Source organism: Hordeum vulgare, chromosome 3H (genome assembly GCF_904849725.1).
Source record: "Hordeum vulgare subsp. vulgare chromosome 3H, MorexV3_pseudomolecules_assembly, whole genome shotgun sequence".
Taxonomy (NCBI): domain Eukaryota; kingdom Viridiplantae; phylum Streptophyta; class Magnoliopsida; order Poales; family Poaceae; genus Hordeum; species Hordeum vulgare.
The window spans coordinates 250,572,770-250,644,858 of record NC_058520.1 but is presented as its reverse complement, the minus strand read 5'-3'; positions in this window follow the sequence as shown (position 1 = coordinate 250,644,858).

Sequence of the window (72,089 nt, the reverse complement as noted above, 5' to 3'; positions counted from 1 at the left end):
CGTGGTTTCGCCGCCGCCACGAGGCGGAACTTGAGCAGAACCAATCTAGAGCTCCGGTAGGACGATCCTGTCGGGGAAACTTCCATCCTGGAGGGGGAAATCGTCGCCATCGTCATCACCAACACTCCTCTCATCGGAGGGGACTCTTCACCATCAACATCTTCATCAGCACCATCTCATCTCCAAACCCTAATTCATCACTTGTAACCAATCTCCGTCTCGTGACTCCTATTGGTACTTGTAAGGTTGCTAGTAGTGTTGATTACTCTTTGTAGTTGATGCTAGTTGGATTATTTTGTGGAAGAGTTTATGTTCAGATCCTTGATGCTACTCATTACCTCTCTGGTCATGAATATGATTATGCTTTGTGAGTAGTTACTTTTGTTCCTGAGGATACGGGATAAGTCATGCTAATAGTAGTCATGTGAATTTGGTATTCGTTCGATATTTTGATGTGTTGTATGTTGTTTTTCTTCTAGTGGTGTTATGTGAACGTCGACTACATAACACTTCGCCATTATTTGGGCCTAGAGGAAGGCATTGGGAAGTCGTAAGTAGATGATGGGTTGCTAGAGTGACAGAAGCTTAAACCCTAGTTTATGCGTTGCTTCGTAAGGGGCTGATTTGGATCCACTAGTTTAATGTTATGGTTAGACTTTGTCTTAATTCTTCCTTTGTAGTTGCGGATGCTTGCAAGAGGGGTTAATCATAAGTGGGATGCTTGTCCAAGTAAGGGTAGTACCCAAGCGCCGGTCCACCCACATATCAAACTATCAAAGTAACGAACACGAATCATATGAACATGATGAAACTAGCATGACAGAAATTCTCGTGTGTCCTCGGGAGCGCTTTTCCTCCTATAAGACTTTGTCTAGGCTTGTCCCTTGCTACAAAAGGTATTGGGCCACTTTGCTGCACCGTTGCTACTTTTGTTACTTGTTGCTCGCTGCGAATCATCTCACCACACAATCTCTTGTTACCGACAATTTCAGTGCCTGTAGATTTTACCTTGCTGAAAACCACTTGTCAGATCCTTCTGCTCCTCGTTGGGTTCGACACTCTTACTTATCGAAAGGACTATGATTGATCCCCTATACTTGTGGGTCATCAACGATCTTCTTCTTCAGGTAAAGATCAGAGTTGTTGGGTTTATTCATGTTTTATGTCCTCAGTCCTCTCTAGCATAAATTTTCACAGGTAGTAGTAGTAGTCATGTTAGCTTACCATGTCAAATTTTTGGAACGGGGTTAGTTCAGCTAAGCATTTTATTTCTGCAGCATATATGTAGTACAAATTTTCTTATACAATGCCATTCAATATGTGTGTTGCAATATGTTTGATTATGACCAGATCGATCAGTTTGTTGTACGATACTTGTTTGGTAAATGCTTTTGTTTCTGTTTTTAGTTGGGTTATTATGCTAATCCGTCCTCCAAAAAGGGAAAAAAGGATTACCCTAAACCTACTAAGTATGTTGTATTTAGGCGTATAGGTATTTAATTAGTCTTATAGCAGGGCTCTAAAAGTGAGTTCTATGCTTTCAGTTCGAGCAAATTGATAGAAACTAAATTTTGTTAACATCAGTAGATAGCAAGCCGTCCTTAGGTTGATGATAAATCTTAGCCGGAGACAGACTTGATTTGATTTTCATAAGTAATGCTGCAATTATATGTTTCCAATAGGAGAGGGAAAATGGTAAATCATTGTGTGGAGCTACCTAGGGCTTACTTCATCACGTGTTTAGGCTCCAAAGATAAAGCTGTGTGTTCTGGTTAGCGATGCTGATTATGAGGCAACTTTCTGGTCACTATAAACTTCCCAAATCTATGCAAGAAACTCTAGTTCTCATTACAAATAGAATATATCAACTATTATTTTGTGCATGAACAAGAGGGAGTAGTTCCCCGGACAGAGACTGGAGCATATCTAGTAGACCCCGCATAATGGTCATTTAGCAAAGTAGTTCCCGACTTGCAAATGCAACAAGAGGGAGTAGATGGTTTCTTTTTATAAGTTGATGCATGTGCATTTTTCCTCCATTTGGTTCGAGGAAGAACAAAGCTAAGTAGGAAGTTAAATGAAATTGATGCCATTGCAATTTTGATATGTTCAAATATAATTTTATGATATTGTGGATACTTGCATTTGACACTTGTGCATAATCTTGGTTTTTGATGTTGTGGACATTTGTCCGTTTTTATTCAGGCAAGCTATTTTGTTTGAGGAAGTCAGAAATCTGTATAAATTATGAATGTCCGAGTGGCCTATGTGTTGCCAGAATGTTGATTTATTTCTATTCCAACAAATTTCAGGCGCTCCATATGACCACTTTTTAGCAAAGGCCTGCCGAAAATTTCTGTGAATTTCGGCATGACTTGTGCTAGAAACTAGGACATATCGAGTGCCCAGGAATTGCCGGAAAGGGGAATGAATAAACATTTCGACCAAATATAGGCCCCTTTTTATTATTCATGTTATTCGGCCTATAATTAAACTATTATACTTAAATACACGTAGGAAATTAATATGTCTAGCCATGACGAATCTGAGGGTTCTGGTCGCCTCAAAGAAGACCATTTGAGGAATCAAATGTTTTCTTCAATTACCTGGACGGACACCAGATGTGGATGTATGGTGGCAATGAGACCAACCCTGACACCGACACTGGCACTCGCAGCGACAGTGGCACCGGCACCGACACCACCCCCAAGACCGGCAACGATGCTGATGTAGCGAGTGGAGGACCGAAGCCGAAGAGGTCAAGAAAAAGCAAACAAGCTCAACACCGGAAAAACTGTGGTCACGGCGATGCACCCCACGAAATTAGAGCCAACGACGCCAGAGGAAGCACGCAAGTGCTATGGCAATCAATGAGGGAAACCGCCAACATCAGATGTAAAGTTAAGGTAGATCCACATACGGAGCACACCCTCCTAAGTAAGTTTCACAATAGGTTCTTGTTCCCTAGGCAGACTGAAAATTAACTTTCGTGGGATGACGAACCCATGGCAAAGATAAACAGCAAGGCAATGGTGATGTTCACCAACGCCTTCTCCGCCTGGAAAGTAAGGGTGAAAAAAGCGATTGCGAAGAATGAATCGTGGTCAAAGATTCATGCTGACAAGCCGACACTAACGAAAGAGGACTTCGAAAAATTCAAGGAGACTTGCGCTACAGAAGAAGTCCAGAAAAAGTCGGAGAAAATGAACGAGATCCAGGCCAGGAACACGCGTGCCCACCGCCTCGGAAGCCGTGGTTACGAGGGGGAAGAGGCACATATGAGCCAAGGAGGACTACGAACGTGGAAGTCATGGAATCCCAGACCCCTTGGCGGAGTTCACCGACTCGCAGGAGCATGACTGGATCAGGGCCCAACACAAGTGGGACCCCATCAATAAGATCTTTTAGAGAGACCCGAACACGAGGGAGTTCATGAGACTACTGGTAATTGTTGTATTACCACCTTATATTAATTAGCTTCCAATCAATTCGATAACAAGTTTTGTCACATTTTTAAACCATCCATGTTACTTTTGCAGAAAGAGAAGCACCAAAAGGCAGCCGAAAGCGACAAGTCGTCTCAGTCGTCGGCAAGGCCCAAGTGGGACAACCCATTCAATCGGGCCCTGAACATTCTGAAAAATGTCTCGATCGACAAACCTCCGTCATATGGATGTGTGTATGACGTCGGAGATGGCGCCTCATGGGAGAAGTGCTACCATGAGAAGCCGGAGGAAAAAAGGCAGAGACGGATGCTTACTCAACTGACCATAGACGAGAAGGTCGCGCTTGCGGTCGATAAGAGGCAAGCTGAGACCAAAGAAGAGTTGGTCAAGGTACTCGAAGATAGGGTGAATGCAACCGTGGCATCTGGCTTGGTCAATTTGGTTCCGGCAGTTTTTGATTGGTAGAAGAGGAATCCAGAAAATGGGCCAGAGGACTTTCCCCTTCTCAGCTTTGCCGGGAGCAATTCGGTGAACATCGCACCACCAGCACCTGCTCACGCAACCGGACATGCTCCTGTACCTGGTCTTGATCCGGTTCATAGCAGCCCGTTCTCCGTCTCTGGCGTGCTCGGTGGGGCTTCGTCTTTGGCTGAGCTCGACGCCATCATGGTAATTACGCATCATACACTCTTCACCAACATATCTATAGTCTTCCGTTTCAGTTGCCTTTCAGATGTATGACATTGTAGTCATGTCTTCGAAGGCCGACAAAACCCTGTGCACCCTATTGTACGATATCAATGGCGAGAAGGTGGATGTGGGAAAGGCAACGATCATGAAGCCGAAGGACCGCATGATCCACCACCGACAGATGCCCCATGGTGTCTTCAAAGTTTGTGTGGCCAGTGTGAAAGCGGGCTTCAAGGATTTCCTCTTCCGGCACCAGTCAATGATGACGAGACCCCTAAACGGATTGGCGCATGCAAGAGCTAGATCTTTCCTTGACCGAAGACTCACCTTCGTGTCGAGGCGCCCGGTAGCATACCAATGACAAGTCCTCAACAAGGTATGAACACCACCCCACCTACCCAATTACCTGCACATGTCGTTGTGGTTGATAGAGGACGACGCGGCGAGGGGGAGCCTCCATTAGTGCTAGATTACGTCGCTCCCGTTGAAGAATCAAATGCTGATGATGTCATGGAGGAGGATGTTGATGACCCGAACCAGTATATCAATACCATCTATGACGATACTCGGGACTATGACTCAAGCTATGAGCATGGAGATGACCTGATGATGCCTGATTTGCCAAAGCCGGTACGTCGTACGGCTGATTGCAAAAAGTCTCTCTTCATGCGATCCTCGCAGGAGATGCCTCCAGATGCCGCCTCTACCCAGCAAGAAAAACACGGGGGCCGTCCATTGATACTTAGCCCGACAACGCTAGGGGTGGTGGTTAGGGAAGGTATGGTGGGCTCACTACCGCCACCCGCCAAGAAGCGAAGGAGGAGACCGGACAAGAATGGCTCTAAAGGTGCCAGAGCTGTTTCAAGCAGCCAGCCGCCTCTAAAGCCACTAGAGGTAGACAGAATACTTGTTGTAGGTGCGGAGCGTTTCCATGTCGCCGGCCACCCGATCCTACCTTAGAAAGCGCTAGAGAACATACCGAACAATGATCTAAGGAGACTTCATGATGATGTGTTGGCCATAGAAAAAAGACTTCTCAGCACGGAAAAACCAGGATACCCGCTTTATGCGACTCAGGTTCCGGGTGCGATGTCATACGTCGACAGATGGCCCATGGATAAGTTCATCCTGCGATTTGACTACATCTATGACATGTTCCACATGAACAGAGCTGGATTTTCAGTTCATCCGCTTGTATGCGTTGTATCTCAACTACATCATCAGGCGCGAGAACATAGAATATATCTGTGTCGTGGACCTGTACTATATGCACAAGAGCTTCTTGGTAGTTTGCAAAGAGCACCGTGAATATGCGAGCAAGTACATCAGTGATTTCATGATCTCTAATAAGGACAATGAAATGATTCTCCTACCTTATCATCCCATGTAAGTCATCCACAGATATCCTTTCGTAAGTTTTGATCATTCCTTTGCAAGCATGGAGGCTAATTTGAGGTGTCCTTATTTTTCCCAGCGGGGGGGGGGGTCCTCATGTGTTTGTACCCACAATACTCCCATGCTCTGTATTTGGACTCAGCGAAGAACATCAAGAAAAAGGATTACACATGCATAAAGAGTGTTCTCGATAGTGCCATTTTAACCTTCAACCTTAGTGGTGGATATATGTAGGTGAAAAAGTACATGAATCAAGCGCCGACTTTCGGCCATAAGACTGACTTCTGCTCATCTAGCAACCGGACGGTAGTAAGGCTGATGGATTCTACCTCATGCATCACATGATCGATTACATAAGAGATAAACAACGCCTTTGCATGTCAGCTACTTCCGTCGATGCCGATATTGTCAACTGGGCCACAAGCATAGGAAGGACACTGGATCATCAAATCCGAGTTGAGTTTTATCACATACATCGTGAACTTGCCCAAGTGATCATGAAGGAGGTCGCCGAACAAACATGGATGTTCTTCCATGGGCCAATGAGGCGGGAGAATGTCCAAGAACTGCTATGCGCTTAGCATCTGGACCTGAATCCTTTCACGAAGCTCGGGTCATTCATCTCTAACTATGAAGATTAGGTCGCCGACTTGGAGGAGTGATTGATGATGACAATGTGTGTTTATAATTAGTACTATCGGCTTTCTATGAACTAGCGTATACATCGCTCTAGTTAATTAGTTTGTGTATGAGGAACTTAGTTATTTATGTTTACTATAGGTTGCTTGTATTTTGCTAACTATGCCTCTTTGTGTTTATCAAGTACATTATGTTGCATATTATCGTTCAATTCATCAACTTACGATGCAAGTACATAGATCAGAGATGGCGAAGGACTGCTACGCCGTATTCATTGGGAGAGTTCCAGGAGTGTACGACCACTGGCCAGACGCTCACGCCCAGGTGGACAGTTACCCAGACACTAGCCACAGAGGGTTTGACAACAGAGCCAAAGCAGAAAAATTGTTACTTGACGTGGATGCTACAACAAGAGAGGGAGCGAAACCGGTGCCTCAAGAAGTACTACATAGTCGCACTCTTGCTCATGCCGACCGCTCTTCTGTTATACATCATGGATGAAACTTGTGGGTGTGTCATAACTTGTGTATCACTATTTTCGAGATGTGATGATATTTGTGTTGGATAATAATGATGATGATGATGAAGGTATGATGAGACTATTGTATGTGTATGATATGATGAGAATAATGCATGTTTACTATGATATGATGAAACTACTGTATAGAGCATGCACAAATACATCACATATACATAGAGGAGGAATAAATATGTGAAAGCAGGAAATCTTAGCAGTAGCGCTGGTTGGCCTCTAGCAGCAACGCTGGGTTATCAACAACACTTGTTATAGTGCATCACTACAGATAATTAGTAGTAGCGTTGTCCCATACATCGCTGCCACTAACTATACTTCCCACTAGCGCTGGCTAGAAAAATGTTACTGCTACAACTTAGCTGTAGTGCCTTACCAGTAGCGCTGCCACCAGCGCTACTCGTATGGGTAAATCAAGCGCTACTACTAGGATTTCTCCTAGTAGTGCTTGTTTCCCGACCCCCGGAACTTCTCGATCCACTCGGACCTTCCGGCCACCCCGGAACTTCCGGCCACCAGATCCTCTGGCCAACACGAACCTTCCGACCTAAATAGACCGTTTACGTTTCCGCAAAATCCACCATTTCTTCCGCATTTTCTGCCATTTTTATTCCACAACCCATTTGCACCTGAGACTTTGAGTCGCGAGCCCCGCCACTTCCTAAGGTGTTTAGGCTAATTAGGAGTGGTTCTACACTGACATCACCGCTCATCATCACCCCGAATCGTTGCCAACCAACTTTTCATTGACACCTCACCATAAGCAAGGATGGTAACCGCGATGACACTCTTGACATATACCCTTCTATTGCATTGTTACACCGAGCCTACTTGTGTAACTTGCCTATCGATACTAGCCATCGAGTATAGCGGGCCATGCTACTTGTGCACATTAGTGATACACACCCCATAGCTCCAATTGCACGCAAACACCATAACCATCATATTGTGGTGTCATACTAGTATCTTTTGTGTTTCAATAGTAATCACAAACAATATTGATATCTTGTTTGTGCATGTCCCGCATAGTGGTCATACGAAATATCATCATCAAAAGAAATAAAATCTATTTTTTAAGCAAGTGCAAAAGAACAATAGCATCACCAACTTGCATAACATTGATATCATATCAAACTTGATCATCTTGGATCACTTGAGCGAGAGACATTGTGCCTCATACTTATAGCAAAAGTCAGGAATAGGAAGACGACACGTTTTGTTTCTTATAGGTAGTGCACAAGTTTGTATCACTCCCATTTGAGAAATCGTGCTAGCGTCTCTCTAGTGTTGTGCAATGTGAGCGTTTCATAGAAAACCACATTTTGTTCTCATCTTTTGGTTGCACGACCCCACTTTTCTACCCGTGTGTGTGTTTCCGTGTATACTCATTGCTATTGATCTACCTTGTCTTAGTTGCAAATTTGCGAATTTCTTTCAACATTATTGATTCTCATCTTTGGATTGCTTGAATTTTGTGCCACCATCCTAATCAAGCTCCTCCAAAATCTTTATTTGTGTAGGTGTGAGAAGGTCAATCCTCGGTACCAATTCTACTATTTCCATAATTGCACATTGGTTGATCCTGATTCATTTTCTCCTTTTGGATCACTAATTGATATTGTCTTCTCACTCTTCCAATTTTATTGCCTTTGAGTCCTATGTGTAGGACCACCATGTCGAACCTGGCCTACGAGGAGCAAGACGACGACGAGCACAACTACGTTACCAAACTACACTTCTTCGGCACCCAAAAAGGAATGCGACAAGCACACGACGCTATGAAAAACCGCATCGAGCAACTCACCACCAACTTGCGTGAATACGAGGTGCGCACGAGGGACAACCTCGACGAAAAGCTACCAAGCCAAATGGACGAGATCCGCACTTTGATGGTGAACCGTGCGTCCTCAACCTCTACTTCATTGCGACAGCACCACTCAAGTCGCCACTCTGATGAGTACTCCTCCAGCGCAAGTCCTCCACGAGCTCAACATCATCAATGTGATGACCGTCACAACAACAAAGAATCACACAACCCTTTCCATGGAAATGGATCTCAAGATGGACTTCGCGAGCGTGATCGATGCCATTGACAAGAACAAGAAGATTTAGAGCAAGCACACATTCAATAACGCTATGAAGACAAACAACGCCATGAGGAACAAGCGCTTGAAGCTCAACGTGCTCTACGTGAAGCAACACACGCTATGTAAGAATGCAACCGCCAAGCGCGCGAAGAACAAGACACACTCTGGCGTGAACGTCAGGACGAAGTCACGCACCAAGAGGAGCACCAAGAGATACGACCCCACGCAAGAGGACCTCGCCAACGACATCAAGCAAAATATGATGAGCCAATGGATGACCAAGATCCAAGGCAAGAACAGCAACGCCATGTTGACAATGACATCGAAGACCCTTCGCCAAGACAAGGGCAACGCCGAAACAACAACCATTACTAGAATTGCCATCAAGGTCATCATCGACGGCGAAAGTTGCCACAGTTTGGCGCGTGAGGAAATTTGATCTAAGATGCAATTGATAAAGCATAAGCATCCACGCCCCTACAAGGTACAATGTCTTAATAACTCCAGCACAATCCAAGTCAAACACACCATAAGTATCCTTCAAGATTGGCGCATATGAAGATACATTGGAGTGTGATGTGGTTCCCATGTCCGTTTGCCATCTCCTACTTGGAAGACCTTGGTAATTCGACCGTGGCGTCATCCATAATGGACGGACCAATCACTATAGCTTCAAGATGAAGGGTAAGGAATATGTGCTACGACCAATGACTCCAAGTCAAGTCACCGCCGACAAACAAAATACATCCCATCATGGACATAAAAGTGAGAGAGCGACACATCGAAAAGAGAGTGAGCGCTACAAGTCAAAATTGAGTGACTCCATGATAAGAGACAAGAGAGATCTAGTTCTTTTAGCCACCAAAATAGACTTCAAGGATGTGAGTGAGAGCCCATCAACCGTTCTTCACTTTGTACTTGTGTGCAAAGATGAGGTCGTAAGGACTAATGCTTCACAACATCTACCTCTTTTGTTGTCTCGTCTATTGCAGGAATTCCAAGACGTATTTCATGATGAGCTACCTCCGGGACTACCACCAAAATGAGGGATTGAACATCGCATCAACCTCATACCCGGAGCACCACTTCCTAACAAGGCACCTTACCGCGTCAACCCCAAAGAAACTAAGGAGATACAAAGGCAAGTACAAAAACTCCTAGACAATGGGCATGTACGTGAGAGCCTAAGTCCTTGTGCGCTCTCGATAATTCTTGCCCCTAAGAAAGATGGTAGTATGCGCATGTGTTCGAATTTCTGCCCCATAAATTCTGTTCGTTATAGACATCTTATACCTCACCTTGATGATATTATAGATGAACTTAGTGGTGCCACTATATTTTCCAAAAATTATTTGAAAAGTGGTTACTATCAAATACACATAGAAGAAGGTGATGAGTGGAAAACTGCGTTTAAAACTAAATTTGGTCTATATGAATGGCTAGTGATGCCAATGGGCTTATCCGAAGCACCAAGTACTCTCATGCGTATCATGCATTATGTCTTACGCCATCTCATTGTTGATTGTGTTGTGGTCTACTTTGATGATATTATTGTTTTTATCAACACTCTAGAGGAGCATGCTAAACATGTTAGGGAAGTATTGCAAGTCCTTTGGTGTTGACAAGATTTATTTTCTTGGATTTGTAGTATCTTCTAAGGGTGTGCAAGTTGATGAAACTAAAATTGATGTGTTTAAAACTTGGCCCATGCCGAGGAATTTGCAACAAGTGTGTAGTTTCCTTGGCCTAGCCGGCTTTTATCGTCGCTTTGTTAAGGATTTTAGCACCATTGCATCCCCTCTACATGCTTTGAGAAATAAAAATGCATCATTTGTTTGGGGATCATCGCAATACACCGCTTTTAATGAGCTTAAAAACTTTCTTACTCACACGCCATTGCTTGCCTTACCCAACTTGGATAAAACTTTTGAAGTGCATTGTGACGCTTGTGGTAATGGCATATGTGGTGTGTTCATGCACGATAAGTGACCAATTGCTTATTTTAGTGAGAAACTTTCGAGTGCTCAACTTAACTATCCCACATATGACAAAGAATTGTATGCTTTTGTGAGAGTTTTGCATTTCTGGGAACATTATCTATGACCTCATGAATTTGTCATTCATACCGATCATAAAACGTTGAAATACCTTAATGGTCAAACCAAGTTGAACAAGCGGCATGCTAAATGGAGTGAATTCATTGAGTATTTTCCTTATGTTATCAAATACATTAAGGGTAAAGAGAATGTTGTAGCCGATGCGCTTTCACGCAAATGCATGATCATTACACAACTTTATATGAATGTCATCAGATTCGAGCATATTAAAGATTTGTATGAACACGAATATTTCTTTGTGACTTCATATTCTAAATGCCATGATAAACCTTGTTGGGAAAATATTACATGAAAGATGGCTATCCTATGCATGCTAACAAACTATGCATCCCTGAGTCTTCTCTTTGTGTGTTACTTTTGCAAAAAGCTCATGGTGGAGGACTCATGGGTCATTTTGGACGCGACAATGCATATGCCACCCTATCCAACAAGTACTTTTGTCCAAAGATATTTCGTGATGTTGCACGGTTCACCAACCGATGCTCTACACGTCACAAAGCTAAGTCCAAAGCTCAATATCATGGTCTTTACATGCCACTTCCTATACCTTTTCAACCTTGGGAAGATATAAGCATGGACTTTGTGCTCGGTTTGGCTAGAACAAAGAATGGTCATGATTCCGTGTTTGTTGTTCTAGATCGTTTTTTCAAGATGGCTCACTTCATTCCATGTCACAATATAGATGATGCTTCACATGTTGCAGATCTCTTTTGTAGGGACATCTTGAGACTACGTGACGTCCCCAAGACCACTATGTCGGACTGTGACGTCAAGTCCCTTAGCTAATTTTGGAAGACTCTATGCACCAACCTCAGAATGAAGCTCCTATTCTCTTCGACATATCACCAACAAACCGATGTCCAAAGGAGGTAACAAACCGGACACTCTCAACTCTTCTACGCGTGTTGTTTAAGAAGAACCTCAAGGAATGGGAAGATTGCATCCCGATTGTCGAGTACGCCTACAAACGTGCAAGACACTTCACCACCGGCAAGTCTCCTTTTGAAGTGATATACGGCTTCAACTCCTTGTACCCATTGGACATCCTTCATCTACCACTTCAAGTGCGAGTGGACATGGACGTAAGTGCAAGGCAAGCTATATCAAGAAGCTGCATGAAGAAACAAGGCACACGATCGAACGTCAAGTGGAACGCATCACCAACAAGTGCAACATCAACAAACACCCCATGGTGTTCAACCCCGATGATCTTGTGTGGATACACATTCACAAGGAAAGCTTCCCCAACGAACGCACGTCCAAGTTTCTACCCCAAGCGGATGGACCTTTGGTATTGGCACACTACACCAACAATGCCTACAAGATCGACATTCCACTCGAATAGAACAATGTGAGCGACACATTCAACGTCAATGACCTATCTCCCCTCCATGGTGATGAAGAACTTGATTCATGGATAGATCTTTCCTGGAGATGGGGGGAGATGATACGGAGCATCCCTCGATCATCCCCATGGATACACCTCAAGCTACAAGTGGTCCCATGACAAGAGCTCACACATGTGCCATTGAAACCCAGGTGGAGACTCTCTACATACTCAGGTACCAGGGTGAACATCTCCAAGACACTATGTAAATGGACTCAAAAATGAACAAGCGAGATGACCCAAGGAAGGAGAAGTCCTCAGGAGCCTAGAATTCCGACGCCCCGAACTTTCGACCTGCGCGGAACTTCCGCCCCCCGCTCACCCTCGGCAAACGCATCCTTGAAAACTTTTGGCCCAGCTCGGAACCTGCCCGGAACTTTTCAGGCCATCCCGAAACTTCCGGCCTTCGTGCCTCGACCAACGACATCTGTCGGAAAAACTCGGAACCCGCCCGAAAGCTACCCGGAACTTTCGTCCTACCTACGGGTAGACACTCAAGACCGAGTGCGCATGTACCTCTTCGGCTTTAATTTTTGACCTAAAGTGTAAATACTCTTTCCCTACCTTTGTTTTAGGGTTAACTAATGTTTAGACAACCATTTGTTGAGCTTAGCTCCATATACTATCCTCCTCCCATGGAGATGTCCTCCATGTGAAAATATCCATAGTGATGCCAAGGCCCCTAATCTAGGGAAGATCGCCTCGCGGATGCAAGGCCCCTCTCGTAGGGAACACTATCATTACGTGTATCCTTTCATTGACTTTGGATCGTGTATCCCCATGTCTTTATGTGGATCTAGTGGATGTGTGATTTGAGGATTGTTCTTGAGTTCTTGTGTTTCTCTTGATTTTCCTCTCTTTTCCCCCTCCAAGTGTGAAAAGATCGACCTCCACGGGTGTGCCCCGTATCATATCTCCCCTATAACTTCTGTGTAAATAGCATGATAATTTATGCACGACGGAATTGGTAGCCTATGTATAAAGACCACAGTAACTTTTGACCGAGAAAAAATAATTATGAAAACATACCCCCATCCATGGATCATTTTTGTGCAAATAATGTGATAACTTAAGCACAACGGAGATGATAATATGTGTACAAATTGGACGATAACTTTTGACTCGGTGGGAGTTGTTAAAAAAATGTCCCCCTAACTTTTGTGGGTAATATCATGATAATTTTTATGCACAACTGACCTGATAACCTATGTACATACCTTAGATCTGATAACTTAGGTACAAACATTATAATAACATTTTCCTGGGGTAAAAAGTTTTGGAATACACACACACTGATAACTTTTGTATAAATAGGGTGGTAGTAGACACAATACAGATGCGATAACTTAGGTAAAAACATCGCGGTAATTTTTGAACAAGAGAGAGCGGGTGGGGGGAGTTGTTGGAAAACATACTTTTGTGTAATATAGCACCGGAATGTATGTATGACTGACATGATAACTTAGATATAAACATTGCACAACTTTTTACCTACGAAAAAAATTGTTGAATGCACACCCCTGATAACTTTTGTATAAATAGGATGGAAATAGACACACTTCAGACCAGATAACTTAGATACAAAAATCATGGCAACTTTGATCGTAAATAAGGTTGTTAATAGAAGCCTCACAATTTATTTGTAAATATCATGATAATATATTCATCATGGACTCATAACTTATGTTTAAAAGCGGCGGTCACTTTAACCTGAGGAAAAAGTTTATAGAACACGTCGGTAACTTTAACCCGCGCTGACTTTGAAAATATAACCTGGTAACCTGTGTATAAATATCATTGTAATATACATAACACATACCTTATAACCTATTTACAAACACGCCGATCACTTTTTTGATTAGGGGAGGGGGCTTGTTGAAAAACACTCTTCCATTATTATTTTTGATAAATAACATATAGTAAAATAAACATCGTAGACCTGATAACCCATGTATAAACAATATGGGTAAACAATGTGGTAATATACACCGCGCATGCATGATACCTTACTTATCTCATGGATAAGTATCTAAAATAAGAATATCTAGGATCACATTTGTTTTTTGTCATCTAGTGCATGTGGCTATAAGATCGAAGAAACATTTCTTATGCCCTACTAATTTGTGCGTAAACAACATGATAACTATGTACCACAAGCGTGATAACTTACATCACACATGCGTTGTAACCTTTTTCCCGACAAAAGAGTCGTCGAAATATATCAATATGACATCTAGTTTCGAAGCTCTCGTCGCGATGGATTTTTATGTGAAAATGATTTTTCAGTTGTATCGACGGTCTGAACTATAAAACAGTTTGAAGTTTCAAAATAGAAGGGAATTTAGGATGACATCGTTTTTCTATCTTCTAGTTCGTTTGCATGTGGGGAGAAGGCTCGAGGACCAATTTTTATGCCCATAAACAAGATGGTAACTTACGTGCAAAAATCGTGATAACTTACTTAGCCTTGTCATGATAACTTTTTATGGAAAAAAAGTTGTCAAAAAATATCAACATGGGATCTAGTTTTGAAGGTCTCGCCATGACGAATCTTTTATGTGAAAACAGTTTTTGGATCAAAGTGATAATTTGAGATACAAAACATTTTTAATTTTGAAATTTTGGTGGACCTTTAGTGATGTCATCAATTTTGTCTTGAATGCATGTATGACATGAAGTGTTGTGCTCTACGCTCTTTCTCTGGTCCACGTGACCCATGTTAAAGAAAATGAAGGAGGGCTCACGAGCGATGGTGATGGAGGAATTTTGAAATCATTTGGATGTGTTGTTTAGGGACATAACATTCGGTATTTAGCACATTCCTTAGTAGAAATACCAACACAAAGTTCTTATATATTTATACAATATAAATTTCGAATATACATTATTATCTGTGAAACCAAAATATATGTACTCACATATGTATATGAAAGGTTATTATACTTTATCAAAAATATGTAGAAACGTATCGACGTAATTACATACAAAAAGAGTGTATATGTTAAGTTTGAATTTATGTTATCTATTGCTATAGTAGAAAATGAGTGTATATATTAATCTACTTGCAATAAATTTATTTATTAATAACATTAATAATTATTATTTATGCCTTACAAATATTTATTTTAACAAGTAGTTGTTGAAACAATAAATTTCATTGAATTATCTATTCCATTGAACTATTTATTAATTTTATTGTCTTCATTTATGTTCTATTGATAAATTATGTCGTCTAAATAAAAACATTCAGCAAGTGGCACAACAAAATGTAACAATGATTTAAGATATTATTACGTTGAAGTAGAGGACTCGAGCAGAGAAAATTAGGATGCCAAGTGTAACTCTCATTCTAGGTTGAGGGTAGATCATGTACATGCTGTCCTGAATGGATTCACTGAACAGAAGAAATTTATTCTCTAGGGAATCAAATTTGATGGGTTGTTGAACTTACGTGCAATTAAAAATATTCATATCAAGGTTATTACATTTTTGGTAAGTTCAACAGATGTCAAATATGAGTGCATTAAGATGTCTCAAGATAGGAAAGTCACATTCTATGCTTTAGATATGCACAAAGTTTTTGGGTTTCCTTGTGGACCTAGAGATATAAATGATTGTTCATGCTCAGACAACTGCTACTTCTATTGAGCTCTATGTAGGACTTATTACATAGGAGAATATAACTTGTGTGAGTATGCAATGAATTATCAACTTGATTCTACTACAAAGGCACAACAACATATTTAGTCAAGTAGCCATGTCATGTATTTGTATGGTTGTCACTTCTTTTTACAAGTGAGTTATCACATGCATCTTATTTGCAACACCATATGTTTGACAATTATGCAATCATATACATTGTGTATGCATATTGTAACACCCATATAATTAAGCTATAATAGTTTCACCCTAATGGTGCCATGCCATCTTGTTTTGCTAACCTTAATTCCCCCTTGATAAAAACCAAACTCAAATTGCAAGTCAAATTATTATTTCTTTAAGAAGTAAAACTAAAATGTTGGTGGTATTGAGAATATTCACTAAGTATTTTTCTTGAAGAATTGAAACTCCCTTAACATCATCGGGATCGACTTCCTCTTTCCGCCACCGTCGCGCCATCAACGATTATTGTTGTTCTGCTTCTACTAAGCTTTCACTGAGCCCTCTTGCACCTTCGTGGTGAAACTCTGCTTGTCTACCCTTTGTTTACCGTTTGTTTTGCTGTCCCTAGCCACTGCATCCCCATTGCCGAAGTTCGTTGTCACCGCTTTGAAAGCACATATGCTCCCTTGAAGGTTTTGATAATTCATGACAACATCCATGATCTCTTGGATTAACAGTTCTACCTAGTTTGTTTCACATTAAGTACAAAGGTAGTAAAGGGTGGGAATTGTGAGGAGGATCCCCAAGAAGGGAAGGAACACTAATGGCATAAGCTTCAAGCTTTAATACTCTACATTTGACTTTATGTGAGAAATCACTATTGTGTCCATAGAAAAGCCAATACTATTAAAATGGGATGAGGTATTAATAATGACCTAGTTGCTCAAAGTGCCTAGAGATTAGCCACAAAAAACCTGAGTCATTCTCCCACAAAAAATTCTGTCCAAAACCCAAATGATCAAATTCGGTGCCACCGATATTTTCTATTTCGGTCCCACCGAGTTTTCCTTAGGCAGAGACCAATACAAACCCTAGGAACAAACCCTAGGAACTCGGTACAACCGAGACTCGCTTCGGTAGAACCGAAAATCATTGACCACCTTGTCGTTGAACTGTTACTAAAATCCGGAATTTCTGAGATTTGCATTTAGGTACCACTGAGTCACTAGAACTACCTAGGCCAACCAAATTGGTCTCACCGAGATGTTATCTTTCGGTCTCACCCAAACGCCAAAAGTTGGGACATTTTGTACTATTTGGTACAACCGAGTTTTTACTTCGGTTCCACCAAGTTGGGCAATAATGTTGTAATGGTTGGATTATTGGAGATGTCTATATATACTCGTCCACCTCCCTCTCATTTGTATCGAGAGCACTTGGAAAAAGGAAACACTCCCACCATTCATTTTTCGAGAGTTTTTACTTCGGTTCCACCATGAGGAAGTACTCATGTGTTCAGATCAAGATCTTCCACTCCAACCATATGAATCTTTCTTTTTAGCCTCCCCAAGTTGCTTTCCACCCAATCAATCTCTTGTACCAAGCCAAATTCTATGAGAGAGTGATTGAGTGTTGAGGAGACTATCTTTTGAAGCACTAGCGCAAGGAGTTCATCATCCATATCACATCTATTACCTTTTGGAGAGTGGTGTGTGAAAGTGCGTTATATTTACTAGAGGGGGTGAATAGGCGATTTTTACAATTTCATCACTAAGGAAATTCCTAGTGAGCAAAGTCCTCAGTCATGAACTGAGTGCAGCGGAAATAGTACTTAGTCAGGAGTGCAAAAATGTCTACAACAAAGTACTCAACGTGAATTAAGAGAATCAGTTTGCATAGGTCACGAGTACAGGATAAACATGTGAAGAATAACTCAGGTGAAGAATTTGAGGTGAGGAATTCAGAGAAAGTCTTCAGTCAAATTCTTCAAACAGTATAGATGAAAGTCTTCAAGATGCAATTGAGGAAATGAAGCCAGTTTATGAAATAGAACGAGTAGCTCGATGAAGACAGTTGTTGATGACCCAGTTCCAACTGTTGTGACAGTTGTACATCTGGTTTGGAACGGCTTGGTATTGAAACCAAAAGACACACAGTCCAGGACACATAGTCCCTACCGTATTATCCATGAGCTAAGGACAAACAGTCCTCGCCCAACACTCGTGGTAAGTCTTTAGGGCAGACTTCCATACCCTCACAAACTTGGTCACCCGAGGATACACAATTGACTGCTGGATGCTCTAGACCATGATGCCTAACAGTCTGGAGGATGCACAATCCTCAAAGGTAACAAGCGTCAGTTCCACACAGGAATAACTTCTTCAGTGATGCTCAATCACTTGGGTTTGGGTTTAGGTATGGGTGTTTGGGGTATTTCCTCACTTGATGATTTTCGCTCAAAACTGCGAGGAATTTGGGTTGCTCTAAATGACAATAGTCAATTCTCTCGGAGCAAGCAACCAGCTAGTGATTGTGGGGGTAGCTATTTATAGCCTGGGAGCATCCCAACATGATTTGAGATAAATGCCCTTTAATAATATGACCGTTGGATGGATAAGATCTGGAATAGGTGGCGCGTGACGCGCCAATGGTCGGGACTTTCAACTGTGAAAGTCCTCATGTCTCTCATGTTCCTCACTTTGAGTATTTGGTAGATATAGGTTTGGGTTGAGCATCATGAGGAAATTCGTTCCATTGTTTTACCTCGACCCCCTTTAACAGTATGGTGTTCCTATGACTCAAGTATAAAGAAAATGAAACAGAAAAAGTAAATCTTCAAGCTTCAAAGTCTTCAGTGTATTTTTTTGGGATATACCGAATTCCTCATCTTCAATATCTTCATGAGGAATATCAATTTCTTCGCGATCAAAGTCTTCAAGGAAAGACCAAAGTCTTCACCCGAAGACATACATTTTTAGGGGTCGATATTCATCGAATAACTCAAACTCCTCAGCGACTTATAGAGCATGTGTACACTCACAAACATATTAGTCTCTTAAACTATAAGTCTTCAAACCACCAAAATCACTAAGGGGCACTAGATGCACTTATAATCTCCCCCTTTTTAGTGGTTGATGAAAAATAGGTTAAGTTTTTAATGGGGATAATAATATGAAATGTAAGTACCGAGTTTGAGGAATTTGAAGGCAAGATACAGAGAAACTCCCCCTAAAGATGTGCATGTTTTGAGGAATTTGTGTTAAATAGAAAATGCACATTCATGATATATATCATGGAGATCTCCCCCCTATATCTTGTGATTCATGCATGCATTTGACATATAGTACGAGGAATTTGGAATGCATGATGAAAATTGGTGTTTGATGAATTTCAGCATGCATGCATTAATTAACTTGAGGAATAAACATGCAAGGAAAAACGTTCAAAATTGTTAGAACACCATCGGGCTTAAGTTACAAGTCATTACATCAAATACTTCAGAAAAACCAAGAGTTTGTAACTTAATAAAGTTTATAAGCCCATAAATTTATCCCGCTTGAAGATTAACTCTTAGATTTCTCCCCTTTTGTCATCAAGTGACGAAAAGAGAGGAACTGAGCTCTAACGCCCATGAAGAATTTCACTTCTGTGTTGAAGGAGAGGCGAGAGCATTCTTTGAGTTAGACTTCCTTGTTGGGCTAGTCGTAGTATCCTCAGGTTCTTCATCTAAATTAGTAGTGCAGAATGAAGAAAATGACTTGTCCACCAAGTCAGGAACTGGAATATTCTTGAGTTTCTTCTTTGGTGGCCATGACCAATCAAAGTCGTGAGTGAATTCCAATTCTTCAAGTTCCTTTGGAGTCTTCACGTGGGACAGTATGGCCCAAGTGTGATCAAATACCTCATGAAGATAATAGTGTTTTTTCTTCACAACATTTTGAGTATCATTGAGGGTTTTCACAATAGAGCCAAATTGGCGTCTCAACCACTTATGGTTGTGATCGACTTTCTGATGAAGACTAAGGAGAAGCTCTCTATTAGTCATCACCCTTGGGGTAGTTGGCTTGGAGGTTTTGTTCTGCTATTAGATTCTTGAGTGGCAGTATCATCATATGAGGAGTAGGAGACAGCCTTGCGAAATTGACCATACAGTGGCCGATTTCCTTCATCAATCACTGACTCGCCTTTGCCCTCAACTGGTTCAAAAGATTTCTTGATGACTTGGAGAGGCAGCAGATAACCAAGGTGATTCTGATAGTCAGCTTGGTAGTTGATGGAGGATTTGTTCTTGATGAATCTCATGATCCAAGGCACATAGATCTTCGGCTCAAATGGTGACAAAGCATTGTCAGCCAAAGTCCTCAAGAAGAAATCATGGAGGTTCATTTTGATGCCATGAATGACATTGAACATGATGTTCTTCATGATTCCAACAACATCTTCTTCCTTATCATGCCCTTTAGTAGGTGCGATGGAATGTGCCAATATTTTGTAGATAGTTCTGGGTACATATTTCAATTCCTTCACGATGAATCTAGTCCTTGGAGGTTTGCCTGGAGCTAAAGGTTTCATGAGGACCTCCATTAGCTGATTTGGCAACTCTCTTTCATCATATAGGTTAATTGCTTCATCTGAAGGAATTGAGATTGGTAAAGCTCGAAGCAATTCTGTTGCTGGAGCTTTGTAGTGAGTGTGATGTGTCATCCAGTCCAAGACCCAAGAGTTGATGTTCTTGGGGTCACTTGAGATATGAGTGTTGCATAGAACTGAGGAATAATATATGTATTCCAGCCACCAATATCTGTGCAGAATGGCAGTAGCCCTGCTTCGTGAAGAACACTTAGTACTGGGGTAAAGCAAGGAATTTCCTCCATATCACAATGAGGAATGTGCATGTGATGAAATATCTTCCTTTTCCCACAAAGCACAACAACATAGTAATTAAGTTGAGTTCTGGTCCAGAACTTTCGGTGGCTGATACGGAGCTTATCGAAGGAGTTTCTCCAGTGAAGAAATGATGTTCATCATAGAAGTCTGCCTTCAGAAACTCTGGCCTCTTTGAGTAGGGATGATGAGGCTTTGGTTGAAGATTTTGATGTTGAACTTCATCATCTTGAGGATTTTTGGCCAACACAATTGCAGTTTTATGATTTGCAACCATAATTGCAGTTTCTGCAGTGATATCTTTATCCTGTGATGAGGCATTTTCATCATGGGCTTGTTCTTTAGTTTGAGGAATTTGTTGTGTCGATGCAGACATAGTTTCTGGTACAACAATTTCCTTTTCAGTTTCTTCAGCTGATGGAGCTGATTCTTGGTCTGGTGCTGATTTCACACGTGAGCTCTTTTCTTCAGAGCCAGTGAGAATTTCTGTAGCTGAAGGAGATGCAGGAGTTTGAGGAATTTGAGTGGTCATTGGCGAGTTTGGGTGAGCCTTTTCCCAAAACTCATCATGGAAAACAGGTGTGCTACTGCCAATGTCTTCATGAGCCTCCTTTTCTTCAGGAGTCATTTCTGGGTTTTGAGGAGGAGGTGTTGAGACTTGAGGAATTTGATCAGCTTGAATTTCCTCATCTATTGGTGTGGATGCAGCAGAGCGATTGTCATCCATTTCCTCATCCTGTTCTAGAATGATGTGCTCTTTACCAAATGGTACAATCATGTATGATGGTGCAACACTGAGGGGAGTCACATCCACTAGAGGTGATGATGTAGTAGGCAGAATCTTCATGCATTTTTCCTTTGAAGACTTTGAAGGTGTTGATGCCTTTCTCTTCTTTGCTTTCTTCTCAGCAGCTTTTGATTTCTTCGCATCTAATGTAGACGGAATAGTCACTTTCTTCACCTTTGAAGACATTGGTGAAGGAGCATTTTCATTAGGCATTGCATGAGCAGTGTCAGGCCTGGCAGATTCTTCAGCAGTAATATTTTGTATAATTTCATCAACGGCTGGTTCTTCATCTTCATCAGAATCAACCAGTTGTACAGTATAGTTGGGCTGAGGATTTGTTGGTTGCTTTGGGGCTGCAACCCTGATGTTGTATCCATCAATTGCCTCAGTTGCGGCCTTGACAAACCTCACTTTGACACCCTTTCGGTTCGCATGAAGACTTGTATATTTGTCAGTGAGGGTTTTCAGCTCTGCCTGAGTAGAAACAAGTTCCTCACGTGTCAGGTTAAGAATGTTTTGCTTCAAGTACTTCTCCTTTTTAAACTTTGCAGCCCGAGCTTGTTTGGCTTGTTGATCCTTCCACTTTGCTTCATTGATGAATGAAGTAACCATGTGACTCAGTCCAGGTGGAAGTTTCAAATCATAAATTGGTGTGTTTCGATCCTCATACCAAAGGTCGATGAAGTTCAACACTACTTTCGGATCAAGTGCGAAGGGAATGGTGTTGCCAGTAGCTTGTGCAACCCTTTCTTGTTTGTTCCTCGTGATGGCTTGCAGAGTTTCATCATCATATTCCTCACTTCCTTCTGATGCAGAAGGGATGTTGACAACATTGCTTGGGCTAGGCCTTGTTCGTCTTCCAGCAGTCATCTTTGTCTTCAGTATGCTAGGTGAAGATTTGAGAGCTGAGCCTGAGGCAGATGGTACTGAGGAATTTGGATTTCTTGTTTGATGCTGCCTGAGCTATGACTGTAGAGGAGGTGAAGACTTTGCTGTAGTTGAGGACTTGGCAACCGTTTTTGCTTCTTTATGAGGAATTTTCTCTTTTGACAATGTTGTTGAGGATTTTGACCTGAGACATGGTTTCTTCATCAAGACCTTCTTTTGAGGTTGTTCTGTAGCAGAAGCCTCAGCAAGAGAAGATGTGGTAACAGCAGATGGCGCAGCATAATCCTCATTAAACTTTGTTACATCAACTTTTGCCTTTTTGTGCAGCTTAGACAAATACTTGCCTTTTTCATCAGGATAGTCTTCAATTGTGGCTACACTAGACGCGTCTGTAATTTGTTGTTCTCCCTGAGGTAATCTTTTGCAAGGAGGTTTGAGGGCAAACTTCTTGGCATACTTTGGAGTGACATACCAGTATTCCTTCCACTCTTTTGCCCATCTGCGTTCAATCTTTTGAAGCCTGATCTTGCATTTTGCAGTGGTCTCTTTCCCATGAATGTCTTCATCACGCGTGCAACACTCAGCATATATATCCTCTGGGATTTCAAAAGCAGTGTTATGTTCAATTTTCTTGCCACCCTTCTGTTTTCTGTCTTCCTCCATTTTCTTCAGCTGAAGTTTTTGTTGAGGAATTTGTATTCTTGAGGAATCTGAGGACACACGTAATGTTTTTTCAAGAAATGCAGCAAATGAGTTAAGTTGATGAGAACCTAGTGATTCATCAGCTGATATTTTGTACTTGTGAACGGAGTATAGGTGCAAAGAGTTTGAAGAGGTCATATGCGTTCTCAGATTTGAGGAAATTTAAAAATGACTTGAGTTGAGGGATTTAACCAGTGTGTTGAGGAATTTGACTAATCATTCCGATCTTGGGTTCCAGAGTTGTGCAGATTTGATAATTTACACAATTGAGGAATCTCGTGAAGAATTTAGGGGCTTAGTGAAATTCATCAAGTGTTCTAGACATGGGTGTGCACAACTGAAAGGTTTTCCGAGGAAAAACTGCTTTCACGAATCTATGGAGAATAAATGGATCAATAGGGACAATAAGATAGGATTTTAATTACCCTGTATGAAGAACTCGATGAATTCAGGAAGTAAAAATAGAAGTTCTTCGGTTTTGATCTTCAGTGCCCTAACTTGGCGACTGAAGACAACTACGGCGGCGGCGGAGGAAGATGATCCTTAGTGAGTGTGAGTCCAGCGGCGGCGAGGTCGAGGCAGTGAAGCTGTTCCTCACTGGCGGCGTGGATGCTAGCGGCGGCGCTAGGTTTTGAGCTCGAGAGGGAGAGAAGAGTTTTTGACTGAAGGGGGTAAGGGGCTATTTATAGCTCAGGTGAAAACTGTCTGAAGCGAAAACTTCGGACGAAACTGCTCTTGCCCTTTCGTCTTCGCATGACACGTGCTACCCACATACGAAGGGATGGAGATATTGGAGATCGTGGTTATCCTATCGTGAGTAGTTGGTGCAGTTATAGTGGTAACGTTCAAATAGTTTTTTTGAATTTTGAGGATTTTGTTGCAAAGTCATGAGCTGACAAAACTCAGTGAGGACTTTGAACAAGTGTCAAATAGAACGCATATGAAGAATTGAGAATAGACTGGGTTGAGCTTAGCATAGAGGGGAGATGGGCCCGATCACATTCACTTAGAAGAAGTACCAACTTGAAGACTTAGAAATAAGTGAATGCCGTTGAGGACATTGAAAGCTCATTATATAATGTATAGTCAATGAACATCATCACAGAAAATTTTGAAGAATTTGAAAATTCTGAAGACTTTAAAAATTTGGAGGAATTTGTGAAAAATCTCAGATTTGAAGAATTTCAACTTTAAAGAATTTCCAACTTGAAGAATTTCAAAGTTTGGTGGTGGCGTGACCCATCGTATAAGAATGATGATTTCTGGCGCCGCGTACAATTGTCGTAGGGGCCTGAGAATCAATTTCTTCATTAATTTGTTCACGCTTATTGTGTTATTCTTCATTGATTGAATAAAAACATTACTTCGTGTGTTCCGCATCTAAGTCATCAATTTTTGCATAAGTGTTAGGATGTGTGCATGTTTACAGAACATTTGAAGATTCTAGGATATTTAGCTCACACCGCAACTTGCAAAACCTTCTCTCAACCAAGGGCTTTGTGAACATATCTCCTAGCTGACATCCGTCTTCACATGGTTGATGATGATATTGCCCGTGAGTACATGGTTATGAAGAAAATTATGACGAATCTAGATGTGCTTGGTCTTCGAGTGTTGTACTGGGTTGTAGGCGATCTTGATTGCACTCTCATTGTCGTAGTAGAGGGGAACATTCTTCATGTTGATGACGTAATCTATGAGGCTTTTCTTCATCCATAGTAGTTGAGCACAACAAGATCCAGCAGCAATGTATTCAGCTTCAGAAGTGGAGAGTGATACGCAGTTCTGATTTTTTGAGGACCAGTAGACTAAGGATCGTCCGAGGAAATGCCATGTGCGTGACGTTGACTTGTGATCCACACGGTCACCAGCATAGTCATAATCATAATATCCAACGAGATGAAGATTTGAGACTTTGGGGTACCATAATCCTAGTGTTGGTGTGTGAGCTAGATATCGAAGAATATGTTTCACAACCTTATGGTGTGATTCCTTCGGTTTTGCTTCAAAACATCCACACATGCAAATACTAAGCATAATGTCTGGCCTAGATGCACATAGGTACAACAACGAGCCAATCATAGAACGATATACCTGATGATCGAAATCTATACAATTTTCGTCAGTGCAAAGGTGGCCGTTGGTAGGCATAGGAATCTTGACGCCTTTGCATTCATGCATGCCAAATTTATTCAGGACATCCTTGAGGCATTTATCTTGAGATATGAAGATGCCATTGCGTTGTTGATGAATTTGCAGACCTAAGAAGAATTTCAGCTCCCCTATCATGGACATTTGATATTCTTCACCCATCATGTAGGCAAATTCATCACTATAACGTTTGTCAGTAGAACCAAAAATAATGTCGTCAACATATATTAGCCACACGAATAGTTCATTGTCATAGGATTTTGTGAAAAGAGTAGGATCAAGTGAACCGGGTTTGAAGCCTTTCTTCATGAGGAATACCTTGAATGTATCATACCACGCCCGAGGGGCTTGCTTGAGGCCATAGAGTGCCTTTTTGAGTATGAAGACTTTGTCATGATGCTTCGGGTCTTCAAAACCTGGGGGTTGGGCAACATATACTTCTTCCTCAAGCTTACCATTGAGGAGTGCACTTTTCACATCCATTTCATATAGAGTAATATTGTGATGGTTAGCATAAGCAAGCAATATTCGAATAGCTTCAAGTCTAGCAACAGGTGCAAAAGTTTCATCAAAGTCAATTCCTTCAACCTGTGTGTAGCCTTGGGCTACAAGCCGTGTCTTGTTCCTCACAACCTGACCATCCTCATCTCTTTTGTTTCGGTAGATCCACTTGGTGCCGATGATATTATGTTTGCGAGGATCTGTTCTTTTGACGAGTTCCCATACGTCATTTAGCTCAAACTAAAGAAGTTCATCTTGCATGGCTTGAATCCAGTTAGATTCCATGACGGCTTCATAACCGTTCGAGGGTTCTGTTATAGACACAAAAGAGGAATGCCCACAAAATTTAACTAAATGTGAAGCTTTTGAGCGAGTGAGAGGACCTGGCGCATTGATGTCATCGACGATTTTGTCAAGTTCCACTTCATTTGCTATCCTTCGATGAGCTGGTTGAAAACTTTGGTTGGGCTGAGGAATTTGATCTGTAGCATTTTCCTCAGGTGCACCTGCTTGAGTTTCATCAGTGTTGGGGACTACTTCTTCAACAAGGGGTTGTTCCTGAGTAGGAATGATATCTTCAGTAGCCTTGTGCTTAATAACTTCCTCAGGGGTCAATTTATCTGGCACATGAGGCAGTTGCTCTCGTTGCGAGCCGTAAGTTTCATCGAACCACACATATACAGTTTCAACAACCATGTTGTGATAGGTGTTCAAGACTATGTAGGTGTGCGAGTCCTTTCCATAACTAAGCATAAAACCCTCATGTGCTTTAGGTGCAAACTTTGAGCTATGGTGAGGATCTCTAATCCAACATCTTGCACCGAAGACTTTGAAATAACTTACATTGGGTTTCTTGTGAGTGAGGAGTTCATATAAGGTTTTCTTGAGGAATTTGTGAAGATACACCCTGTTGATGATGTGGTAAACAATGTTGATTGCTTCAGGCCAAAAGCGACGAGGAGTCTGATATTCTTCAAGAATAGTCCATGCCATTTCAACCAGAGTCTTGTTCTTGCATTCAACGACGCCATTCTGTTGAGGAGTATAAGGAGCAGACAATTCGTGAGTAATACCAAGTTCATCAAGATAATCATCAAGACCAGTATTTTTGAATTATGTCCCATTATCACTCCTGATGTGTTTGATCTTGACGTCAAAGTTTTTTGAGGCCCTTGAGGAAAATCGTTTGAAGACTTCATGCACTTCATTTTTGTAAGCAATGATGTGTACCCAAGTTTAACGAGAATAGTTATCAACAACGACAAAGCGATATAAAGATGCTGCATTTGTTAGAGTGGCATAATGAGTAGGTCCAAATAGATATATGTGAGGCAATTCAAACGGACGAGTAGTAGTCATGATAGTCTTCGAGGGGTGTTTTGACCTGGTCATTTTTCCAGACTCACGAGCACCACACAGATGGTCCTTGAGGAATTTGACAGATTAGATGCCAATGACATGCTTCTTTTTTGCCAGTGTGCGCAAATTCCTCATGCCTGCATGACCATGTCATCGATGCCATAGCCATTCTTCTGATGTTTTTGCTAGTAAACATGTGATTGGTTGAGGACCTGTGGAAAAATCAACAATGTACAAGTCTCCTCTCCTAAATCCTTCGAAGACTTTGGATTTTTCAGACTCCATGATGACTACACATCTATATTTTCCAAAGATGACAATCATATCAAGATCACAAAGCATTGATACTGACATGAGGTTAAACCCAAGGGATTCGACAAGCATGACTTTGTCCATGTGCTGATCCTTAGAGATAGCCACTTTACCAAGTCCCAATACCTTGCTTTTAACTTTATCAGTGTAAGTCATTTGCTTCAGTGGTGATGGAGTCAGTGGTATATTCATCAATAAGATTTTATCACCAGTCATATGATTTGTGCAACCACTGTCAAGAACCCACTCTGTATTCTTGGGTTTGTCATCCTGCAGATGAATTAGTACAACTTACCATCTCATATGCTTCAGACTTGAAGAATATGATATCGATTTCATCAGACAGGAATTTCATCACAAACAGTAAATTTGAGGACGTGTGAAATGTTAGATCATTTCATCATGTTTTAGCTTGCGTCCAATCAAGCAATTTCCTCAGGTCTCCAGCAAATTCTTCACATGATGACTTTCATCTGGAGACCTGACCTGCAGAAGTGATTAGTTCGATTTATTCACCACCCACATATGAAGGGGTGGCAAAGAGTTCATCATCCCGCGAGCACCATATGAGAATGGATGCATTGAAGCTAATGCACTTCTTTTCACAGTAGAGGGGTAGAGTACTCAAATGAATAGGCAAAGAAATTCTTTGAGGACTTGTGAACATAATGATTTGAGGAATAATGCTCATATTCATGTCCCTTGTAGTTTCCCTGCATATCAGAAGCATTAGTGCGAGTACGAGCATAATTTTGACCATTTGAGGAATTTGATCCTCGTGAAGACTTTGGTCCACCTGAAGAATTTGATCTGGGGTTCTGGTTCATGAGGACATTCACTTGAAGATTTTCCAAGTAGCTTTTGGTAACCCAGATGTTCCTCAGGGGAGGTCCATTCCTGCAGTTAGTTCCAACATATCGAGCAAATACTTCACCAGTTTGATTTTTGAACAGTTTATAGTTGGAGTCAAAAGACTCATAAGAGGAATAGGGCATTTCACATGCAAAGCCTGTTAGAGTAGATGGATAAATGGGAGGGCCTTTAGCAGCAACCCATGAGCTTTTGGGGTACTGCCCAAGTTTCCAATATGATCCATCAACATTCAATTTCCCGACGAAGACAATTCCCTCTTTCCTCGAGTTCCTGTTCAGAATCTGCTTTTTGAGCACATCACAAAGGGTTTGATGCCCTTTGAGACTTTTGTATATGCTTGTCAGATACAATTGCTTCAATCCTGCATTTTCATCAGTAGCATATGTGGTTTCCTCAAGTTAAGAATTTGATACCACAGGAACAATTAAATAATTTTTAGCGATAGAAGCATTTGATGATTCAGGTGAAGAATTAGCAGTTTCACGCTTGATGCATTTTAGACATGGTGGAATGAATTCTACCTGAGCGATACTAATACGTTGAGAAAGCAATGAATCATTTTCCATTTGAAGATCATCATGAGACATTCTTAACTTCTCAATATCAAGATTCCTTTGAAGGAATTCATACAAAAGTTTCTCATGATCAGCCAAGAGTGTGCCATAGCGATCTTGAAGACTATCAAATCTAGACTAAAGACGTTGAACATCTTTAGTGAGGACTTGAGTACGATTCATTTCATCGTTCAACAGATCATCACTTTTGTCTAACAGTTTTTGAAGCTTTTCAATAGCACTTTGTTGCTTAGTGGCAATGTTGGCAAGTTTATATAACTTGGTTTTTGATAATCATCAGGTTCACAATCACTAGAATCATAGGAGGATGTGTGGTTTGGTACCTTTGAACCGTTTGCCATGAAGCAATAGGTTGGAGCGAAGTCATCAGCATATTCATCAGTGTAGTTAGCGTTGTCATTTTCTTCAACGTTGAAGATCGATTTGCGGACGAATGTGGTAGCAAGTGCAAGACTTGCCACACCAGATTCTGACTCCACTTCAGATCCTTCCTCTTCATCACATTCCTCAGATTTCTTCTTCAGAATCCATTTCCTTGCCAATGAGTGCCCGAGCCTTTCTGAAACTGGTCTTCTTGTGCGATGAGGACTTTGAAGATGAGGATTTTTAAGATTTCTTCTTTTTTTTCGAGTCATTAGAACTTTCATCCTTGTATTTCTTCTTCCTTGATTCTTTCACCCAGCGAGGACAGTCAGCAATGTAGTCACCATATTTCTTGCATTTGTGGCAGGTTCTTTTCTTGTAGTCCTCAAATGCAGATTCTGATTTCCTCATATATTTTCTTGAAGATTTTCCGAACTGGCCACGCTTTGTGAACTTCTGGAATTTCCTCATGAGCATTGCAAGTTCCTGTCCAAGTTCTTCAGGATCACCAAGACTGCAATAAGATTCTTCTTCTTTATACGAGGAAACAACCTTAGCCTTCAACGCACGAGGTCTTGAATAGCTTGCTCCATATAGACATCCCTTTTCTTCTTGTTGGAATTCATGAGTATTGAGTCTCTCAAGTATATCAGCAGGATCAAGCATCTTGTAGTATCTTTGTTCTTGGATCATCAAAACCAGTGTGTCAAACGATGGATCAAGATATCGTAGCAGTTTCTTCACAACTTCATGGTCAGTGATGTCCCTAGCTCCTAGAGCTTGTCATTCATTTGAGATGTCAGTGAGGCGATCAAAGGTATCTCGGCGGCTTTCATTGTCAAGCCTCTTGAAACGATTGAAGAGATTGCGAAGAACATCGACACGAGAGTGACGCTGTCTTGAGACTCCCTCATTGACTTTGGACACCCTATCCAAGAGAAGCTTAGATGTGCCCAAAGCACTAACTCTGCCATACTAATGTTTGCTCAGGTGGCCACAAATAATATTCTTCGCTTGTGAGTGAAGTTGCTTGAACTTCTTCACATCAGCGAGAGAGATAGTAGCAATGATGGAGGGAATACCATATTCCACAACATACCAAAGATCGTTCGCAATTGCTTGATGATGCATTTGCATCTTGGTCTTCCAGTAGGGGAAGTCCTTTCCTTCAAAGGTAGGACATCCTGTAGTAACCTTGATCATACATGCGGCCAACATAACTAAAACTCCAGGCAGTTAAACCAAAATCACACAGAACAAGGGAGTACCTTGCTCTGATACCAATTGAAATTGAGTTATATCGACTAGAGGGGGGTGAATATGCGATTTTTACAATTTCATCACTGAGGTAATTCCTAGTGAGGAAAGTACTCAGTCATGAACTGAGTGCAGCGGAAATAGTACTTCATCAGTAGTGTAAAAACATCTACAACAAAGTACTCAACGTGAATTAAGAGAATCAGTTTGCACAGGTCACGAGTACAGGATAAGCAGGTGAAGAATAACTCAGGTGAAGAATTTGAGGTGAGGAATTCAGAGAAAGTCTTCAGCCAAATTCTTCAAACAGTATAGATGAAAGTCTTCAACATGCAATTGAGGAAATGAAGCTAGTTGAGGTAATAGAACTAGTAGCTCGATGAAGACAGTTGTTGATGACCTAGTTCCAACTACTGTGATAGTTGTACGTCTGGTTTGGAGCGGCTTGGTATTGAAACCAAAAGACACATAGTCCCGGACACACAGTCCCTACTGTATTCTCCTTGAGCTAAGGACACGCAGTCCTTGCCCAACACTCGTGGTAAGTCTTCAGGGGAAACTTCCAAACCCTCACAAACTTCGTCACCCGGCCATCCACAATTGACTGCTGGATTCTCTAGACCATGACGCCTAGCCGTCTGGAGGATGCACAATCCTCAAAGGTAACAAGCGCCGGTTCCACACAGGAATAACTGCTTTAGTGATGTTCAATCACTTGGGTTTTGGTTTGGGTTTGTGTCTTTGGGGTATTTCCTCACTTTTTGATTTTTGCTCAAAAACTCGGAGGAATTTGGGTTGCTCTAAATGACAAGTGTCAGTTTCTCTCGGAGCAGCCAACAAGCTAGTGGTTGTGGGGGTGGCTATATATAGCCTGGGAGCATCCTGAAATGATTTGACATCAATGGCCTTTAATAATATGACCGTTGGGTGGATAAGATTTGGGACAGGTGGCGCGTGGTGCGGCAATGGTCGGAACTTTCAGCTGTGAAAGTCCTCATGTCTCTCATGTTCCTCACTTTGAGGATTTGGTAGATGTAGGTTTGGGTTGAGCATCATCAGGAAATTCGGTCCATAGTGTTAGCTCGACCCCCTTTAACAGTACGATGTTCGTGTGAATCAAGTATAAAGAACATGAAACAGAAAGAGTAAATCTTCAAGCTTCAAAGTCTTAAATGTATTTTCTTCGGGACACACCGAATTCCTCATCTTCAATATCTTCATGAGGAATATCAGTTTCTTTGCAATTTCTTCGCGATCAAAGATTCAAGGAAAGACCAAAGTCTTCAGCCAAAGGCATACAATTTTAGGTGTCGATATTCATCAAATAATTCAAACTCCTCACCGACTTATAGAGCTTGTGTACACTCACAAACATATCAGTCTCTGAACCAATAAGTCTTCAAACCACCAAAATCACTAAGGGGCACTAGATGCACTTACAGTGTCTACTAGATTGGTTAGGTGTCGCTTGAGAGCCTCCAAATTATGTGAAGTTGAACCAAGCAGTTTGTAAGGGCAAGGAGATCACCTAATTTGTGAAGATCCACCCTGAGTGTGGCTAGTACTTTGTGGACCCAAGCCATGATGGGATAGAAAAGGTTGCTTCTTCGTGGACCCTTCGTGGGTGGAGCCCTCCGTGGACTCGTACAACTGTTACCCTCCATGGTTTGAAATCTCAATCAACGTGGACGTAAGATAGCCACCTATCAGAACCATGCTAAAAATCGCCGTGTACTCAATGCATTTGACATTCCTATCTCTACTCTTCACATACACTTGCATGTGATTACTTTCTGTTGCCATACTCATAGACTTGCATGTGTACGGTATGCTAGGCTTGATAGAACTCTGTAAACTTTCCAACCTTTAAGATTGGGAAAATACTAAGTTTTTATTTGGTCAAGTAGGGTTTTCACTCCCCCTCTACATGCCTCTTCTCAATCCCACAATTGTTATCACAGCTTTGGTCTCCATTACTTTGGTTTTATCACCACTTGAGGAAGATGGATGTGCTTAGTTTGGGGAGTCATAGGTGTAGAGTGCCTACTCTCAAGCTAATTTTTTATTGAATAATACATTTTTTTATTAAATTTGAAAATATTGTGCAGGTTCAAAAATTTGCAAAAGTAACACATGTTGGCCTCAGCAAAGCCGACTGGATCCAGTCAGCCTCGCTGTGCCCGATTAGGGCCTCTTGACTTTGGCTAAGCTGATAGGCGTCTTGGCCTCACATGCTGGCTCGAATCGGCCTTGGCTAGGCCGATTAGTACTAATCGGCTTCGTTGTGACCAATTAGTACTAATTGGCTTACTTGTGACCAATTAGTACTAATTGGTGTTGGCAAAGGTGATAGGTGCATGAACTTTTTTCCTCTGTAAATCCGAATTTATTATGACCACAATAGCAAAATAACCCCTCAATTATTTTTTTCCCACCATAATTTACCGTTGCTGAGTTCCTTCTATAATTCCCGCACTTCCAACTTCCCACCATAAGTTCCCGCTTCTAACTTCTCACCACCGTGTCCTACTTCTTAGTTCTCGCTGGTATCTCCCGCGATATTTTCCTGGTGGTGAGTTCCCGCCAATTCTTCTCTTCTGCACCTATAGAACCCCCCACACTCTATTGGGTGAGCAGCCGAGTGTAGTATCGTAGTTGCATCAAGATGTCCCATTATCGTTTTGATCGTAGTTTCATTGGTGGTATGTCAACTTGTCTTCTACATTTTGTTGGAATTATGCCCTAGAGGCAATAATAAATATAGTTATTATTATAATTCCTGTATCAAGATAATCGTTTATTATCCATGCTATAATTGTATTGAATGAAGACTCATTTACATGTGTGGATACGTAGACAAAACACTGTCCCTAGCAAGCCTCTAGTTGGCTAGCCAGTTGATCAAAGATAGTCAGTGTCTTCTGATTATGAACAAGGTGTTGTTGCTTGATAACTGGATCACGTCATTAGGAGAATCACGTGATGGACTAGACCCAAACTAATAGACGTAGCATGTTGATCGTGTCATTTTGTTGCTACTGTTTTCTGCGTGTCAAGTATTTGTTCCTATGATCATGAGATCATATAACTCACTAACACCGGAGGAATACTTTGTGTGTATGAAACGTCGCAACGTAACTGGGTGACTATAAAGATGCTCTACAGGTATCTCCGAAGGTGTTCGTTGAGTTAGTATGGATCAAGACTGGGATTTGTCACTCCGTGTGACGGAGAGGTATCTCGGGGCCCACTCGGTAATACAACATCACACACAAGCCTTGCAAGCAATGTAACTTAGTGTAAGTTGCGGGATCTTGTATTACGGAACGAGTAAAGAGACTTGCCGGTAAACGAGATTGAAATAGGTATGCGGATACTGACGATCGAATCTCGGGCAAGTAACATACCGAAGGACAAAGGGAATGACATACGGGATTATATGAATCCTTGGCACCGAGGTTCAAACGATAAGATCTTCGTAGAATATGTAGGATCCAATATGGGCATCCAGGTCCCACTATTGGATATTGACCGAGGAGTCTCTCGGGTCATGTCTACATAGTTCTCGAACCCGCAGGGTCTGCACACTTAAGGTTCGACGTTGTTTTATGCGTATTTGAGTTATATGGTTGGTTACCGAATGTTGTTCGGAGTCCCGGATGAGATCACAGACGTCACGAGGGTTTCCGGATTGGTCCGGAAACGAAGATTGATATATAGGATGACCTCATTTGATTACCAGAAGGTTTTCGGAGTTACCGGGAATGACGAATGGGTTCCGGGAGCTCACCGGGGGGGGGGGGGGGCAACCCACCCCGGGGAAGCCCATAGGCCTTGAGGGTGGTGCACCAGCCCTTAGTGGGCTGGTGGGACAGCCCAAAAGGGCCCTATGCGCATTGGAAGAAAAATCAAAGAGAAAAGAAAAAAAAGGAGGAGGTGGGAAAGGAAAGAAGGACTCCACCCACCAAACCAAGTAGGACTCGGTTTGGGGGGGAGTCCTTCCCCCCTTTGGCTCGGCCGACCCCCTTGGGGCTCCTTGAGCCCCAAGGAAAGGTCCCCCTCTCCCACCTATATATACGGAGGTTTTAGGGCTGATTTGAGAGGACTTTTCCACGTCAGCCCGACCACATACCTCCACGGTTTTTCCTCTAGATCGTGTTTCTGCGGAGCTCGGGCGGAGCCCTGCTAAGACGAGATCATCACCAACCTACGGAGCGCCGTCACGCTGCCGGAGAACTCTTCTACCTCTCCGTCTCTCTTGCTAGATCAAGAAGGCCGAGATCATCATCGAGCTATACGTGTGCTGAACGCGGAGGTGCCGTCCGTTCGGCACTAGATCGTGGGACTGATCGCGGGATAGTTCGCGGGGCGGATCGAGGGACGTGAGGATGTTCCACTACATTAACCGCGTTCACTAACGCTTCTGCTGTACGGTCTACAAGGGTACGTAGATCACTCATCCCCTCTCATAGATGGACATCACCATGATAGGTCTTCGTGCGCGTAGGAAATTTTTTGTTTCCCATGCGACGTTCCCCAACAGTGGCATCATGAGCTAGGTTCATGCGTAGATGTCTTCTCGAGTAGAACACAAAAGTTTTTGTGGGCCGTGATGTGCGTTTTGCTGCCCTCCTTAGTCTTTTCTTGATTCCGCGGTATTGTTGGATTGAAGCGGCTTGGACCGACATTACTCGTACGCTTACGAGAGACTGGTTTCATCGCTACGAGTAACCCCGTTGCTCAAAGATGACTGGCAAGTGTCGGTTTCTCCAACTTTAGTTGAATCGGATTTGACCGAGGAGGTCCTTGGATGAGGTTAAATAGCAACTCATATATCTCCGTTGTGGTGTTTTCGTAAGTAAGATGCGATCCTACTAGATACCCATGGTCACCACGTAAAACATGCAACAACAAAATTAGAGGACGTCTAACTTGTTTTTGCAGGGTATGCTTGTGATGTGATATGGCCAACGATGTGATGTGATATATTGGATGTATGAGATGATCATGTTGTAATAGAAAATATCGACTTGCACGCCGATGGTACGTCAACCGGCAGGAGCCATAGGGTTGTCTTTATACTAATGTTTGTGCTTGCAGATGCGTTTACTATTTTGCTAGGATGTAGCTTTAGTAGTAATAGCATGAGTAGCACGACAACCCCGATGGCGACACGTTGATGGAGATCATGGTGTGATGCCGGTGACAAGAAGATCGTGCCGGTGCTTTGGTGATGGAGATCAAGAAGCACGTGATGATGGCCATATCATGTCATGTGATGTTAATCCTTTTATGCACCTTATTTTGCTTAGAACGATGGTAGCATTATGAGGTGATCTATCACTAAAATTTCAAGACGAAATTGTTATCTCCCCGACTGTGCACCGTTGCTACAGTTCGTCATTTCGAGACACCACGTGATGATCGGATGTGATAGACTCAACGTTCATAGACAACGGGTGCAGAACAGTTGCGCACGCGGAACACTCGGGTTAAGCTTGACGAGCCTAGCATGTGCAGACATGGCCTCGGAACACATGAGACCGAAAGGTCAATCATGAATCATATAGATGATATGATTAGCATAGGGATGCTTACCACTGAAACTATACTCAACTCACGTGATGATCGGACTTGAGCTAGTGTAAGTGGATCATGAACCACTCAAATGACTAGAGAGATGTACTTTTTGAGTGGGAGTTTAGCGAATAATTTGATTAAGTTAAACTCTAATTATCTTGAACATAGTCTAAGTCCACTTTAAATATATTTGTGTTGTAGATCATGGCTCACGCGACAGTCACCCTGAATTTTAATACGTTCCTAGAGAAAGCTAAGTTGAAAGATGATGGAAGCAACTTTGTAGACTGGGCTCGTAATCTTAAGCTAATCTTACAAGCTGGGAAGAAGAATTATGTCCTTAGTGCTGCGCTAGGAGATGAACCACCCGCTACGGCTGATCAGGATGTTAAGAACACTTGGTTAGCACGTAAGGAGGACTATTCAGTAGTTCAATGTGCAGTCTTGTATGGCTTAGAACCGGGACTTCAACGTTGCTTTGAGCGTCATGGAGCATTTGAGATGTTCCAGGAGTTGAAGTTTATCTTTCAGAAGAACGCCCGGATCGAGAGGTATGAGACCTCCGATAAATTCTATGCTTGCAAGATGGAGGAGAACTCGTCTGTCAGTGAACATGTGCTCAAAATGTCTGGGTACTCAAACCGTCTAGCTGAGCTGGGGATTGAACTCCCGCAAGAGGCTTTCACTGACAGAATCCTTCAATCACTGCCGCCAAGCTATAAAGGCTTTGTGTTGAACTACAACATGCAAGGGATGAACAAGTCACCCGGCGAGTTGTTTGCGATGTTGAAAGTCGCAGAGTCTGAACTCCGTAAAGAGCATCAAGTGTTGATGGTCAATAAGACCACTAGTTTCAAGAGAAACGGCAAAGGCAAGAAGGGTAATTCAAAGAAGAGCGGCAAGCCTGTTGCCAATCCGACGAAGAAACCCAAAGCTGGACCTAAGCCTGAAACAGAGTGTTACTATTGCAAGGGTATGGGTCACTAGAAGCGCAATTGCCCCAAGTATCTGGCAGATAAGAAGGCGGCCAAAGAAAAATCAGGTATATTTGATATACATGTTATTGATGTGTACTTAACCGGATCTCGTAGTAGTGCCTGGGTATTCGATACCGGTTCTGTTGCTCATATTTGCAACTCGAAACAGGAACTGCGGAATAGACGAAGGCTGGCGAAAGATGAAGTGACGATGCGCGTAGGAAATGGTTCCAAGGTTGATGCAATCGCCGTCGGCACAATTTCACTTCAGTTACCATCTGGATTAGTTATGAACTTGAATCATTGTTATTTAGTGCCTGCGTTGAGCATGAACATTATATCTGGATCTTGTTTATTGCGAGACGGTTACTCTTTTAAGTCAGAGAATAATGGTAGTTCTTTTTCTATGAGTAACATCTTTTATGGTCATGCACCCAATGAGAGAGGATTGTTCATATTGAATCTTGATAGCGATACACACATACATAACACTGAGACCAAAAGAGTTAGAGTTAACAATGATAGCGCCATATTTTTGTGGCACTGCCGCTTAGGTCATATTGGTGTAAAGCGCATGAAGAAACTCCATGCCGATGGACTTTTGGAGTCACTTGACTTTGATTCACTTGACACGTGCGAACCGTGCCTCATGGGCAAGATGACTAAAACTCCGTTCTCCGGAACAATGGAGCATGCAAGTGACTTGTTGGAAATCATACATACCGATGTGTGTGGTCCGATGAGCGTAGAGGCACGCGGCGGATATCGTTATTTTCTCACCTTCACTGACGATTTGAGTAGATATGGTTATGTCTACTTAATGAAGCACAAGTCTGAAACATTTGAAAAGTTCAAGCAATTTCAGAGTGAAGTTGAAAATCATCGTAACAAGAAGATCAAGTTCCTACGGTCTGATCGTGGGGGTGAATATCTGAGTTTCAAGTTTGGTGCTCACTTAAGACAATGTGGAATTGTTTCACAGTTGACACCGCCTGGAACACCACAGCGTAATGGTGTGTCCAAACGTCGTAATCGTACTTTATTAGAGATGGTGTGATCTATGATGTCTCTTACCGATTTGTCGTTATCGTTTTGGGGTTATGCATTAGAAACAGCTGCATTCACTTTAAATAGGGCACCATCAAAATCCGTTGAGACGACACCATATGAACTGTGGTATGGCAAAAGGCCAAAGTTGTCATTTCTTAAAGTTTGGGGATGTGATGCTTATGTCAAAAAGCTTCAGCCTGAAAAGCTGGAACCCAAAGCGGAAAAGTGCATCTTTATAGGTTACCCAAAAGAGACAGTTGGGTACACCTTCTATCTCAAATCCGAGGGCAAAGTGTTTGTTGCTAAAAACGGAGCTTTTCTCGAGAAGAAGTTTCTCTCGAGAGAATTGAGTGGGAGGAAGATAGAACTTGACGAGGTTGTCGAACCTTTCATCCCTCTGGATGGTGGCGCAGGGCAAGGGGAAACCTCTGTCGTTGCGACGCCGGTTGAGGAGGAAGTTAATGATGATGATCATGAAACTCCGGTTCAAGTTTCTGTCGAACCACGCATGTCGACGAGACCACGTGCTGCTCGAGAGTGGTACGGTAATCCCGTCTTATCAATCATGTTGTTGGACAACAATGAACCTGCAAATTATGAAGAAGCAATGGTGGGACCAGATTCCAACAATAGGCTAGAAGCCATGAAGTCCGAGATAGGATCCATGTATGAGAACAAAGTGTGGACTTTGGAGGTACTGCCTGAGGGCCGCAAGGCTATTCAGAACAAATGGATCTTTAAGAGGAAGACGGACGCTGACGGCAATGTGACCGTTTATAAAGCTCGACTTGTGGCAAAGGGTTTTTCACAAGTTCAAGGAGTTGACTACGATGAGACATTCTCACCCGTAGCGATGCTTAAGTCCGTCAGAATCATGTTAGCAATAGCTGTATTTTTCGATTATGAAATCTGGCAGATGGATGTCAAAACGGCGTTCCTTAACGGTTTCCTTAAGGAAGAATTGTATATGATGCAACCGAAGGTTTTGTCGATCCTAAGAATGCTAACAAGGTGTGCAAGCTCCAGCGATCCATTTATGGACTGGTGCAAGCATCTCGGAGTTGGAACAAACGCTTTGATGAGGTGATCAAAGCATTTGGGTTTATACAAGTGGTTGGAGAATCTTGTATTTACAAGAAAGTGAGTGGGAGCTCTGTGGCGTTTCTAATATTATATGTGGATGACATATTGCTGATTGGAAACAACGTAGAGTTTTTGGAGAGCATAAAGATTACTTGAATAAAAGTTTCTCTATGAAGGACCTAGGAGAAGCTGCTTACATTCTAGGCATTAAGATCTATAGGGATAGATCAAAACGCCTGATAGGACTTCCACAAAGCACATACCTTGATAAAGTTTTGAAGAGGTTCAAAATGGAACAGTCCAAGAAGGGGTTCTTGCCAGTTTTACAAGGTAGGAGATTGAGTAAGACTCAGTGCCCAGCAACTGATGAAGATAGAGAGCATATGCGCTCCGTTCCCTATGCTTCAGCCATAGGTTCTATCATGTATGCAATGCTGTGCACTAGACCGGACGTTAGCCTGGCCATAAGTATGGCAGGTAGGTTCCAAAGTAATCCAGGAGTGGATCAATGGACAGCGGTCAAGAATATCCTGAAGTACCTGAAAAGGACTAAGGAGATTCTTCTCGTGTATGGAGGTGACGAAGAGCTCGCCGTAAAAGGTTACGTCGATGCAAGCTTTGACACAGATCCGGACGACTCTAAGTCGCAAACCGATACGTATTTATTCTTAATGGGGGTGCAGTAAGCTGGTGCAGTTCCAAGCAAAGCGTCGTAGCAGATTCTACATGTGAAGCAAAGTACATGGCTGCCTCGGAGGCAGCTAAGGAGGGTGTCTGGATGAAGCAGTTCATGACGGATCTTGGAGTGGTGCCAAGCGCACTGAATCCAATAACCTTGTTCTGTGACAACACGGGTGCCATTGCCTTAGCAAAGGAACCACAGTTTCACAAGAAGTCCAGACACATCAAACGACGCTTCAACCTCATCCGCGACTACGTTGAAGGAGAGGACGTAAATATATGCAAAGTGCACACGGATCTGAATGTAGCAGACCCGCTGACTAAACCTCTTCCACGGCCAAAGCATGATCAACACCAGAACTGTATGGGTGTTAGATTTATTACAATGTAATTCGCATCATGATGTGAGGGCTAGACTATTGACTCTAGTGCAAGTGGGAGACTGTTGGAATTATGCCCTAGAGGCAATAATAAATATAGTTATTATTATAATTCCTGTATCAAGATAATCGTTTATTATCCATGCTATAATTGTATTGAATGAAGACTCATTTACATGTGTGGATACGTAGACAAAACACTGTCCCTAGCAAGCCTCTAGTTGGCTAGCCAGTTGATCAAAGATAGTCAGTGTCTTCTAATTATGAACAAGGTGTTGTTGCTTGATAACTGGATCACGTCATTAGGAGAATCACGTGATGGACTAGACCCAAACTAATAGACGTAGCATGTTGATCGTGTCATTTTGTTGCTACTGTTTTCTGCGTGTCAAGTATTTGTTCCTATGACCATGAGATCATATAACTCACTAACACCGGATGAATACTTTGTGTGTATGAAACGTCGCAACATAACTGGGTGACTATAAAGATGCTCTACAGGTATCTCCGAAGGTGTTCGTTGAGTTAGTATGGATCAAGACTGGGATTTGTCACTCCGTGTGACGGAGAGGTATCTCGGGGCCCACTCGGTAATACAACATCACACACAAGCCTTGCAAGCAATGTAACTTAGTGTAAGTTGCGGGATCTTGTATTACGGAACGAGTAAAGAGACTTGCCGGTAAACGAGATTGAAATAGGTATGCGGATACTGACGATCGAATCTCGGGCAAGTAACATACCGAAGGACAAAGGGAATGACATACGGGATTATATGAATCCTTGGCACTGAGGTGCAAACGATAAGATCTTCGTAGAATATGTAGGATCCAATATGGGCATCCAGGTCCCGCTATTGGATATTGACCGAGGAGTCTCTCGGGTCATGTCTACATAGTTCTCGAACCCGCAGGATCTGCACACTTAAGGTTCGACGTTGTTTTATGCGTATTTGAGTTATATGGTTGGTTACCGAATGTTGTTCGGAGTCCCGGATGAGATCACGGACGTCACGAGGGTTTCCGGAATGGTCCGGAAACGAAGATTGATATATAGGATGACCTCATTTGATTACCGGAAGGTTTTCGGAGTTACCGGGAATGTACCGGGAATGACGAATGGGTTCCGGGAGTTCACCGGGGGGGGGGGGGGGGGCAACCCACCCCGGGGATGCCCATAGGCATTGAGGGTGGCGCACCAGCCCTTAGTGGGCTGGTGGGACAGCCCAAAAGGGCCCTATGCGCATTGGAAGAAAAATCAAAGAGAAAAGAAAAAAAAGGATGAGGTGGGAAAGGAAAGAAGGACTCCACCCACCAAACCAAGTAGGACTCGGTTTGGGGGGGAGTCCTTCCCCCCTTTGGCTCGGCCGACCCCCTTGGGGCTCCTTGAGCCCCAAGGCAAGGTCCCCCCTCTCCCACCTATATATACGGAGGTTTTAGGGCTGATTTGAGAGGACTTTTCCACGTCAGCCCGACCACATACCTCCACGGTTTTTCCTCTAGATCGCGTTTCTGCGAAGCTCGGGCGGAGCCCTGCTGAGACGAGATCATCACCAACCTCCGGAGCGCCGTCACGCTGCCAAAGAACTCTTCTACCTCTCCATCTCTCTTGCTGGATCAAGAAGGCCGAGATCATCGTCGAGCTGTACGTGTGCTGAACGCGGAGGTGCCGTCCGTTCGGCACTAGATCGTGGGACTGATCGCGGGATAGTTCGCGGGGAGGATCGAGGGACGTGAGGATGTTCCACTACATCAACCGCGTTCACTAACGCTTCTGCTGTACGGTCTACAAGGGGACGTAGATCACTCATCCCCTCTCATAGATGGACATCACCATGATAGGTCTTCGTGCGCGTAGGAATTTTTTTGTTTCCCATGCGACGTTCCCCAACACATTTAGCCAACAATTTTAAGATTGGTGATAGAATGGTTACATGGGACGAACTCATCAGTAGTGACATCCTACTAAACGTGAGATGGAAGAAGAAAGGCCGTCACGTACACAAGGGCGTAGAACAACGTTTTTTTATGGATGGACGACAGTAAGGAAGAAGACGATATATTCATGCCAAGTACCAAGCCCAAGAGTACCTCATCGTCGAAGGGCAAGAGCTCCGCATTGACGAAGGGCAAGAGCTCTGCGTCGATGAAGGGCAAGAGCTCTGCATCGACAAAGGGCAACAACTCTGCATTGACAAAGGGCAAGAGTTCTACATCGACGGAGGATGACGATGATGCCTTCATGTAGTTGTTCAGCTGTATTTTGTAAGTTTAATCGTACCTTTTAATTCATATGTATTTTCTATTATTTTTTTGTAATGTCATGTTGTGGGGCCATTATGTTCTATCTAAGCAAGATATTGGATGAATTTGTTTGTAGTATAAGTGTTATCCCGCTAAACTAACTTAGCATTTAAATAGAACATGAGTATGTCTCATACATAAAATAGACATATGTCTCATACATAATTTGATATTCATGTCTCTACTAATAGATAGAAGCGTCACTGATGACATCTGCCTTAGAGCTCAGCGGGTGTGCTAGGCGTACTCCATCCCCACCTATGGGGGGCCTAATGTTATGAAGAGGAATATTGTACCCACCCTGGTCATTTTTTGTATCCTGGGTGGGCCATGGTGGAGGAGTTGAAAACATGTCCAGCCACATGTTTTGCTGCGATAGTGGATCTTCTTGTTCACTCGCGCACCCGGATCCGGATGCCGACGCCTTATGATATGCATAGGATCCTGCAGGAGGGATCATACTAGCTGGATATTGTTAAAACATGAAACCCGTTGTGGTACTTTGATGTTGTGGTGGAGGCTGAAACATGAAATTAGACGAGGGAGCACGGTGTTGTGGGTGCTGCCATGCTGAACTGCCAGCCTGGTCAGGAGGGGGTGGATGGGGTGTCGGCTGCTGTTCTTGGCGTGGATGCGGTTACTGTCGTTGCATGGAGGGACGCGGGTGCTGCTGGTGGTGGCCCTGAATAACGTTCAAAGTGCGGGTGCACGTGGTAGCTCTGTAGACATCTCGTATCTTCTACACCATGTGTGTGAACCATGGTTAGAGCTGAGACCTAGTTACGAGAAGAGTTCCAGATGATAGTTGTTGTCCATAGTTCATCACGTCAATATTAAGATTGTATGCCAACTCAACCTGAAATTGTCACGATGATTATTAAGTATGGAAGCCAGAGTATGTAACAACAAGATGCATTAGATAAAGATAATAAATATTATCGTATAGTGCCTAGAGCCCAAAGTTTCATAGGTCGGGTACGTATTCGACGTAACAGGGTCCGGTATCTCAATTGCATTAGAGTGTTGAACAAGGCGTAACTGTGTCCCTCTCATGTACTCATCCAAATGGGAATTGTATCCAGCGAGATCAAATCTGACATCTCGTGCGAGAGACTTTGATCGGCAATATCCTTGTCTATAACATACTGCTGAAGCCTCTGGAGCCATTGGCCTATGTCCTGCTTGTTCCCTTCCTTGTGATCATGCAATTGAGGTGTGTGTTTAACAATTAATAGGTGCTTCACCTTCAACAACAGTGAAATACAATGTAATATTCAATATGTATAAAATACATGTGGACTACAGCTTGCAGCTGGTTCTCTATAGGGGGTGAATGGACCATCTGCCAAACACCAAATTGCCTCATAACCCATTGTTGCGCCATCTCCTCGACGACGACATCGAAGATAATCTTTGATTTCGTCATCAAGTAACTCCTATCTCTTGTGCGTAGCTAAGAAATACCGCCATGATATCTCATATCTATGGCTGCTTGCGTGTACGGTTGCCAGATAACCCCAATGTACGTATCGAACTGCTCAAATATTGTAGTGTAGGCTCGTCTAGTCTCTTCACTAGCAAAACATCTCTGCACAAAACATAAGTGAGTTTCAGCCATAGTGTACGCAAACAAGGTGGATTAAATTATACCACGAGACATACCTTGCGACGTGTCCAACACAGACCGAAAGTAGGCAGGTCAATGTTTTCAGGATCAAACATATTGCCCACACGAAAACCCTGGCCGACATGTATGTTTGATCGTCCTATAGAGAACCTCTCCCAGGACCACAACTGTAAAAACCGAGGGCATCCTAGAAGGGCAAACTTGGCCGTCGAAAGCTCGCAACCATTGCACATACCTCGGTATTTAGCCGCTAAGAGCGCCAAACCCCAACTCCTCGGTGTGATCTCATTCGACATCTCAGCTCTCGCGATCTCTAGCACAATAGGGATGTAGCTCGCGCTTACAGTGGTGACATGGTTCTCTTTGAACATCACCATCCCGAGAAGCCATATTAGGTACGCCTCCAGGCTACAGTGACCTCTGTCGCATTTATAGCGACTTGTGGATACCCCGGGAAATTCTTGATCTGTATTCATGTAAAGAAAAATTATTAGTTAATAACTTGAAGCATGCCAAATAAAAGATATGCGGCTTAGGAACTAACCCTGAAATGTTGTAACAAGTCATACTTAGGTCCGTGGGGCTCTGATGCAAGAGCTGGATCCCGATCATATATATTCAAGAAACATGCTGCCAAAGATTCCTGCCACATTGGCGGGTCTTCCAATGGTCCTATTGCAGGTCCCGCCAATGGTAGTCCCATAAACGTTGAGACATCTCCCAGAGTAGGAGCCATCTCACTCTAGCGAAAGTGGAACATGTGGGTCTTAGGCCTCCATCGGTCCACTAAGCAAGTGAGCAAAGAGGAGTCAATGCCGAGGTGCCTTGATGTCTCAGTGGCCTCAACAAGACACGCGAAAGGTAAAATCCCGGCTCGTTTAAGCGTGTATATCAGACAACATAAAAATTCAGTTAGTGTGTCCCATTAATACACCTTCTTGGAATAAATAAGTAAAACATGTACGTGTCGACCCAATCCGGATGTATCCTCCAGTCCACCTTAGCAGTGTGAGTGACAAGTGGTACGAGCTTGTTTTCACTTAATAGCGCAACACAATGCTTACTATCAATGTACAGCTTAAGCAAAAAACATTCCCTCCATTGCTATAGTAATTAAATATAGTGCCACATGCCATAGTAATAACAAGACAGTGCCATACTTAATACAAACTTAAAACATAGTGCTTCACTTAGTACAAATTAATAGATAGTGCCACACTTAGTACAAATAACAAGACAGCGCCATACTTAATACAAACTTAAAACAAAGTGCTTCACTTAGTAAAAATTAAAAAATAGTGGCACACTTAATACAAACTTAAGCTCTTTCTCTCTCTCTTCATCCTCTTCTTCCCCGGCTGCCTCGTCCATGCCCAGTGCCCCTTGCAGTGACGAAAGTGGGACAATCAGGGTCCCTAAGCCCAAATTCATTGCGTAGAATGCATTGCATGATGCGCCCTCCGGCTTTAGATTCATCCATATCATTCCGGATGCGTTGACACCGCCGTCTACCTCTACTTGTACGCATATTCTCAGGGTGTGGAATGTATCGTCTTTCAGCAGGGTCAGTAGTGTCGAAGTTACTCATTGATCGAAAACCCATCAACTCATGTGTCCATGTATTGAGGACGGACTCTTTCAAAAGTATGGAGACACGAATGAGATTGCGTCCAGTCCTAGCTGCCCTCAAGGAGCAACTACATGTGAGCAAGGTAGGTGAAGCAACTTTGGTTTGTTGCATGTGCACTCGCACGTTGGCCTAACTTCATTTCCAATTTTCACCTAATGCGTCCTGATACGTCCCAAATGTATCTATAATTTCTTCTTGTTCCATGATCTTTTGGGTGACATTTATATGTTTTGCTACACTTTTATATCATTTACACATATTTGGACAAACTTACTAACTCAGTGCACCCAGTGCCAGTTTCTATGTGCTGTTGTCTATTTTGTAGGGGATTTTACCCAATTTTCCGAAGCCCAAAAAATTCCAGGAAAATATATAAAAAAATCAGCGAAAAAGAAGCTTCCGGATCACCGAAGATGGGCCAGAGGGGCGCCAGGGGCTGCCCAGGCGACATGCTGGCGCGGCCTGGCCCTAGGTCGCGCCAGGAGGCTGCCTGGTTGAGCTCCACCTCCTCCGGTGCCCTCCTTTGGCCTATATTTCGAGTCCCGAGAGGAAACCCTTCCACAACTTCCAGAATCGCGAATTTGTCCATCGTTACGCCGCCGCAGCGCTTCCGAGATCAGGAGCATCAGGAGAGCTCTTCCCGGCACCCTGCCGGAGGGAGGATTGACCTTCGGGAGCTTCTCCACTGCCATGGACGCTTCCGTACGTGCCGTGAGTAGTCCTCCTAGGACCATGGGTCCATGAATAGTAGCTATGTGATGTCTTCTCTCCAATGTTGTGCTTCAATGGTTAGTCCTTGTGAGCTTCCCTACATGATCAAGGCATCTATGTAATTCTCTTGCTATTGCTATGCTTGGTTTGTTGGGATCCGATGGATTATGAGATTATGTTCAGATTGTTATGAGTTATATATTTGATTAACCTTTTATATTATGTTCCTTAGTGATTCATTCATGTTATCCGTTGTTATTTATTGCTTTGGCCGAGGAGTAGATTGTAACTCCAAGAGGGAGCGTTATGCATGATTGTGGGTACATGCCCCTCGATGTCTAGCTTGACTGACATAAACATGAGACTAGGGGATGTGTTGTTGCCACCAGGGAGAAAACAACGGTGCTTGTGACCACGGTTGCAAGGATTGTTTACCTTACGCATAGTTCGCTAATGCAGTTGTGCATTGCTGTGAGTTTACAATTTGGGTGGGACTCGCAACTTAATACCGGCGATATGTTCTGGATAGATATCTCAAGGTGGATGATTAATAAGTACATGCTAATGAATAAACGGTCTACTTGTCTTGGCGTACTGCCCATTACTATTGAACCTCTAACTATCAAGTAGCATAATTAGCATTGCGGTGCGTTCTAATTCTGTCAATTGCCGAACTGTGATTTGTTTACCCAAGCATAGTTGTTTATCATCTTTTGGGAGAGAGACATCACTAGTGAACATTATGTGACTCCGGTCCATATCACCATCATTGTTTACACCTCCATCATTTACCGCTTTCATTTACTTTTCCCTTGCTATCACTATTACTTTCCCGCTTGTGTTTTGATCCTTTGCAAACTACAAGGCCGAGGAGATTGACAACCTCTCTGTACTCGTTGGGAGCAAAGTTATGTGTTGTGTGTGCAGGTCCACGTCCTGTGCTAGCGTTAGGGTGGAAGACACCTACTTGTTGATCCTAGAAGTCCTCATGGTTCTATAAACATTACAGCTCTCGTGTGAGGGAAAACTTGCTGTTGACTACATCTCAACCTTCCACTTGGGGTAACCAACGGGGTGCGAGAAGTATATACATCATCTCATCATGAAGCAAACTTTTCTGGCGCCGTTGCCGGGGACTCCAGTCTTCAAGATAGGGGAGTTGCACCCTATCCTTTACCTTTGCTTTTTAGTCTTGTTAGTTTGCTTTCTAGTTTTTCCTTTAGAGTCCTATACCAAAAACCACAAAACAATTAGTTACTTTTATTTTAGTTGTCAAACATGTTAGGTTTGATGCTTGGAAGGAATCCAAGGTCCTAGATTTCCATCAAAGGAATGGAGAAAATATGAAGGAAGCATGGGATAGAATTTCTGAAGCACACACAAGAATTATGCCTTGGATACCTATCAAAATTGTGCTTAGAAATTTTTATCATGGTCTCTTTATATGGTGCAAACTCTCTCTTGATATTATAGCTAAAGGAGATTTTTTAGGGTGTGATGAGGCAATAGCTCTTTATATTATACATGGTCTATCTAATAATCTTGTTTATAATCTTGGTTATGACACTATTATAGATAGACTTGCTACTATTGAAAGGAAAATAGATGCTCTAAACTTAAGAGAAAGAGAGAAACCCATGGTTGATAAGGAACATATTTTGAAAATAGATGATGACTGGGAACCTTTTGTTAGAATTAGCATCTCTAACCAAGACTTCCTTGCTTATTGTGATATTGGACCCATGGTTTCTACAATGCCAAAAGTTGTTTATGATTCTCTCTGGTTAGACATGGAATTTTTTTCATCTTATCATGAACATGCTAATGGTGATATTTCTGAAATCCAAGGAAAGGTAAAAGATGTCTAGGTTACATTCTCTAAAAGTAATGCATCGGTTGATTTATTCATTATGGAGCCCAACAAAGTGAATATAGTGCTTGGAAGGGACTTCCTCCGAGCCATGAGAGGCTTCATTGATATAGATAAAGGACAAATACGCTTACGTGGGAAAGCGGAAGGTACATACCCGTTCCCTAGGAAAAATAAGGATGAACTTGTTGAGGATCCATATGAAAGTTTTTATAATTCGGATGACCTCGGAGAATCTTGATCCTCCTTCTTGCATTATGCCTAGCTCAAAGGCATAAAAGAAAGCATTTTTTGGGAGGCAACCCAATTTGTTTTTACTTTCTGTTTTAGTGGTCTTGATGCTTGTTACTACTGTAGCAATATCATTGTATCTTTATTTTTAAGCTTTGTGCCAAGTTATAGCCTCCGATTGCAAGAAAATTCAAAAATTGTGACATGCTGCCGAGAAACATATTCTGTCTACTTGACGTAAAAATTCGCCAAAAATCACCAGATCATCTATTTGATCTGAATTGTTTTGAAAGCATGCCCTATGTAATTGCCTTTCTCGCATCTGTTCTCAGTTTTTTGATTTGAGTTGCGGAAGTGTCCCGAATAAATTATTTACTACCTAGCGTTCTGTTTTTCATAGATTCTGCCATGTTTTGCGTTTTCATTGTTTTGCAAATCCTAAGCTCACTTTTAATTTGCAAAAAACTTTTGGCAATCATGAGAATCAGTAGATTTTCATGAAAATCTTTATTTCCAGGAGGTAATGAATTATTTTATTAAGGGAACTAACCAGTCTAGTCAGGTTATAATGAGTTTCGTATGAAGGAGTTTTCAAGTATGCGATGGGAGATGATGAAAGAAGATACATGAGTGTCAAGCTCTCAAGCTTGGGGATTCCCCCATGCACCCCAAGATATATTCAAGGCGACTCAAGCGTCTAAGCTTGGGGATGCCCCGTGCATCCCCTTCTCTATCAACAGTCATAAGTTCGTCCATCTCCATGCTATATTTTTATCACTTCATATGTTATGTGCTATGCTTGGAGCGTCCCGCTCTTTACTTTTTAGTTTGTTTTAGTTTTTCTTGCTATTCATAACAAGTCGGAACCTAGCCTACCTTGTTTGGGAGAGAAACACGCTCCATTCCACTCTAGAACACAACATAGGTTTTCATGCTTATCTTTTTGTGTGTTCTTCATCTTTTCGTAGCTACTGTCATGCTTAGCTCTTAGTTTACATGCTTATCTTTTTAAGAGCTATTATTTAGGTTGCTTCTGGAACTCTCTTGAGTTATCATGCTTATGTTGTTTAGAGAGTTGGCTCGTTGCACTCAGTTGTGTGTCTTGAATGAGTAGGTAATTGAGGTTGCTATTTAAGTATAGTAGTAAGTTGCAATAGTTTTGAGGTATTGATTTGAGTAATGTTTGGACAATTGGTGCCAAGAGCTTGAGCCTATTAGTGATAGGTGTCGTATTTTGGGAAATCCGTGTGTTTTTCAAAAACTAAAATTAGTTGAGAACTCTAGCTACTGAATTGATCGCTAACCTATGGAGGGGTTGGAATATATAGAGTACCCTCACGTTACCATGGGTCGAGGATGCGCAACGATAACCAAAACCCCAAACACTCCTCCTCGGGGTACTTGTCTCTTTGTTAATTTCCTAACTAGATAGAGAGTTACCGATAATAAGTGTATGAGTTCTTTGGACTAATGTGATTATTCGATTGTTGGCACTTCCACCATCCATATTTTGCTAGCCTCTTCGGTACCGTGCATTTCCCTTTCTCACATTGAGAGTTGGTGCAAACTCCGCGAGTGCATCCAAACCCATGACATGATACACTATGTCATACATAAGCCTCATTATATCTTTCCTCAAAATAGCTACCATACCTACCTATTAAGGCATTTCCATAGCCTTTCCGAGATACATTGCCATGCAACATCCACCATGTCATGACTTGATCTTCATGTCGTACATGCTTTTGCTTGATCATAGAGCCGCATGATAGTTGGGACTTGCTCCAATTATTGCTACATGACGCGCTAGTATCATTGTATATCCTGCTACACTGGCAGAGGCATACATTTGCATACATCATGATAGTTTTCACTTGTCTTTATGTTGAGTACTTCCTATAAAGTGTGATGATCTTCTCTTTATTCATGTAAAACATAGAGTGTTTCCGTTAAGAGAGGAAAAGATCCCAAAGAGGACAAATGAGAGATAAAAAGAAAGAGCGAAAGAGGCCACAAAAAATAAAAATAAAAATAGAAAAAGAAAATAAAAACAGAAATAAAAAGATAGAAGGGGGCAATACTACTATTCCTTTGAAAGATCCACACTCGTACTCCATTACTATATTTTTACTACATAGAAATTATCATTCATGCATAACTATGTGGGGACCCTTACACTATGTAACTTGGTTTGCATATTCCAATGATGAGCCTCCTCAAATGAGCTCTAGGTCTTCATGAGCAAACAAGTTGGATGCACTCCCACTAGTTTCATTGGAGAGCTTACCTTAGCTCATATGTCCATCCCTTACATGGCAATCCCTACTCCTCACATCATATCTATCATTTGGGTTTCTCTTGCCTATGGTTGTCCTCATTGATGTGAGCCTTTCACACCTTTTTGTCTTCCTTCCCCATCATTATTCTATTTGCCATCCTAAGTGGCAACATATCTTGCTTACACTCATCCATTGCATGAGTGCTCAAAGTGTAAAGGGAGAGGATCATTTTGACTTGTGCCTCACTAGTGGTCTGGGGATGAGTCAAAATAAGATTCCAGAGGAGACCAAGTGTGAAATTTTAGTAGATTGAGTTCTCAATTAAAAAATATTTTATGATCTCAACCCATCTCCCACGTATTTCACGCAAACAACATTTGGAGACATTCGAGTCACGGACAGCGAGAGCTCTTGCACATTTATGTTCTTACTTTACTAAACTCAATACTAGATATAGACTCTTGCTTGTTATTGTATTGACTTGAATTGCCTATATCACTTGCTTAACTTTGAAGTTCTTATATGTGTGTTAGCATGTCACCATAGAAATTATTGTGTTATCATTTATCTACTCGAGGACGAGCAGAAATTAAGCTTGGGGATGTTGATACGTCCCAAACGTATCTATAATTTCTACTTGTCCCATGATCTTTTGGTGACATTGTTATATGTTTTGCTACATTTTTATATCATTTTACACATATTTGGACTAACCTACTAACTCAGTGCACCCAGTGCCAGTTTCTGTGTGCTGATGCCTATTTTGAAGGGGCTTTTACCCAATTTTCCGAAGCCCGGAAAAATCCAGGAAACATATATAAAAAATCAGCGAAACAGAAGCTTATGGATCACCGAAGATGGGCCACAGGGGGGCCAGGGGCTGACCAAGCGACCTAGTGGCGCGGCTAGGCCCTAGGCCCTGGCAGGAGGCCGCCTGGGTGGGCCCCACCTCCTCCGGTTCCCTCCTTTGGCCTATATTTAGAGTCCCGAGAGGAAACCCTTCCACAACTTCTAGAATCGCGATTTTCTCCATCGTTCCGCCGCCGCAGTGCTTCCGAGATCGGGACCGTCATGAGACCTTTTCCCAGCACCCTGCCGGAGGGAGGGTTGACCTCCGGGACCTTCACCACCGCCATGGATGCTTCCCGTACGTGTCGTGAGTAGTCCTCCTTGGAGCATGGGTCCATGACCAGTAGCTATGTGATGTCTTCTCTCCAATCTTGTGCTTCAATGGTTAGTCCTTGTGAGCTGCCCTACATGATCAAGGCATCTATGTAATTCTCTTGCTATTGCAATGCTTGGTTTGTTGGGATCCGATGGATTATGAGATTATGTTCAGATTGTTATGAGTTATATATTTGATTACCCTTTTATATTATGTTCCTTAGTGATTCATGCATGTTCTCCATTGCTATTTATTGCTTTGGCCGAGTAGTAGATTGTAACTCCAAGAGGGAGCGTTATGCATGATTGTGGGTTCATGCCCCTTGATGTCTAGCTTGAGTGACATAAAAATGAGACTAGGGGATGTGCTATTGCCACCAGGAAGAAAACAAGAGTGCTTGTGACCACTGTTGCAAGGATTGTTTACCTTACGCATAGTTCGTTAGTGCAGTTGTCCGTTGCTTTGAGTTTACACTTTGGGTGGGACTCGCAACTTAATACCGGCGAGATGTTCTGGATAGATATCTCAAGGTGGATGATTAGTAAGTAGATGTCGATGAATAAACGGTCTACTTGTCTTGGCATACTGCCCATTACTATTGAACCTCTAACTATCAAGTACCATAATTAGCATTGCGGTGCGTTCTAATTCTATCAATTGCCCAACTGTGATTTGTTTACCCAAGCATAGTTGTTTATCGTCTTTTGGGAGAGAGACATCACTAGTGAACATCATGTGACTCTCGTCCATATCACCATCATTGTTTATACATCCATCATTTACCACTTTCATTTACTTTTCCGTTGTTATCACTATTACTTTCCCGCTTGTGTTTTAATCCTTTGCAAACTACAAGGCCGGGGAGATTGACAACCTCTCTGTACTCGTTGAGAGCAAAGTTATCTGTTGTGTGTGCAGGTCCATGTCTTCTGCTAGCGCCAGGGTGGAAGACACCTACTTGTTGATCCTAGGAGTCCTCCTAGTTCGATAAACCTTACAGTTCCCGTATGAAGGAAAACTTGCTGCTAACTACATCTCAACCTTCCACTTGGGGTAACCAGCAGGGTGCGAGAAGTATATGCATCATATCGTCATCACGGCCACACCTCATTTGCACATGCAAATTTATTGTTAGCTAAGCGGACCTCGAACCTTCCCTTTAGATTTTCGATGGCGACAACACTGTGTGATCAGGCTTTCTTCATCTTTGCATCCATGTACTTCATAGCCCTTTCACAGTAACGTGTGTTCGGGTTGTTAGTGAAATGCAGGTCAATGCTTTGTCGTCTATCTCTGAAATACTTCATTGTGCCATAAAAAATACCCTCCACGATGGATGTAAGTGGCAAAGCCCTATTTCCTCTTAGGGCAAAGTTATATGTTTCAGCAAGATTGGTAGTCATGACACCGTACCTTGCTCCATGTGTGTCATGCAACAAAGACAATCTCTCCAGAGGATCATGCTCTATCAACTGATCAAGGGTTTCAATCGTCCTCCTCAGCCTTCTTCTAGTACTAGGTGGGTCAAATCTTGGCAAGTCACAAAGCACAACAGGCTCATCCTCCATGGCAGCTGACCCTGTTGCTAACTGTGCTGCTATTTCTTCAAGACCTAATAGCTGCATCTCGTGCAACTCTCCTGTCCCTAACATGTCTCTCTGTGCAAACATTAAGTTTGTTATGTATCAAATCGTACTTCCATAGTTGGTTCTACTTGCAGAGTTCCTTGAATAGATTCATGAGGTTCTTATTTCTGAATTGCGAGAATAGATTGGCCCCAAGGTGGCGCATGAACCAAAGGCTCTGCAAGTCCTGCCATGATGTTTGTTCAACAGGACCAGAATTTGAGAGTGCCTTTATCGCACTGAGTATACTTGCATGCTTGTCATGATGGATGCACACATTCGGTTTATTCTGCACAACTACTATTTTCAATTGCCTGAAGAACCATGTCTAACTTTCAATGTTATCGCTCTCCACAAAATAAAATGCCAGTGGGACCACTTGATTTTGGCCATCTAGACCAATAGCGGTGAGGATCTGACCCTTGTACTTGCCAGTTAGAAAAGTGCCATCTACACATATCATCGGTCGACAATATCTAAAAGCTTCACTGCACACACTGAAAGAGAAGAACAACTGATGCATCACCCTCATAGTTGGAAACTCTAGCATGTACAAGTCTTGGATGTCAACATAGGTGCCATGATTCCGGCCCCGGAGTGTGTGAAGGAGCCGGACAACAGACTTAGATGCATCAAAATACGAATCAAATCTCGTCTCAAGTGCCTTCTGCTTAACGCTCCAAGCCTTGCCATAAGAATTTTTGTACTTGAACCTGACGAAGACTTTTGTCCGGATAGCCTTAACTTCCATCGCTTTGCTCTCCACTATGTTGCTGTAAAGCAACCGAGCAATGAGTGTGGACGTAAAGTTCAGATGATCTTGAGGGATACATGGAATAACACAAGTATGATGAACTAAGTCAGTGACGACCCAGCTTGTGCCATACTTGGGGAGATAGCCATGCACCCTTGCGGGACAAGCATGGTTTCTGCATATCATTGTCAAGTATTTAGGACTTGACACATCAGCTACAAAACCCCTTTCCATGGACATTGCCCAATCAATGATTATATCCTTTAGAGCATGTTTCTTTGGATACAAGGCACATGTCACAATGTTGTTCTAGTGATACCGCCATGCAGAATCATGACCATCGATCACGGTCATTGCAGATGAGAAGTCCTGATTCCATGATGCAAGAATAGGCACTTCATTTGCATTCTCTTATTCGTTCGACTCAGCGAAATCATCGACAATATCATCATCTCTATCTTCATCCTCCATTTGGTTTTGCATGTGCCCATCTATCTCGTCAGCATCCATCTCACCACTAACATAATTATCTCTATTTCCTCCTTTTGCCCGACTGCTCTGCCCTACTTTGTAAACATCATCTCCAACATGGGACGCACAATTTGGCAATGAATTGTGCGTCCCTTCAGTTCTCTGGCCATAAACATAACTACATTCAGCTTCAGATGCACTAACCGGCTTCAACATGGGGAGGAGTAAGGCGACATGATTACATCCCCTGCTCTTGCAAGCTTGTAACGAGCACACCCACCGAGAGTCCAACTCTTTTTTGCTTCAAATAAAAGTGAATATTTGAAATGGACCAGGTCCATAATGCATGAACATTGATGGTGTGTGTTTCAATATTAAACCCTAAACATCCGACCATCCATTCAGTCAACTGAGTAACAAACCATGTTTCAGGGGAAGTCACTAGCACCTCAATGTATTGAAATTCAATTAGATTAGCTCCCATCTCATTTGTTTGGATAGTACTAGGGTCGTAGTGAAAACCTAACTTCACTACATGAGACATCTCTGAAGACCTAAAAAATTATGCAACATGGACAAATTTTTAGCAGAAGGACAAACCTACAGGAAATACTAAAAATATTCACACACCTAAATATTTGACATCTACATGTATTATCAAAGCAACTACAAATATTCACACAATTATATACGATGGGAGGACGTTGAATCGTACCCTTGAAGCGTGTGAAGAATGACGAATGCAACAACCTCCACCTCCACCTCCACCTACACCACCACCACCACCACCACCTCCACCTCCACCTCCACCACCCCTACCACCACCTCCACTACCACCACCAAAATGGTCAAAACCACCACCACAAGCTACCCCATCACGAGATCGAGGTTCCGTTGCCTCCTCTAACCCTCTAGAATCCAACCACGATGAAAAACAGGGAAGAAATCGGCTCAAATCTCGTAGAAAATTTGTTGCATTTTCATGTGGAGAGACAGGAGAAAGGAGGAAGAGATGAGGAATAAGGGGGAGAGGAGAAAGAATGGGGCGCGAGCACGAGCCGAGGGTGAGCAGGCCCCTATCGGCTTGCCGCAGCCGACTGCCGAGTCGGCTTCGTTGTAGCCTACGGGATCCAGTCGGCCATCATGCAAGCGACGATGTACTATAAGTGCAAACTTTTGAACCTGCATAATATTTTTCAAATTTAATAATAAAAGGGATTATTTTTAAAAATTATCTATTCTCAACGGGGAGTACTATAGTTAATGGAAAGACAAAATTCTTGATATATTTATTAAATTTTAGTTGAGAAAGTATAGTGATAGTCCCTATGTGCCTCCCATTAATCCTTTACATCCTTCTCACGAGGAAGAAATTGATATGTTTCATAATCTTAGAACCGCCAATCTTATCCTTAGAGGATTACCAAGAATCGTGTTTGATCATATGAAAAACTTTGAGTATGCCTATACTCCGTGGAAGAACTTGGAAGAAAGATATCCAAACTACCCCTTAAAAAATCTTGATTTTATTCTCCATAAAACTATTGCGTTTCACAAAATGAAGTCTAGTGATCCTAATTTTGATGAATGCATATCCGAGCTTCGTGAGCTCATGTGTGCTAAAGGAGATGTCATTACAATCAATCATATCATTACACAAGCCATTCACATTTGTAATCTTGAACATTGTCATAGTCATAATTCTACCGACTCATTGGTATTTGTGACAAGGACATCACATTTGACGTTGACAATGATGAACATGGCTACTATGATGAAGATGAGAAATTCTACATCAAATTTGAGAAGACTATGAAGAACCCATGTCAAACTTCACAGATTAAGTGTCTAGAGGAAAACAACGGATTCTCGATAGTGGATGCATCGATCATATGACCGGAGATAGAGACATGTTTCACGAGATGACACCGAATAATGGACCACATAGGTACGTGACCTTCAGAGAGAACTCCAAGGGTAAGGTACTCTGCCCTCGTAAGGTGGCCATATCTCATGATAGTTCTATTCAAAATGTCGTGCTCGTTGAATCTCTTGGCTACAATCTTCTTTTCGTATCTAGACTTACAAATTTAGGTTTCAGTGTGCTATTTAGCAAAGTAGACTACCAAGTATTTCGTCGAGACAATCATAACATGGTCTTTACCGGTTTCCGTAGAGGTGATCTATACATTGTTGATTTCACTAAGAGAGCCCAACCTCGTATTTGTCTTATCACAAAATCTTATAAAAGTTGGCTATGGCATAGAAGGCTAGGACATGTTGGTATGCGTAATCTAGACAAGCTCATTAAAGGAGATCACTTGGTGTTAAAGATGTTATCTTTGACAAAGATAGACTTTGTAGTTCTTGTCAGGCTAGAAAACAAGTTGGGGGAAGTCATCCCATAAATAATATTCATGACTACTAGAAGACCACTCGAGTTGTTTCACATGGATCCTTTTGGTCCCAATGCTTATAAGAGCCTCGGTGAAAATTCTTTTGGTCTAGTTATAGTTGATGATTTTTCCAGATTTACATGGGTATTCTTTCTAGATGACAAGTCGCAAGTACAAAGTATTGTCAAGAACTTCGCTCACAAGTCCCAGTATCAATTTGAAGTGAAGATCAAGAAAGTTCAGAGCGACAACAGATCGGATTTCAAGAACACTAATGTGCATAGTTTTCTTGATGACGAAGGTATCTTACATGATTTCTCGGCTACATACACACCTAAAAAATGGAGTTGTTGAGAGGAAGAATGAGACTCTCATAGATATGGCTAGAATGATGTTCGTTGAGTACAAAACTCCAAGACACTTTTGGGCATAAGCCATGGAAACAATTTGTCACGCAACAAACCGACTATACCTACACAAGCTTATGTGTAACACGACATATGAGCTACTCACTAGTAACAAACCACAAGTTGGATACTTTAGGGTATTTTGGCTCAAAGTGCTATATTCTTGATAAGCATCGTCATTCTGAATTTGCTCCTAAATCTCATGAAGGTTTACTACTAGGTCATGGAACAAAATCTCACACTTACCGTGTCTACAACAAATTTACTCAAAAAGTTGAAGAGACGGTAGATGCAAAGTTTGATAAGACTAATGGTTGACAAGTCAAACAATTGCCAAATGATGTAGGAGATAAGGAACCTTCGGATGCCATACAAGACTTTTTCATTGGCAGGATTCATCCCATGGAGGTTAAGGAAAGTACTTCATCAACTCAAGTGGAAGCCCCCACTTCAGGTCAAGGTGAACCAAAAAATGACGCGGAGGCATCCACAAGCGGTACACACCAAGATGAAGGGAATGAAGAAGTACATCAAGATGATCGACCTCAACCTCCTTCACCACCTCCACAAAGAAACGACACCTTCATCGACAACGAAGAATATGATGATGAGTAAGGTCCTCCGTCCAAGAAGCAAAACCTACCTCAACTTCGAGCAAGATTAGACAAGAATCATTCCGTAGAGCAAATTCTTGGTGACATAGGAAACGAGAGAATCACTCGCTCTAAAACTCGTTCATCTAACTTTTGTGAGCAGTACTCACTTATCTCTAGTATTGAACCTATGAAGGTGGAAGAAGCTCTTGAAGAAACGGATTGGGTAAATTCCATGCACGAGGAGTTACACAACTTTGAGAGGATTCAAGAGTGGACACTGGTGGAGAAACCCCAAGGACGAGCACAACATCATTGGAACAAAATGGGCGTTTCTCAACAAGCAAGATGATGATGGACAAGTAGTGCAGAAATAGACTCCCTTGTAGATCAAGGCCACATCAAGTCAAATGTATGGAATATGGTGAGACTTACACCCCCGTTGCTAGACTTGAGTCCATTCACATACTTATTGCTTATGCCAATCACCATGATATTACTCTTTACCAAATGGGCATCAAAAGTGCTTTTATCAATGGTAAAATTGAGGAGGAATCTATGTTAAACACACCCCCCCGCTTTGTGAACCCTAAGAAACCTAATCATGTCTATAAACTTTGCAAATCGCTATATGGTATTATACAATCCCCTCGAGCTTGGTACAATTGCTTAACAGAGTTTCTCATAGAAAAGGGTTTTGAAATTGGTAAAGTTGATGCAACCTTGTTCACTATAAGAGTTAATGGTGAAATATTTGTGTGCCAAATTTATGTGATATTATCTTTGTATATACTAGCCCACATTTTAGTGAGGAATTTGGAAGGTTGATGCCCGAGAAATATGAGATATCTACGACGTGTGAGCTAAAATTCTTCATTGGTTTGCAAATGAAGCAAACGAGAAATGGTACGCTTATATCTCAAACAAAGTACACCAAGGACCTGTTCAAAAATTTAAACATGCAAGAGTGCAAAGGTGTGAGAGCCCCCATTCCCACAAGTAGACATGTTGACCTCACTAAGGAGCATAAATTTGTTGATCAAAAAGTTTATTGGCCAATGATTTGTTGTTATATCTTTGCGCCTACCGTCCCAATATCATGCAAAGTGTGCGCATGTGTGGATGATATCAAGCGGCACCCAAAGGGTGACATCTTAAGGTCGTGAAAAGAATTGTGAGATACTTGATACATACAACAAACTTTGGCATTTGGTATCCTAAGGGATCTTGTTTAAACCTTATGGGCTATTCCGACTCGGACTACGCTGGAGATAAGGTTCATAGAAAATCCACCTTGGTTACTTGTTAATTTCTTGGGATATATCTTTGTCTTCGTTATCCAAGAAACATAACTCGATATCTCTATCTACCGTCGTAGCGGAATACATTGCCGCTAGATCATGTTGTGCACAATTGCAATGGATGGCTCAAAATCTTAAGGACTATGGAATACATGTAACACATGTTCCATTGTTTTTGACAATGAGAGCGCCATTAAGATTGCTCACAATACCATGCAACATTCTTGACCTAAGCATATTCAAGTTCATCATCATTTCATTCATGATCATGTTGCCAAAGGAGATATTAATCTCAAACACGTTCATACCGACAAACAATTAGCAAATATATTTACAAAGCCACTTGATGAGAAAGTGTTTTGTCACTTGAGGAGTGAGTTGAACATCATATATACTTGAAACTTGTTCTAGAGACTCGCTCGGATGCATTCTAGGGCATGAGCTTACATGGCTATTCCTTGATACTATTGACAGGATACCGTTTCATATCATGGAAAGCTATGATCCCTGTATTTCATCTAACCTTTTGTAGGTACTTGGATGGACTACACTCCACAATATTTCCATCAACTCATATTACAAGAAATCCTGTCATGGCCAAGTATCAACAATCATGCTTCAAGATGAAGGAAGAAGACAACACAAACCATATTCTTGACAAACATTTGATGGAAACTTCATACATGTCATTTGGATATAATCATGTTCTTCCTTGCATGACTAACCCATGTAGGAGGACCTATTTCCAAGAAAGAAGGATTGCTTCAATCTCCAACACTTGAGCATCCACAACTAGTCCACGTACATTCTATGTCATTGTAATGCCCAAGATGCGATCATATCCTTATTTTGGCTTGAGGGCCTCATCAGGGATAGATGCACATCTCGTCGCTTTGCAAGAATGCATATCGTTACAAGTACATGTACAAAAGAGATGAATATATGGAATTGGCTTACACTTGCCACAAGCTACATCATGAACATCTTAATACAACCATACATTCAAACATCATGTAGAAGAGAAGGGTCCGACTATGGACGAAAACAAAAGATAAAAGAACGACGTCCATCCTTGCTATCCAAGGCTACCGGCCTGGAACCCATCCTATGATCGATGAAGAAGAAGAAGAAACTCCAAATAGAACAATCATCATGCTCACATCAAAGTATCACTTTACCTATACCAGCAACTGTTGTTGTAGAAATCTGTGAGCCACAAGGACTCAACTATCTCATTTCCAAAGGTATCAATACTTGCAAAGCTTAATGGGTGAGTCATGGTTAAGTGGTGACACTGCAACAAGCAGTAAGCATTTATTTGGGTTGCTATCTTACGAGTACAAGAATAAGAGGGGGGAGGGTGATCTACGCATAAACGAACGTGAACTAGAATGATCACAAAGTGATCCCGAACACCTACTTACGAGTCAAACATAACCCCACGGTGTCCTCTCTCGGATGTAGAACTCACGAGAAGAGAGATCACGGTTACACACAGTTGGCATATTTTAATTAAGTTTACCTCAAGTTTGCTTTGACCGGGTGTTAAACAAAGTTTTCAAGTTGCCACATAACCGCGGGCATGGCTTTCCGAAAGATGTAACCCTGCAGGGGCTCTACAACTAGTCCATCACAAACTATCACAAGCTGTCGTGGAGAGAATACCTCAACCTTGAGATAGCCCGAGGTATCCTCGATATCCCAGTGCACAAGGCCTTCGATATGTGTAAATCAAATCCAGCAAGACCGCCTGACACGCCACATCCCAATAGGAGCTGCGCGTATCTCTTTCTCACGGCAAAACCGGATGGGACTAGCTACGAGTTAAACTAATCACTGATTTCCCTTGTGGTGGCCGTGCAGGCAGCCCGTTTGGGACCAACACCATCAGCACTCCCCCCTCTGTTATGTTGAATTAATACTCGAGTTCATGACACCCTATGTTTTACTAATGGTGTTTAGTATTATTATGTTGAGCAATTATAGAACCAATGTTGGGCCTTTTTGGAAGAGTTTTATCCCAAAAAAAATCAAGGGGGTCCCCATAACAACCCGAAGCATGTTGGGAGCGCTCAATATGGAACATAATACCCGTATACAAGTAACTTGGCCGACAAAGATGGGACAAAACATTGAGCTAGATAGCCAAGCCTTCCACCTTTACCAAGTATATAGGTGCATTAAATTAAATAGCAATAATGTTGTGACATAACAAGGAAACCATGTTGTCACATGGAAGCAACTTGCACCTGCAACTAACAAGGCTATAAGAAGGGTGAGCAAGTTGTAACATAGCAAAACAAAGGTTTGTTGGGATATGGAGGGGTTAGAGACTTTTCACGACAATGTTGGGGGCAGCAAGACAGAGCGATTGAAACAAGACAACTAGCATATCAATGATAGTGGTTGTATCCAGTGAAATGACCATCTTGCCTGTGATCCCGCTTGGAAGAAGAATTAACCCGTGAAGGACACGATTCAACGTAGTCGAACGAATCCTCATACTCCAAAGCGGTTCATAGCTCTATCAAGAAGAAACAATCCGGAAGCAAACAATCAACACATGATAAACGCCACAACATATTCATGACATGTTGTGCAAGCTATTATGATGCATGCCCATTTAATTATGCATGACTCGACAAAGCATATTAATTTATTAGTACACATTAAATGAAGCCAAATATGCAACGAATTGCATATTGACAAAACTTCACATTTGTATTACTTAGTTCACTCCCGTTTAGGTACATGCCAATGTTAAATGTTGTTAAACATGGCAAGAGGTGAAGCATAAATAAACTACACTATCTATGCATTTTAAATGAGGTTGGGAACAACATATAGCATCTCCGAAATGACACCATATGTTAATTTTGAAATTGTTTCAGATCTGCACCAAACACATTTTGTATTTATTAAACAGTGAAATAAAGTGGACCATGTGATTCTACATGTCATTCTAGTCAATTTACATATATAGATAATCTAAAACAGAGTTAGAGTCTAAAAGATATGACCATCACAAGATAATATGCCATGAATGCCAAATGTATGCAAATGATAGCCACAAGCATGTTAAAACATGGATGAACAATATAGTATGAAACTACATGAAATTCTAGCCAAGTTTAAATGAGTCCCGAAGAATGAATAACAATTCCGAAAAGTCCCCATATGCAAATTAAGATTTTGGTACTGTTCTACATATAATACAATTTAAGAGTTGCTAAACAGCAAAATAAATGGCACCATGTTATTCTATACATTTTTCTAGTCAAGTTACATATGTGGATCATTTTAATCGGAGCTACGGTTATTTAGTTACGAAATAAACCATTTTAACATGGCAATTATGCAAATTAAAAAATAGAAAGTTTAAATATTTTAAACATGGTTGAAAGTTGGATAATGTGAAACTACACAAAATTCTAAGCATTTTTCAGGTATAAAGTTTTTAAAATCTGATGCAGGGTTATTTTGGTATTAAATCATTTTAATATGACATCATGCAAAACAATGCAAACATCAAGTTTAGATATTTTTAGCATGTGTGAAAGAGGACTATTACGAATCTACACGAAATTCTGGACATTTGACATATATAAAGTTTTTACACGCGATGCACGATGAATTAGTTATTAGTATTTTAAAATGATGCATTTTTCTGTAATTAAAAATGGCCTTGTTAAATGGAAAAATCGTCCTGCGAAAAAAACATATGGTGCATGAATCTACAGTGGTGCAACATAGCAAGGCAGCGCCTAGGGCGAGGAATAGGTGGGTTGGCTGAGGCGAGGTAGGCCTGCGGGAGTCGGAGGCCCACGCGGCTCGGGTGCGGCTGATCCAGCGAGGCGAGGCGGGCCGACGATTGGGCCTTGCGCTGGCAGGTGGCCCACAAAGGCCCGATTAACACGCTGGGGCTCCTCGCTCCCGTGCCCGAGCAGGAGCAGGGCTGCAAGGAACCGAGAAGGGCGAGGCTGGAGGGGCCGGGAACGGGGCCACCCAGTCGGGATCTGGCCGGATCCAATCGGCGGCAAGGCTCGGCGACCTCCTGAGGGAAACACCATGGAGCTCAACTCTTGCGAAGAAGAGGCGGCGGTGATGTTTGGGAGAGGGAGAGAGTTGGAAGAAGGAAAGGGGAGAAGGGCGCGGGTCCAAACTGGGCTTGCCGGCAGCGGCCGGTCTGGTGGGGACATCTTGGAGGCGACGGACACCAAATGTGGGGCTGCGGCACTGAGAGGGCCGAGGCCATCGGGCGCGGGGCTATCTACAAGTGGAGCGTGGGTTGGTGGTGGAGCTCTTCGGGCCCTGGAGGGCATATGATTGGCTCGGCGGGCCAACTGGAGGTGTGAGAGAGGTGGAGGGTGCTAGTGGCTGCGGGTTGGCTCGGCACGGACAACGAGGGAGGCTAGGGTTTTCCAAAGAGGCATGGCTAGAGGTCTATATATAGCAAGGGGGCTAGGGGAGGGTTTTTAGCCCGTTTTTGGACCCTTCGATCGTGATCGGGCGCCACCGATTGCGGGGATGGCTAGGTAGGCTACATGGGTTGTGGAGAGGGGTTATGGGCTCAGAAGAGAGGGAAGATGGCAGTACGACACAAAGTTTTAAAACCGCAAAAATGTTCGATAATTAAACCGATGATAGTGCCGCTGTAGTTGCCCATTGGGGTATCAAACAACCTCTGAATGGGAAGAAATTTGGCACGCGGTCTACCTACAATATAACAAGATCGCATGGCTAGTTTCAACCCAATCGGAGAAAGTTTTATGCGCACTTTTAAAAACAAATATTTTAACAAAACGGTCAACGACAAAACGGAGAGAACCAACAACTAATAACGGATCTAAGTTTAAAAAATGATGCAACTGAGAGCAGATGCAATGCGGATGATGCGCATGATGCGATGACGAATGCGACAATCAAATAAATCACACGACAACAATGGAATAAAAGGAAAATATTCCATCGATTCCGGGCTGTTAGAGTCATCTAGATCATTCAAAGGTATGAAATTATATCCTTGAAGAAGCTTTACTCCAAGATATGAGATATAGCAATTCTATGTGATATGAAAACATAAAAAATGCTTAAACGAAAAATGGTAACCCCATTTTGAGCATAACGATGAGTATGACTATGATTAAGCATTCTTGCTTGGCTACTTAAGTCAATACACTCTAATATAGTACAACCATCTATATGAAGGAAAATGAATGGATGATTTTAGTTGCATGATTTGTTGCAACCATCCAATCCTCACCTAATTGAAAATTCCTTGCGAATATTACTGAAAATTCCTTGAAAATATTGTTGAAAGTCCTTGCAAAATTGTCAAATCTTTCTAAAAAAATTCTTTGATAAAATTGTCCAATAATGTCTTTGCCAATTTTTTGTTTGCAACTAGGACACTCAGACTAAGAGGGATCAGCATCACCGATACAATAGATAAACTGCTTAGAGTTTCTTTGGTGCAACCAACATGAAACTCTTTGGCGTCGCCGATATTACCCAGAATCCTAAAATCCTTTTCAGTTCCACCGATCATAATTACCTCGCAGTCTTCGACTTTTGATATTGCTTTAGTTCTTTGCAAAATCCTGACATTGCCACATAAAACTTCGCATACCCTCATTCTCTAGGATCCCTTACCCCTACCCTTCTTAGAAACTTATGCCAAAGGGGAAGAAAAGTTCAAAGATTAAATTCAAAGCTTCAAGGGGAGAATCATGAAAATCTCAAAGCTAACCATTAAGGGGGAGAGATCGATGATCAAATATCATATCAATACCATTAAAAGGAGAGAGAAAGCCTAAGTTACTTGGATTTGACTTATACCTACTTGATCTTGTCTTTTCTTGTTAGACTTGTCTCACCCTACCTACTCCCAATATCTACATGATGAAGCTTTAGGGGGGGGAAGAAAATTTGAAAAATCATATTCAGGGGAGAAAAGTTGTACAAATATTCTTGGAGACATGTCTATCTTAGAAGAAAAGTTGTATGAGATCTTCCTCTAGACGCAAGCCCATGGTGACACACCTAACCCCACACAGAACTCTCACGAAGACCATGGGTTAGTACACAAACACGTAATGGACAATGCTTACCATACCATGGGTTCACTTGATCCCTCTCGGTACATCTTGTACGCTTTCTGTGTTGATCATCTTGATTTACTCTTTGTCTGAGATCTTGATCAACCTTGTGTCACTATGACCATTCTTTGGATAATACCTTGAATACCATCTTGGTCATCATATAAACTCCTTGAACCCAACAGATGGACTTCAAGAAGTGCCTATGGACAAATCCTATAAATATAACTTAAGGAAACCATTAGTCCATAGGAATTGTCATCAATTACAAAAACCACATATGGAGATATATGCTCTAACATCATATATTACTACATATTTTTAAATTGAAGCTTTGATTGTATCTTGTCACCAATTACCCAAAAGGGGGAGAATAAAAGCACATATGCTCCCTTGGAGTTTTTGATAATTCATGACTACATACATTATCTCTTGAAATAACAATGCTACCTAGTTTGTTTGAGATTAAGTCGAAAGATAGTAAAGTCTGTGAATTGTCAGGAGGATCCCCAATAAGGAAAAGAACACTATTGACATAAGTTTCATGCTTCAAGACTCTATATTTTACTTTATGTGAGAAATCACAATTGAGTCGATAGGAAAGCCAATACTTGTAAAATGGGGTGTGTTATTGATAATGATCTAGTTTCTCAAAGTGCTTAGAGATTAGCCACCAAAAACCTCAGTCATTCTCCTACAAAACATTCGATCCAAAACCCAAATGATCAAATTCTGTGCCAACAATATTTTCTATTTCAACCCCACCAAGTTTTCGTTAGACATAGCCCAAGCCAAACCCTAGCCACTCGGTAGAGACGAGACTCGCTTCGATATAGCCGAAAAGAAGCGGCCACCTTGTTGTTTCCCAACTGGTAAAATTCGAATTTTTTGAGTTTTGCATTTTGGTACCACTGAGTCACTGGAACTTCCTAGGCCAACTGAATCGGTCTCACCAAGATGTTATCTTTCGGTCTCACCGAAATGCCAAAAGTTAGGACATTTTGCACTAGTGAGTGCAACCGAGTTTTTTTACTTGGCTTCCATTGAGCAAGGCAATAATGTTGTGACAGTTGGATTTTTGGAGATGTCTATATATACCCCTCCACCTCCCTGTCATTCGTAGAAAGAGCACTCGGGACAAGCAAACACTTCCACCATTCTTTTTTCGAGAGAGAACCACCTAATCATGTGTTGAGATCAAGATATTCCACTTCAACCATATAAATCTTGATTTCGAGCCTCCCCAAGTTGCTTTCCACCCAATAAATCTCTTCTACCAAGCCAAACTCTATGAGAGAGTGATTGAGTGTTGAGGAGACTATATTTGTAAGAAATACAGAAAGGTGTTCATCTTCTATATCACATCGGTTACCTTTTGGATAGTGGTTTCTCCTAGATTGGTTAGCTGTCGCTTGGGAACCTCCAAATTGTGTGGAGTTGACCCAAGAAGTTTGTAAGGGTAAGGATATTGCTTACTTCGTGAAGATCTACCCTGAGTTAGGTTAGTACTTCGTGGATGTAAGCCATGGTGGAATAGACAAGGTTTATTCTTCATGTACCATTCGTGCGTGGAGCCCTCCGTGGAATCGCGCAGCCGTTACCCTCCGTGGGTTGAAGTCTCCATCAAAGTGGATGTACGATAGCACCACCTATCGGAACCACTCCAAAAATCTCCGTGTCTTCAATGTGTTTGATCTTCCTATCTCTACTCTTCACTTACACTAGCATTTGATTACTTTCCGCTGCCATATTCATAAACTTGCAGGTGTATGGTGTGTAGACTTGATAGAATTTCTAAAACTTGCCAACCTTTAAAATTGGGAAAAGGCTAAGTTCTTATTTGGTTAGCTAGTCTATTCACCCCCTTCTAGATGCATCTTCTCGATCCCACATGCACACCTTGCCATCACAACTACCAGAGGCGCAACTCACATCTGAGCCTTGCACTATGCTCCTAGCATCCCGAAGACATCAATGCCACCTCCACCTCGCCTTGCCCTCCAACCTCGTCTCTGTGTTTGCCCGAGCTCAAGAAGACGCGGACTTCATCGCTAGCGCTGCTACCAGCCCTCCCATGTCAATACACGACCACAGTTTGATGGCTGATACCATGCGCACGTCAATTGGATGCCGGCGTACAATACCCGACGCCCTGTGCCATTCTTGTGGTTGCCAAAGAGTTGTCACCGACATGCCATCGCCCTGGGCCATTGACATGTGGTCCTAGTTGGTTAACCACGTTAGTTACCCTCTGATGACCCACTGACATATGAGAACCACTAGTTAATTAACCTAATTAGTTAAATTAAACATTTTTTAAAATACATAGCATGTGGCAGGTGGTCCCCATGGCCAGTTTGAATAGTCAAAGTCCACAGTTGACGGTTCACTAGGCAGTCAACTGGGTCCCACTTTGAGCCCATGTGCACATTCTTGGGTGCACTTATCTTGATGCACTTAGCATTTATATTGAAAATATAGAAATCCATTGAAGTTCTGAAAATCATATAAAATACTCCATGGGTCCGATAATATAAGAGTATTTTTGACACTAGTGTCGTGTAAAAAGCACTCTTATATTATGGGACAGAGGGAGTAATCTATAATTGAGACAAAAATAATTTATATACGAAAGTTGATCAGAAAAATATGAAGAATATGAATATGCCATCTACATACCCGTCAGACCCCTCTAACATAACAAATGAGGACATTTTGCATCTGGATTAACTAACCGAATAATACTTGGAGTTGGGAAAATATTTCCAGATATTTTCCCTCTTTCTTTAAATGTTTAGGAATGCATTTGAACATATCATCAACAAATATTGCCATAACATGCATATGTGTTGCATCTATATGCCCGTTACTAAAAGCACAACTTCTCCCTAGGTGGTTTTGGTAATTAACAACAACATATAGTTAATTGAACTAATGAGCCTATAAAGTGTTTTATAGGAAAGTTCAATAGATGGATTGGCTAGTAATTGTGAGAAGGGACTCCTAAGATGCAAAGAATACATATTGGCAAAAGCTTCAAGACTCTACATTTTGTTTTATGTGAGCAATCACAATTGAGTCCATAGGAAAGCTAATACTATTAAAAGGGGATGAGGTGCTGATGATGATCTAGTTGCTCAAGTGCTTAGAGATATGCCATCAAGGGCCTCAACCAAACTCTCACAAAAGATCTTGTACAAAACCTAATTACCAAAAATCCTAGAACCAATATTTCCACTTTAGTCCCACAAGGTTAGCCCCAAACAGAATCTATGCCAAACCCTAACAACTCGGTAGAACTGATAATGAGTTCGATGAAACCGAAAAGCAGTGACCAAGTGGATGAAATCGAATTGTTCAAGTTTAGAGTTTCTGAGTTTTACATTTTGGTGCGAGCAAAGTACTAGAGTTGCTTAGGTTAAGCCGAATCATTCTCATCGAAAAGACATTTTGCACTAGTTGGTAAAATTGAGTTTACCCTTTGGTTTCACACAACTGGGCAATACAATTTTAACGGTTAGATTTTTGGACATGGCTATAAATACCGCTCCACCCCGTCTCTTTCGTTGAGAGAGCACTCAGAGCGTATATATACACTTCTACCATTAATTTTCTGAGTGGGAACCACCTACTCATGTGTTGAGATCAAGACATTGCATTCCCACCATATGAATCTTCATTTGTAGCCTCCCCAAATTGCTTTCCACCCAATCATCCTCTTCTACCAAGAAAAATTCTGTGAGAGAGTGATTGATTGTTGAGGAGACTATCTTTTGAAGCACAAGTGCAAGGATTTCATCATCCGTACACCATCTATTACCTTCTGGAGAGTGGTGTCTCCTAGATTGTTAATGTGTCGCTTGGGAGCCTCCAAATCGTGTGGAGTTGTACCAAGAAATTTTTAAGGCAAGGAGATCACCTACTTCATGAAGATCTACCTCGAGTGAGTCTAGTCCTTCATGGATGTAAGGCATGGTGGGATAGACAAGGTTGTTTCTTCATGGACCCTTCATGGACTCGTGCAACTTTTAACCGCTGTGGGTTGAAGTCTCCATCCACGTGGACGTACGATAGCACCACCTATCGGAACCATGCCAAAATTCTCCATGTCTTCATTGTGTTTGATCTTCATAACCCTCCTTTACTTACACTTGCAATGTCATTACTTTCCACTTCTATATTCATTGACTTGCTTGTGTAGGGTGCGCTAGATTGAGTGAAATCGCTAAAACTTGCCAACCGATAAAAGTGGAAAAGGTTATGTTTTAGTTTGGTCAAGTAGTCTAATCACCACCCTCTAGACATACTTTCAATCCTACAACTGACATTAGAGCATTGGTCTCTGTTGCATTGGTTTCACAACCTAGGAGAGTATGACGTCTAGTGAGGGAAATTACCACCATAGAGGTCCATATTTCGATGGTACAAACTTTGCTAGTTGGAAGCTTAAAATGAAAATGCATATTCTTGGTCGTAATCCTCCCGTTTGGGCTATTGTTCGTGTTGGCTTGCAAGGTGAATTCTTTGGAGATGGAAAGGAATCGGGCTGAAGTGATCACGAAATAATTGAAGATGTTGCAATACAACACTCAAGCATGTGACATTCTATTCAACTGCCTGTGACCCGAAGAATTCAACAAGATCAGTCATATTTAGAATGCAAGGAAATTTGGGATACTTTGGTTGATATGCACGAAGGATCCATATCCACCAGGGAATCTACGTTGGATGTGCTTCAAAGTTAACTTGACAAGTTCAAGATAAAGGATGTTGAAGGAGTCATGAAAATGTACTCTATGATTGCCCCCATCACAAATGATATTGCATGCTTAGGAAGTGAAGAGATAATCGACAAATTCATCATCAACAAGATCCTTAGAGCATTGGATGGAAAGTATGACACCATGTGCACATTGATCGAAATGATACCAAACTACAAAGATCTGAAGCCCATAGAAGTCATTGGTAGGATTGTTGCTCATGAAATGTCACTCATGGACAAATAAGAACTTCATAACAAGTGAAGTGGTGCTTACAAAGCTATTAGTGGTTCGCCCACAACTTCAAGTGACAATTTTGTTACCACTGAAGAGATAAGGCTCATGGTCAATAAATTCAACAAGTTCTACAAGAATAGAGGCAAGGAAAGAAGCTCCAACTCAAGATATGACGAGAACTGTTCTTCAAGACATGACCGAAATTCTTACAATTGTGGAACACCCACACACTTCTCAAATGAGTGCACAAGCCATTCCAAAAGGAGAGATGAGTCTCCAAGGATAAGAAGTACAAGAGATGAGTCACATCAAAGAGAGAAAATGAGTAGAGAAGATTGATATGAATGAAGACCTTATCGGAGAAGTAAGGACTTGGAGAGAAAGGACAAGTACAGCAAGAGCTACACAAGAAAAAGACATCAAACTCATGTTGGTGAATGAGTTTCTGTCTCCCACTCTGAGGATCAATCCGAGAGAAGTTACCATTCCAACTCCGACTATAGTTGTAACAGCCCGAACGCGACGCTCCAGAAGATTCCCCTTTTATTCCATTGTCGCCGTGCGATTCTTTTGTTTGTCGCATTCATCATCACATCATTCACATCATCCGCATTGCATTGGCACTCTCTTGCATCATTTTTAAAAAAATTTCATCCGTTGTTAGTTGTCGTTTCTCTCCGTTTTTGTCATTGACCGTTTCAAGATCAACCAACGTGCACGTGCCCGCGACGTCGTTAAATATATAGTTTAAAAAGTGTGTCCAAAACTTTCCCAGATTGCGTTGAAAGTAAGCGTGCGGTCTAAGTATAGTGTAGGTAGGACGCCTCCCAAATTTCATCGCAATCGGATTCTATTTGATCCCCAAACAGATAACTCTAGCAACACCGTCATTGATTCAATTATCGAATATTTTTCGGTTTTATAAACACTGTCACGGACTGCAAATCTCCCTCTCTTCTCATCCCAGAACCCCTCTCCACAGCCCACCATATCCGAGTCTAAGCTCGTCCGTCCGCGGCCATCAGATCGCTATCCTACGGTTTAAAAATGGACAAAAACCTCAACCCTAGACCATGCTTTATAAGGAAGGCCTACCCCTTCCTTGTTGGGAAAACTATATCCCCACCTCGGGTCTCGTGGGTCCCCAACTCTAGCCGCCGCGAGCCACCTACCCAAGTCACCTCCCGGTCCAGATTAGGGCCTCCTGAGCCCATATGGTCCCGGACAGGCCCGCACCATGCCTCCGTCGCCCGAGACGCTCCTCCCCGCGAGCAGCGCCTTCTCCCGTAGCCTCACGTCGCCTCCTTGCATTCCCCACCGCCAGCCAGGCCG